Source organism: Manacus candei, unplaced genomic scaffold (assembly GCF_025592945.1).
Source record: "Manacus candei isolate 608988 ecotype Guabito, Panama unplaced genomic scaffold, ASM2559294v1 h1tg000018l, whole genome shotgun sequence".
Taxonomy (NCBI): Eukaryota; Metazoa; Chordata; class Aves; order Passeriformes; family Pipridae; genus Manacus; species Manacus candei.
Window position 1 is genome coordinate 8,588,281 of NW_026138066.1, and position 72,089 is coordinate 8,660,369.

At 42.2% G+C, this 72,089-nt stretch overlaps 1 protein-coding gene and 1 long non-coding RNA gene across 2 annotated transcripts; one reads left to right on the forward strand and one right to left on the reverse strand.

The window, feature by feature from the left end:
* Nucleotides 1-23,050: 23,050 nt before the first annotated feature.
* ISX (intestine specific homeobox) lies at nt 23,051-50,269 on the reverse strand. Its single transcript, XM_051784635.1, has 5 exons — nt 49,374-50,269; nt 41,581-41,823; nt 29,787-29,938; nt 25,519-25,635; nt 23,051-24,830 (listed from the first exon to the last, which is right to left on the reverse strand). Exons 1-5 carry the CDS (start codon nt 49,651-49,653, stop codon nt 24,594-24,596), a joined length of 1,029 nt encoding a protein of 342 aa, XP_051640595.1. The 5' UTR covers nt 49,654-50,269; the 3' UTR covers nt 23,051-24,593.
* LOC127469828 (uncharacterized) lies at nt 25,536-39,800 on the forward strand. Its single transcript, XR_007904092.1, has 3 exons — nt 25,536-25,645; nt 27,821-27,914; nt 32,174-39,800. It is a non-coding gene; the product is annotated as an uncharacterized LOC127469828 (long non-coding RNA).
* Nucleotides 50,270-72,089: the final 21,820 nt, after the last annotated feature.

Consider the following 72,089-nt stretch of genomic DNA (forward strand, 5'->3'; position numbering starts at 1 on the left):
GACAAACATTTCTTTGTGGCCTGAAGCTGGAGGAGACCATCTGCAGCTTCGCTGCCAGCTCAATGTAGAATGACAGCCAGCTTCAAAGAAAAGGGAGGCACAAATAACCCTCTTAGGTGGTGGTGGTACACCTAAGGCTGAGGATGCACAGTCTGTTCACAGGAACAGGAGCTACTGCACAGCTCAGCACCAAGCTGGAAAGGACATGGCTGCCTGAACAGAGTATGCTGCTCTGGAGCCCACTGCTCACAGGCCCTAAAACTCAAAGAGGATCCTCAAGCTGTTCCATCAAAAGAATTGTACTGCAGAGCTCAGCACCAGTTTGTCCCTTTCCCAGGTTACATGTGGTAGCAGTGGGAAAGGGTCTCCCACCTCCATGCAGGACATCATATTGGACATAAGGAAGGGACCAGGCTTGCCCTGGGTATTGACTCTGGCTAGCCCCATCAGGGGACAAATCTCAGAAATGCTCCTCAGAGCACATGTGGCTGCTTGGGTCTGTCCAGGAAAAAATGAGAGACATAAATCTGGTTTAACACTAGCTACTTTAGGTAAATACTTCTAGAAGTGATGTTTTGAAAGGAGGAAAACAGAGTAATGAAAGAGAAGCAGCACATTGGGGGAATGTGGGTTCATTAGAGAAGTTTTTGGAAATGCAAGATTTCTCAGATCCGGTACTTAAATTATTGACAAAAGATTAAAATAATGTTGGGAAATTCTTCTTTCATGGTTTTCTCTCTCAAAAATAGATGGGCATTTTTTAAAAAGTTGTTTCGGAAACCCTGCTCCCCATTTCTGGTTTTATAGCTAAAGACTAGCTTTATAGTCTAGAAAACTGTGTCCGGGTCTGGGATCAAGAGTTCTAGTCTTTTCTTGTCACTGGCATGCTTCATGGTATTAGATAAATCACTTAACCTTTCTGTGACATACTTCCCTGTCTGTAAAATGAGGTTGATAATCATATTTGCTTACTTAACAAAAGTGTTAGAAGAATGAATTATCACTGTTTTTATAACCATTTATATCTCGCTCTGGGGCAAAGACTGCTTTTTTTTTCCCCCGTGCTCATGCAGCAGCACAGGAGTCATGCTCTGTAATGGGTCTTCATAAGTTCTATTATGATATAGAAAGATAAAAATTAAATATAGCTTTTGACAGTGCAGCAAACAGGGTTTGCAAGTATGAAAAATATAATGAGTTATGTTAAAAGAGCAAGGGCTCCTTTTTTGGTGCTGAAGGAATGATCAATTAAGTGTAATGATAGCATCCTGAAATATAACCCTACCTCAAAGTGGGCAGTGTAACCCTCCTCTGGCAGCCACTCTTCTGTAAAGGACAGAGAAAAATGATTAATGTTTATACAGATCCATGAATAGATTATTATTATTTAGAGTACTTGAAGAATTTGGACAAGATCAAGTTGCAATAGGAGCTTTACAAGGCCAAAGCTGGACACAGTCCTCACCCTAAAGAGCTTGAGAATAAAAGAGACATAGCATGAACTTGAGACAAACCATGTCAAGAAAAGTAGAGATATGTATGTTCAAGGACACATAACAACCACCAGAGATGGGGATTCCCAGGCTGACATTATTTTAAGTCGTTTATGTCACTGCTTCCATGTGACTATGGTTCATGTGCTGTTCCTGTGCTGCAGGTCAGCTTTATTCATACAGGCTTGGTATTCTTACTAGGAACAGGCAAAAAAAAGCAGACTGGCCAATCTGGAGAATTAGCAACCATGCAGACAACTGAGGAAGGAGGGAGTTTGAACTGGCTTTTGGAGTGGGGACCGTCACCAGCAACAGTCAGTGCAGCCTTGGCTAGTGCCTGATGCTGTTGCTATGGAAGAGACTTTCATACATCAATCAGGACTGAGTCAGTCATAAGTAAGGAGCTCAGCACTTACTGACATATTACATTTAGAAGGACTAATTACTCCCTGGTGCTGTCTACAAGGAAAGACTTAAGCTGCAAGTAACAACACAGTTTCATGGAATGGCAATGAAGCAGCTTGGATTAAACCCTGCTGTGAATCATTACTGCCACAGCTTTAGCATCAGACTGATCACAAATACTCTGTGTGAAGTCTGGGGCTGACGTCATCAGGCATCTTCCTCAGACATCCCCCTTATGGAACTGGCTCAGTACTTTCTACTCATGCATGACTTCTTGGACCGGCACAGAGGGAGTAAGCAAGGTTCCTAGTTTATGGGCAGAGAACTACAGCAGAGGTAGATTGAGGCTATGTCTGTGCTTTGGGACACAAAAGTGATTCCTAGCTCCTGGCTGTGCCAAGAGCAGAACTCACAGAGAATTGCTGCTCTCGTGCCTAGGCCACTTTGCCACCCTCCCTTGCCTTTGAGGAGGATAGTTTCTGTCATTTTCCTGATTGAGCGGGGTCATAATTTCCATGAGTTGTAGGGACCCTTCTCAGTTTGCCTTTCCAGAGGGTTTAAGGAAGGTTCACCACATTGGAGGATGGGCCCTCTGCCTTCCCTGCCAAAGTCACCAGGGATGAGATGAACAGTTGGGTCTGTGAGAGAAACACTAACCAGAGAGGACCTCATGGAGTACTGGTTAAGCCTCGTGCGGTCTGAATGTGATCACCCCTGGACTGTGAGCCATCGTGAGACTTGTAGGACAATCCTTGGCATTTTTCTGATAGACAGCCTTGTGGTAATAGGCTATGTACCATCAGCATTTCTTGGCTGGAGAAAAGAAAACAAAGAGCAAGCTGGCAGAGGTAACCAGTACATTAGGGCAGACTGTTGTGGGATGCACAGATCGTGAAGGAGGGTTGGGAAGTCCTCAACATCACAATCACTGTCAGCATCACAACTGCATCCCAAGGCACAATGCTGGGTCAGCCCACAGGATCTTCTCGTTGCCAGGGTCACTGTGGACAGCCTGGTGACTGCAGGAGAACATGGCCTCCATGAGAGCATGATGAACCCTATCCATGTCTTTCACTGTCAGCAGGAGAGTGTGGGGGTGGAAGTGAAGTGTGAGGCTGTGTAGGGAAGAAGGGGAGATGGTGAGCAGTGATTGCTCAGGTTTTCTGCAGTGCTGCCTGATCCTGAGGCAGGCTCCAGCTGCCAGATGAGGAGGACCAGGTGCTACAAGACTGCATGGGTTCTCCAGTCATGCCATCCATGTACAAAGTATGCCTGTCTGCAGAAAATTTGGAGGGAAACAGTTTTGTTTGCATGCTTGAAAAAAAATCCCCAAACCCAAAGCCAGTGAAAGTGCACTGTATTTTTGTCCCCAGTATTCCTTACCCAGCCTGGGTACACCTCTGCTTGGCATGGTAGGGATGCCCCTGGGACAGTGCTTGCATCAGTATTGGAGACCCCTCCCACGTGTGCTCCCTGTGCTGTCCTTTTCTGTGGGGGAAGAAACAAAGAAATCTCTTTATACACCAAAGAAATCTGACAGTAATTGGAAAAGAGCTCAAAAAGTTGAAACCTACCATCAATGTAGGAAAGGATGAAAGAGAGAAATTGTGGCACTCAGTCCCAACACCACTATTTCTTGGCAGTAGATGAGTGCCTGTACATCTCAGATAACTTCCCAGAGAAGGTAAGTGCAACCAGAGCTCAGGGGAGAGGAGCAAGGAGCTTGGAGGCAAAGGCCCCATCCTTCTGCTGACCCCTGAGGGAAAACTGATGTCCTTGCCACCCAAACTGGCACATCTGACCAGCTTGTCTCTCCATGCTTTCCAAATGGCCTTGGCAGTGGATGGAGACCTCTGTCTCTCCATCCTGCTATCTCAGATGAAATCCTTGTCTGCAGGAGGCAATACCTCCAGTAGCAGGGCTGAATCTGACCACAATGCCACTGCTTTGTTCCCTGTGCTGCGATGTGATGGTGAGAAATCATGTGTGGGTTCCATCAATCCCAACTGGACAAGCAGCCCAACAGTCATCTTTTCCCAATTTCTAAGTACTTAGTCACATTATCTGAGCATACCTAGTAGCCACCTAATATGTGTGTTCAGGCTTTTTCATGCTTGGAAAAGGAAATATTTGACATACTGCTTTGACTGTAACTGTTAAAAGGAGTCTGCCTTTGGATTGAAGCAAAACCCTAAGAAATCCTTAGAAAATCTCCCAGCAGTGTCAGAAAAGTGACAAGAGACTGAAGCAAGGGCTTAATAATGGAGTGACTCTTCCAATCAATTGGTGTGAGTTAATTAATTAATTGCTGCAGTTGCAATGACATTCCCTCTGGCTGAGTAATCGGGGAAATCAGCCACCTGAGGCTCTTAGGGAGTTAATTGCCTTAAACTTTGTTAAAGCAGAATGATAATACCATTTAAAAAATGCTATCAATGCACATTTCTTGTCTTTTGGGACCTTGCAAACCAATTCTTCATTTTGCAGAGCCAAACCTTTAGAGTTTTACTTGGAACAACTGAGTAATGGAGACAGATGAGGTGGAGAAACACAGAGCACAACTGTGAAATACAAGTTCTCTATCATCTGAAACAGGAGCCATGCTGATGAATTTGAAATACCCTGAATCACTCTCCAAACTTTCAGTGTCCATCCAGACTCCTGTCCTTTCTTAAGTGTTTTGTCCAGCAGGGAGTGGAGCTTTCCTACTCTCTTGGAGTCATGCTTCTCTTTTAAGCCTTGTATGAAAACCCTTTTCTTTTGTTCAACCTGATTTTATCTTAAAGAAGTGTTGGCAGAAATAAGAGAACTATTCTGGGAAGAGCAGAAACCCTCCTCCCTCCCCTTTCGCAGTTACCTATTTCTCAGGTTGAAGCTGAGCTTCTCTGTGCTTTAGACCTCCCTTCCAAGTGAGCCCTTTGAGACCTTTGGAGGACAGTTGGTCTTCAGTCAGTGGAAGTGGATATTTTTGGCTGAAGCCCCTGCAGACATCTTTTTAAGGAGGCAAAGTGGAGGCCTTTGAAAGATGTCAAGCTGTCCTGATACAAAACTAGCCCTGTCCCAGCAGTGGCAAAATCACTGTCAGATGAGCGAAGTCTCAGCCTGTCGTGTGTCTGGGTGTCTGCCTCTTAGACTGGCTGTCACTTCTGCTCTCCCTGCAAACCCTGCTTGTTTGTCTGTGGCTCCAACATGCAGTGTGCTCCAGGCAGCCACCTTTGCTTCTCCTGCCTGGGGCTCCCATCTGTACCCTGCAAGGTTTTGACTTTCTGCTGAGTGATGGAGCAGGAGAAAGAAAATTCCTGCTTGGACTTCAGCACTCTGAGAACTCCCTAGCCAGGGCCTGCTAGAAAACTCCACCTTTTGTTGATATTTCTGATTGGAAACAACCCACAAAAAGTGAGCTGGAATAAAGAAAGCAAAGGAAGGAAACAGATTTGTCCGTCCAGTGTTCATCATATGAGAGACAGTGAGTGCATGTAGAAGATATGGGCATTGAGAACTTGATATCAGTTCCCATAATTTTTATCACAGTGGTTTATAGTGGTTATTTCTTTCTTTTCCTCATAAAACTCTTTGAGTCCTGCTGCTGCAGCATAATCTTAGGGTTTGTTAAAAATGAAGAAAGAGCCTAGCACTTCAGATGACAGAGGAAAGCTAAAAATTGTTAGCCCTACAGCCTCAGAAAAGGGAAAAAAACCTAGAGACTCATGTTATAAATGATACTTTTAAACATTCCAGAGATTTTATAGGGCCATAATAATAATTTTCTTACTGCTTGAGATTAGCAAAACTAGTATTTCCTTCCTTTACCAGGATTAAGGATTCCAGGTCTCGGCGGTCCTTTTGAGGAGATGACTAGGGGATGGGTGTCTCACATCTCCCCGCTGCAGCCCTTTCACAGGCTCCCAGTGAGGAATGCTACAGTTCTTAGATGCAAACCGCCGTTTTCTGCCTTCTATCTTATCTATCAGTCACTTCGTGTGTGAGCTCATACACATATTATTAAATATAAATACAAACCCCAGGCACACATTTTTATCCTTAAGTAATAAAACCTAATGGAAGAATTTACAGTCATGGGTTATAAAGCAATAATAGTTGTAAAATCATTTAACAGGGTTCAAATACAGGTGAAAGGAGAAGTTCAGAAGTTCAGCGTCTAAATACGTATCCTAGCAGTTTCCTATGACAAACAGCAAATCCCCTATTGACATGCTACCAGTAACAAAAGCCCAGAATTACTCTCAGCCCTCCACTTGTATTTTTGAGTAGATGGCTTGTTCAGCTTTATTACTTTTTGAGCATACTTTCTGCAGGTCAAGTTATTCAGTGGGTAGAAGTGAGGACAGGCTGAAAAGGTCACTGCATAGTCAACAAGAATCCAATTTCTGTACAGTGCCACTCCAACCCCATGAAGAGGGAATAAACTTTGTACTTTAAACATAATACACATGATAAATCACAGGTGGAAACCATTGGAATTACCTGGAGAAAATTCCTGGTACAAGCAGGCCTGGGCACTATTTTTATTGGCCCCTCCAAGAAGACTTAGATGCTATTGTCATTAAAATGTTTACATGTGCTTATATTGCAGTTTCTGCCATTTCTAGCAAGGCAGCACTTTCTAGTGACTACTGCTTACTACATGTAGCTATTGCAGGCTGAGCAACAACTTTGCTAAATGTCTTCACCATGCCAAAGCATAAAACACGTGCTCTGTCCTGAAGAGATCGAGTGTGTTTTATTGGTGCAAGAATGAAAGCAACTAAAATCTACACCCCAGGAATCACATGAAGCATGTCAGGTGGCTGACTCTAAACTTCAGGTCCCTCTCGCTGTGTTGTGCCAGCCCAAAGCACCGAGACAGGAATGAGGTAAGAACCCCATAGCTGTTGTTAGCTCTGCTTCTGCTGCTGCAATACTTAACATCCCACCTGAACTTTGCCCTAATGATGGAGGCAGATAATAAGCTATAAGGTTGCTCCCTGGATAAGAAGATAACTTTGCCCTATGCTTCATTTCGTAATTATTTTTTCGAAAACAAATTATTAGAAGGTGTGAGATGTACTAAACAGATTGTACCTTCTCTCAATAAAAAAGGACTCAATTTCTTCAGCAAGCTAGTGGAAAGAAGATAGCTTTGATACATGCAACACAAGAACTTTAGCATTTCATGGTCTTTGGCACTTTTTAACTTCATTAACCTTGGCAATCTAAACTACTTCCAGAGAATCAAGGCCACACTCCCAAACAAGCCCCTATTACTGGCATATGTGAAGAAATATTGTCACTTCCTTCAGACCAATCAAACACTCATGTTTATCCTGAGAATTTAAGAGGTTCTCTATCATAATAGTGTGCATAAAACATGTCTAAACACCCCGTGCTCTTATTGAAACAGGCTGCCATTTTGTTGTTGTGATATTTCCACACCCTGGGATGCCTGGGGTGCTGAAGCAGGCAGCCAAACAGCCTGGCCAAAATGAGGATGGTATCTGTGTTTTTCTTGCTTTTCCATGTGGCCAGGCTGTTCTTTTAGGGGTTTGTTTGAAAAAAACATCAGAGAAAGCTTTAGTTCTTGTGGCAGTAAACACATTAGCAGTTTTACTTTCTTTTGCCTGTTTCACTCCCTCTGTCTTTTATCTGTCTTTCTTATGCTCTCTGCTGTTTCTTTCTTCCTTTAGTCCTAACTCCTGGTGTGATTTACTTTTTCTCTGCCCAGCTATTTCCTCAAGGACAGGTTACAGAAAGTAAGCACGAGGTCACTGGCTGGAAAAAAAGGGCATCTCTGTGGATTGCCCCTGTACTGCACCCAACAGAGACCTCTTCTGAGAGTTTATGCAGTCTTGTCTGCAAAGAAATGGTACTAGACACAGAGCAAGCTTGAAAGGCCAGTTCTTTGGAAGGCAGGGAAAGTCAGCATTTTGTCTGTCTGAAAGGCCTTGATCCCTCCCTCCATCTGTTGTCCTCCATTACATGCCAGTGCACCTGGCTGCAACACCTTTGAACATTGTTTGAAGAGGATCACCAGCTGAGAGACTCATAGATCAAGAATCACTGCCTGTCTGGGATGTGAGACTGATGGGTTGGGCTTTTGGTGCAGCAGGGTAAATCTAGACAGTTTACTGGGAAAAGTTCCCAAGCCCATTTTTCAGGGTTCAAGTGGACTGAACCATGCTGGTACTGACAGAACTGCGTCCTTGCGAAGCAACAGAGTACCTGGCCCTGCATTTGTCAGGGATGTGGTTAACCCCAAAGCTACTTGCTTCTTAATTATCCACCTGTGGTTTTCCCCTCTTCTTCTCATATATGCCTTTACCCTCCTTCAGTAAAGTTTTGCAGCTGACTACAAGATTTGTCAGTGTAGTCAGATGCCCTGAGACTGGACCCCGGGAGAAGAAGACAAGCAAAACCAACCAAAATTTTCATCCCCCTGGGATTTTCAGGTAGCCTTATTTCCCCAGGTGAAGAGTTCCACTTTATAACATCACTTCATGAGACAACTCAGACAAAACAGTTCCTCCAGCTTCATATACAGCCAAGAAGAAGCACCGCATGCACAATGGCTCATGCAGTCAGGGCACATGTTTACAGAACAAATTTAGCATCGACTGAAGCAGATTAACAATTGGTTGCAGAATTTTATACATCCTCATTGTCCCCTAGGACATCATGAGTCAGTGAGCAAGCTGTTGAAGCACAAGAGATCAGACCTTACCAGCCCAGCAGTAGCTCTCATCACTGTGGGCGTCAGAACCTGCAGGTGGAGATCAGTGATGCACACTGGGGCTACTGACGTTGGTGTTAGGACTTGATGGGGCTTTAGTTCCTAGCCTGACAGATGTCAAAGAAGGGGGACAACAGACTGGCAAGGAGAAAACAAGAAAGCCTTATGGGTGGGAGAGCAGATATCTAATCCCCTCATCTCCAACGCTCTTTGTGGCAGATTCCCAAGGAAGCAATTTGCAATGGGTCAGTTTAACCTACAAAAATTAGTAATCAGGAAAGACTCTGCATGGGGTGGTTTAGAACAACTAAAATATGGAGCCCATGTTTTTACCTGACCTGCTGAAAGAGCCTGAAGTTGTATCTAATAATTGAAATTAAGTGCCAGCCACAGCACCTTCAGGGGTCCTGGTATACTGATGAGTTAAAAATACCAGGTAGATGAATGCAAATAACATCACATTTATAGCAAATGCTAAGAATATAGTGCTGTTTCTAAGGTAATTGAAAAAATCACCTCTTTCTTTATTAAGGAAGGCAACATTTTCTTATTGTGTAGACACAGAAGTTGGAAAAGTTGGTTAGTTGTTCATGCTAAGTTGAACTAACCATGCTGTTACTTTGTCTAAAAAGAGTGGTAATGTTTCACACTTGTACCTGAAATGGCATAGCAGTAGATTCCATTGTGGCACTTGAGGGTTAAACCTTTTTATGGGTCACCTTATTTTCCCTTATTTAGCTCCATGCTCCATTTCAGCCCCACCGACACCCAGACCAGGTTATGACCTCCCTCAAATAATGTCTTGGAACTTGGCAGCTCTTAGGAACTGTAGTTGGTAATTGTGAATGAGATAAGCTGGTTGGGAGGCTAATTGCTGCTAAATGACTTGATTGTCTCATGCAGACAGCAGGAAGGTCTCTCTGCTCCCATCCCACGTGTACAGTGCAGAACTGGGGTCATGTAGAGGTGGCTGATTAAAAAAAGTAAATGCAAAGGCTGCTGGCCTGCCTAGACAATCAGATACCTGTTTCCAGTATATGTGGCTAACTGGCCTTCTTCAACTATTTAATAGGCTGGTGCTTCTCAGAGGGTTTGGGAAGTGCTTTCCCTCAGGAAAAGGGAAATGGACATGGACACCAGGCACTGCCTCCAGCTCAGCCATGATCCCCAGCCTCTATGGAAATCTACATTGTTTATATTTTGCAACCTTTATTTCCCAATACCCTGGCACCGCTGAGGAGCTTTAAGTGCAGCTTTGTGTAGAGTGTGTGGTATGTGCAGGTCACTGCTAAATTGCACTTTCTCCTTAGCACCTGCTCTGCCAGCTGGGCTGATGGAGAAGCTGGGATTCTCCTGAGCTGGTCCCAGGTAGTAAAGCCTGTGCCATGAGAAATTGATGAAATGAGCTTCCTGTTCCCCATTTGCTCACCTGATGGGCAGAGCAGGGTCGTGCTGTCAGCTACAGGAGCAGACATCTCCTGAGGAAGCAGAGAGGCAACTAGCTGTCCAGTTCCACGCACTGGCTTGTGTGTGACCTCTTTCACTATAGGGAAGTGGCAAGAAGTGGCAGGACCAGAGCAAGGCTCTAAGGAAAGGTCACATCTTGTAAGTGGTGCTGCTCAGGGAATGTAAAAGCAAGGACTGGTGGGATGTGTGTCACACATAATGCTATTCTTGGTAGTGCTCAGAGTGTGCGACCTTGCGCCAGACTTCTCTGATGACTGTCAGTCCCCTCCAAGCATTTTGCCTCACCATATGAGGTATTTTGGAACACCATATGTCAAGAGCTAGGAGGACTCTGTGTTTGGCATGTGTTTCTTGGTGTGTGATGAGACACAGATGTGTTGCATGAAATTTCTGCTTACACTGAGGGGCAAATACCAGACTGAACAGCCCTTCACATGGCAGGAAGCTCAAGATGTGGGGCAACACATGGTAAAATATTTCTTTTGCAAAGGAAAATTCCATCACTCATGAGACTGTGGTTTTGTTTTATTTCTCTGTGGCATTTTTGACTGACATGTGAGCATTGCCACTGCAGTGGGCAATGCAACCATTGCTTAGAGCAAGTGTTAAAGTTATTACGTTTTTTAGTTCAATTTTGCCACAAAGGAAAAAAAAGTGATGTAATAAGTAAGATAAATCTTTAGTCTATATTAGGATAAATGGGACAATGCTTAGATTAAACTCTGTTACTGAAGCAGCATTGATTCCAGGTGGAAGTTGCAGAGCTCAGCAATAGGAAGGCAGCCGTGATGCCTTCGGTTAATGAACACATTCCTGCTGTCATCAGCCCAGGCGCTGCCTTTACACTGCCCAACTAATAAGAGAGAACAATGTTGCTTTGAGTTTTTAATATAGTCTCCACCTAATGTGTTGCTTCCATCTGAGTTTGGCTTTGAGCATCAGGTATTTTTTCAGCCTCAGAAGAGAACTCTGGGACTTTGAAGCCATTCCTCCTTGGGAAAAAGAAGCCATTAGCAGAGATTTGTGTGGGAGTTTGCATGCACACAGGGTGGTGGCATTCTGCTCATTGTGATGCTGTGAGATGTGGCAAGATAAATCATTTTAATCACAGAGCCAGTGGAGAACGTTTCTTTTCCCCCTTAGATTTCTAGATGACCCAGGTGTAACAGTGAAAAAAATAATCCCTTGAAAGGACATGTAGCTGTTTCAGTGGCAAGATTTAATATACCATAGGGTGGAAATATATGGGAAGCATCCGTCAATGTGTCAGCATTTTAAAATGAGGAGAGGGAAAAATAAAGAAAACAGCCAACAAAGAAACCCCCAAGTGGGCAAAATGGAGTTTGTTTAAGAAAGACTATCCAGAAAGGACATTGCTTTGCTTTTACTTGTATTTCTCAAGCCATAAACTTGCTTTAATGTCCCCTTGTTCTATGCTAACTTCTCAGTGCTCCCAGGAGACTTGGCCTGAAATGCTAATTTGCAGCTGGGAAATTCTGTAACCTTTGTAGGAGACCCTGAAAGCACCTCAACCTGTTTCAGATACTTTGACTACTACCCAGTGAAAGAGCGGATGCCCCATCTCTGGAAGTGTTCAAGGGTAGGCTGGATGGGGCTCTGAGCAACTTGGTCTAGTGGGAGGTGTCCCTGCCCATGGCAGAGGGTTTTGGACTAGATGATCTTTAAAGACTCTTCCAACCCAAGCCATTCCATGATTCTTTGATTATTTTCTTAGGTGTGGCAGCTCTCTGTGGAGAAAAGCTGAGCTGAAGCAGTGCTGTGTAAGAAGGCAGAGAGCAGTGGGTGATGGTCCATGTCCTTACCTCCCGTGCCTCTGTGGGGAGCCCAAGCACTTGACAAATGCTGTCCTCCATTTTCAGGGATTCTTGCCTACATAGTGGTACCAGAGTGAGATCACTGTGAAAGTAACTCAATCCAAATTGTGTAAAATGCTTCCAAGTTTGTGTAGCCAGCTGACTTCCTTGGTGGATGCACACTGCCTTTCTGTAGCAAAGAGCTGGTGAGGAGAAACTCCTTCTAACATGCCCGCCACTCCCTCTCCCAATTTGGAGCTTGATTCTCTGGTGAAAGGATTCCTTGAACAGGGTGATGATGTCCGATTAAAGTGAATACAAACCTGTTAAGAAGAAGTAAGATCCCTTGGGGATCAGCCAAGGAAAAGGACTTGGTTTCCATTCAGAAGTTACCGTGATCTAGACACCACCAGAAAGTTTTTGTCTTGTCTTCTATTTAAGTAGAAAAACTCATCATTGTCAATAGAGAAACTCTGAGGCCTGCCTAACCTTCCCAGAGTTTTTTCGAATCGAACTTTATTGGCACATGTGTCTCAAAATTGATGGCACATAAAGGGAGAGATTTTATTTAGTCCAAGAACAGGTGGGAGGGGAGTAAGAAAGGATGCATGTGTGACACAGGCATGCACAGATAGTGTCCAGGCAGCCCTCTGTGGGTTATCTGGGAATTCTCCCCCCCCTCCTCCCCACCAAGGGTAGGGTGCTTTTGGTGAGGTGCAGCTCCTGGGCTAGTGTGCCCAAGTAGCTTGCAGGCTGAAACTGGTGGAGTCTCACCAGGTTATTGCTCTACATTGGCCCAAACTAAGCATACCTTGACTATCATGCCAGCTTGCTGTGAGGTGACGTTTAGCATGACTAGTGACAGTGCTTCGTGCTGCATAAAAATGTTGGCATGCCATTTGGCTATTTTGGAGCTGGAAGAACAGGTTCTGTCCCTGGGAGATGTAAATCTGTTTGATTTATTTAGCTTTTAATTTTTTTTTTACACTGGGATCTTGTAATGAGTTTAGTGAGTTAAAATCAGATTATCAAGGGTGGCTCTTCACTGCCAGCAAAACAGAAAAAAAAATTAATCAAGAGTTTCTTGTCACCTGCTAGAAAATACTTTCCATCACCCCTAGGGAACTGTGCCTACTGGAGACTGTGAGTGATTCTGGAAGCAGCAGGCAGGGAAATCACTTATTTTATTAGCTATATTTTGCAGCCCAGTATGTTTGTACAGTAAATAATATTTTGCATAAAGTCACTGGCTGATGCTGTGCTTTTTATCATGGACTGCTATTTTTTACAGCTGCTCTTTTAAGTGTCAGCACTGAGCATTTTTTTGTGTCATCATCTGTGCTTACACTGCTATGTGTGGCAATATAACTGTTCCAAAGCTTTGTACTGTGACAGGGGTGTCACAGTTATTTGGGAGAGATGGAACCACACTTTGAACATTTTTCACCTTTTTGCAAGGCCACATTTATGGTGTTTGTAAAATTCTGTGCAATTTTATGGCGTTTCTAAAATAACGTCATTTTATGGCAGTTGGGAAGTGCTGTGATTTCAATGAAAAGTGGACTACACTGGTTTCAATGAGAGAATTTTCCAATGCCACTGAGGGATAAAAAAACACCCCCAAACTTTCTGAGCATAACAGAAAACGTTTTGAGGACAGCAGCAATTAAAGTGTTTTCTGCCTTTAGCATTTAAGTGATTATTCTTCTTGTGGTAAATAGTATTTGCTACTTTGTATGACATGTATGAGAAAAGAGTACAGAAAGAAAAGAATTTTAATAAAGGAGAACCTCAAGGAAATTACACATTTATAGTCACACCCATATGTAAAGGAGTAATCATGTTCAAAGGCTGCCAAGTCCCTAATGCTGATAATGGTAAAATTTAGTTCTGTGCAAAGGGCCAGAGAAGGAGCTGTGGGGCTTGTCTCTGCTCAGTATCCTCCATGTTAATTTGTCCCTATTTGCAGGATGTTAATGTTCCTGTTTGTCAGAATTAAACAGGAATGTCATTAAATACTGCAGTCATTTTTATTCTTTGCAGCTGTGTAACCTTCAATAACTATGGACAACTCCCCCCACCTCACCTCCCCTTCTTGCAGGCTTCACTCTTAGCCATAATTGGAGAAAAATCCAGAGAGGGGCTGGAGGTGAGGTTTGTTAGAGCTGCTAATTAGCTGATGCCGTCACATCAGAAATACAATCCAATTCCTTGGAGGACTCCAGGGCCTCTTCTCTCCAGCTTGGAGACAGATGCCAAATTTACCCTCAGAAAATAGGGGCAGATGATTAGTGCTGACACTCTCCAGTTCTGTCACTGAACTGTGGCACAGGGTGGTTGGTTTAAGGATCTTGGCTGGAATTAAAATTTTCTGTCAAGGTTGCTTTTCTTTTATTCTTATTTTATTTTATTAAAAAGATTCCCAGACTAATTCAACTGAATGGGAAATTTGATGAGGGAAATTTCCTTTCCAGGGTTTCTCATTCTGGGAGGAAGGGAAAAACAACAGCAGCTTTGCTGACAATAAAATTCAATTAGAGTTGAACTAACATTGATTGTTGTGATTTCATTTGAGTTTATCTTTTAATTAAGCTATCCTCATCTGATTTTTAATCTTTTTAAAAATATTTCCCCCCCCTTTTTTTACATGTGATTCAGGACCAGGTGTTCTGTGACTCTGAATGAAAATGCATAGTGCTATATCCCTTATTTACCATGCTGGATGGTGAAGACAGCCTTCTAAGGTGAATACTGTTAGGATATGTATACTGAGGACAGTATCCAGACCATGCCTGATATAGGTAGGCATTGTGAAGCCATAGTTTTGTGGTCACATTTTGGCTGCCTGAATTAGTCAATCTCCCTATAGACTCTCTGGAGAGATTTACAGAATCACAGAACATGATGAGCTGGAAGGCACCCACAAAGATCATTGTATCCAATCCATAGTCCTGCATAGGACTATCCCCAAGAATTACACCATGTGCCTGAGAGCATTGTCCAAATGCTTCTTGAACTCTGTCATGTTTGGTGCTGTGACCAGTTCCCTGGGGAGCCTGTTCCAGTGCCCAACCACCCTCTGGGTGAAGAACCTTTTTCTAATATCCAACCTAAACCTCCCCTGACACAACTTCAGGCCATTCCCTTGAGTCTTACCACAAAGAGATCAGTTCCTGCCCCTCCTCTTTCCCTCATGAGGAAGTTGTAGCCTGTGCTGAGGTCTCCCCTCAGTGTCCTCCAGGCTGAAGAGACCAAATGCCCTCAGCCACTCCTCATACGGCTTCACCTCAAGGCCCTTCACCATCTTTGTTGCCCTCCTTTGGACATTCTCTAAGAGCTTAATATCTTTCCTGAATTGTGGTGCCCAAAGTTGCCGCAATATTCAAGGTGAGGTTGCCCCAGTGCAGAGTAGAGTAGGACAATCCCCTCCCTCGACCGGCTGGTGATGCTGTGCCTGATGCCCCCCAGGACACAGCTGGCCCTTCTGGCTGCCAGGGCACACTGCTGAGGTATACTTGAAGTCCAAAAGCCCTGCTACTTAAACATAATCCTTCTCAGAGATGCAAGCAGTCAGCAGTGATGAGAGTATTTGACACCACCAGCTCTGAGGGTGTGATCTTTGCCACTGCTGCAATTCCCAGGTGAAAAGACACAGCTGGACCTGACATCTGTTGATCACAGCTTCTGTTCACCAGGATGTGCACCATGAGTTTTCTCTGCCTTGAGGAAGATGGAATGCACAGCTCTGGTATGGGGTAAGAGGTAATCCCTTTTCAGACTGGGTCATGGTGTGGGCAGGAATGCATAGGCTGTGGAGATGGAAGGAGAGCAAAAATCAAAGAGCCCAAGCAGGATCTAGTGGTCTCCTGGGAGAAGCAGAACTGGGTTTATCCTCCCTGATCACATCCTCTCCATGGAAAATGAAGACACAAGATGAATTTTGGTTCTAGTAAATACTTATACTGAGTAAGAAGCAGTTACTGTGTCACAGTGCAATAAGACGTTTCCTGGGCTAGTGCTGTGTGCTGCAACAGATCCTACAAGAGCTGAGAAGATTTGGCTTCCCAGAAGAGGAGGTATGAATTTTCGTAGCTCCTTCAGCACTATTGTTCATTGTATCGAGTACAAATTTAACTTTATTAAAGCAGCTTTTCTAAGGTAGCTCAGCTAGACACAGAAAATATGAGACTCTACCACATGCTGTTGTTTTCGTAAGGACAGCAGCTTTAATAATGGAAAGCAATAAATTGCCCAAAATGATAATAAGTCCTGGAATGCTGTGCTAATGCTGGTCTGCACTTGAGCAACTCCCTGTGCAACATCAACAGGCCTCTGGCTGCAGTTTTCTTCAGTGAGTAGGTGCATTAGAGGTGTTTTTTTCCAGCATACATCGATCTCTGGTTCTGCCAAAGATGATTGATATTTTCCTGTTGCTAACAACAGGGACTGAACCAGACTCCCACAGCCAGACTCACCATCCTTCCTGGAGCCATTCCTAGTCCCCAGTAACAGAGAGCTGAGCAGTGGATTTCTTCAAGATATAGATCAGAAGGCAGTGTTCACCACATAGCGCTCCACATATTTAATGACTGTTCATAGGAAATTGCTTATTTCATGTGTAGTTTGTGGGTTTCAAGAATCAGCAAAGACTTGTGATGCCTGGGGACCGTTTTGGATATTTGGGGGTTGAAGGTGGATCTGCTTTTTGCATAAGACACCTTGTATCCACCTCAGTCAGTCAGTTCTCACAGAGTCAGGGAGAAATTAAGTAGACTTGTGAGTACTCAGGAAGGTGGGTGCTTTGTACAGGATGAGGTAATATTATGATTTTTTTGTTCTGAACTAGGCACAGCAAGGAGATTTGGACTAAATATTTTACACAGAGGAGGAAAAGGAAAATCTTGATCCTGAAGGGTTTCTGGTGGCTGGGGAGGCACCACAACTCTCACTTGGTACAGCTCTCACAACTTCACATCACAAGATGATGCCAAGGACTGCTATTGAGAAATGGCAGGATGTTGGGTTATTTCCTTGAACTGGATGAATGCACAGGAATAACCTGATAAACACAACACAACATCAATGTGGAATAGCATATGCTCAGAACATCCAGTGCTGATCATCTGAGTACTCACTGATACTGAGCTGGGTGTTCATTTGGAGTTTGATCCAGTGTGGCTGTTTTTGTGTTCATTTGCTCCTCCTTTCTATGAAATAAGCAGTTTTATCAGTGGAATTTATCTTTTGGTCCAGTAGACTCTAAACAGTTTAATTCAAGAAATTCACACACACACGTATACACCCACACTTACAAACACACATACACTCATTAGGTATGGCTATCTACATATTATTCTATTGCTGCTTCTTAGTAACATATGATTAGGTAATAAAATGCCTCCTAGTCTGGTTAGTTTTTTTCCATCAGTTAATGTAAGTTTATAGCTTTCTGTTCTGCATGGCACAAAGGATTCTTGCTCTCCTCACCACACACCCCTCTCCAGTGATGCTCCCCACAATACCACAGGCAAAAGCTGAGTAAATAAAAAGCCATTAGGGTAGCTAAATTGGGCACTGAAAAGGGTAAGAAACCTCAAAAGGGTGGAGTGAAATCTAGCTCTGCCCCCTTTCATGCTTGCATTGTGTCAGTGTCCTTAATTTAATGATTGCATCATGCTTTTTAACCTGCAGGATCAGATTTCATTGGATACACAGGATGGCAGGACTCACTGAAAAACAACCTTTGGTAGAACTTGTTTATTCTCTTTTTTGTTAATTGTGTGCTTTAAGGCCCCCTTAGCTGCTGCCTGTTCTGGTGGTAAAATTATTCCCAGCCTACCGGGCTCTCTATGGGGATGTCTGAGCCCCATAGACTCACATCCTGCAAGGTAAGCATTCCTTATTTTGCAGACAAGAACTGAGGCACGGGCTGGCAAGAGCTGGGAGCGCTCCTGAACTTGGCACATCACCGTCAGATTTTGGGGATCTTATTTTTGCAGGCGGGCACTGCCAACTAGTGCTATAGTGTGATCCAGCCAAGCCAGACATGTGGAAAAGGCACCTTGCATAAGTGAAATCTGTAGTTTAAGCCACTAGCTGAGCATCCCATAGGAACAAGTAGAGCCAAATCTGCCCCTCACCTTGCCTCAGATCAGCTCTTTGTTCCTGTGCAATTCACTGCTATCCACCCATCCCAGCTCCATGAACCCACCGGCATCTACTCCAATCACACCTCCCTGGCTCCCCAGCTGAGTCTCATCACCCAGCCAACCTCTTTGGCCTGTGCCAGTCTTTGTCCTATTTCCCGCTCCAGCCATCCCACCTTCCCTATGGAATGTTCCTCCAGTACTAGGCTTGCTCCACTGACCTGATCCTGTGATTGAGGTGGTGGGGCACTCAAAAATCAGGGAAAAAGGGCCTTAGTGGCTTTCATGAGAGTATGGGCCACATGTTGTTCACAGCAAGACAAGAACTGAACTTGTGGGAGGAATTCATGCTGAACCATCAGAATAAGCACCCCTAGGGAGCATCGACTCCACAAGAAATGTAATTGCTATAATCTGAAGGACACAGAATAAACCTGTGCAAACCAATACTTTTCAAAGACTTATACTTTGGCCAGATGACAGTAGTTGGTGACAATTATGGAAAAGAGCAACATTAACAGAAAAGGCCACCTCTATGCTAGATTTCAAGCTCCTGCTCCAAGTGCTGTTCTCAAAAGGGTACCGAAATTTTGTCACTGTGAATAAAAAGTTCCATTTTGCCAGCCTCAGGGACTGAATTGCTTAGATTTAAGGCATTGGCCTAAGGCAGACAGATAACACAGAGAGATGTCAAATTTTGAAAGTTAAAATTTTTTAAAATTCAAAATGTCTGAGAGCAGGGGGATTGCACTGTGGAGTGCTGTAAAATGCCATCAATAAAAGATTTTTCAAACACTGGCAATGCAGGCTCAAATTTAAGACCCCTTGGTGGGGACCTGCTTTTCCTTAACTATAAGAAAGATAATCTTGAGATTCATATGATAGACTCTGAACATCAAACACTTATCTGCTCCTGCTGCAGGCAAATGAAGGAGAAAGCCCCTCCTGGGTAGGTCTCTACATCAGCAAGCATTTTATGGCAGTGAGGAGGTGTTTTGCTCTGCCAGGTGCCCCTAGAAAGAGGGTGCACCTATTCCTGCTTGGGAAATCCTGACAGCATTGTATGGGACAGCCCTAAGTTCAGAGTAGTAAAAAGAGATTAGGTGAGGGAATAAAGCAAAAGTAGCAGTGGCATTAGTCCTGTTAATGCATGGGGGAGACAAAAGAAAAGAGGTAGGGAATAGCAAGGCTTCAGAGAGTGGAAAATTAGTGACAGACAAGGTTGATATTGCTGAGAGTCCTAAAAGCTTTCCTAGCTTCAGTAGTCACAAACAAAGTAAAGGCTACCATCCTAGAGTCAGGACTGTGCTTCCTGCAGAGAAGCAGAAGAAGTGTTAAATTGGCTTTTCCTATTGTTGAGAACAGACAAAATGGTTCTTTTCTGCTACGGAAGCATTCAAAACCATTAAAAACTGACAAGACCTGGGGTCTGTAAGGCTGTAAATAGCAGCATCTATATTTAATCAAAGATGATGAAGGCTTCAGTGAATTTCTGTCCTGTAAGCTCAGCATCAGCTGTGTGACAAAGACAAAGAATGCAATGGCAAAGAACATGACTACGAGAGTTTCAAAATGCAGAAAAAAGGGGTAACTACTACAAATTCTTGGCACGTGGTTGCTGGCTGGTACTTTTTAATTCTTAAACAAGCTGCAGATTGTTCAGGTGGCTGACATGTACTGCTTGATATGCTGGTTCCAGAAAGGATTGCAGTGCTAATGCAAGCTACCCCATGAGGGGACATTCTCTCCTTGAAATGCCCATGACATTATTATATATATATATATATATATAATGGCTGTTGGAGTAGTGAATTATCTACTGCTTTGAGACAGACTTTTTTTCTGCAGCTGATTAAAAAGAAAATCTGTTTGAGTTTCCTTTTGAAGCATTTAATCTAAACCCACCTTGTGACTATGACACCAAGTTCATTTTTGATCAAACTGAAGTCCTTTCAGAATCTCCAGTTCTGAAGAGCTGAAATTAAAGGCATTTTTCCTTCCCACCCTCTCCATTCTGCTGAGCTTCAGGAGATCAAGGGGTGAGTTTTTATTGTTAGCCACTTGAAAACAAAACTGTTATATGCACGTATCTTTGGATAGACACTGTAAATGATGGATTTCAGCAAAAGCAAGAACATGTCCTGGAAGAGGGGTAAAGCTGTCCCAGGAACAGAACAGGTTTGCATGAGGGCACAAGAAGGGAGGAAGTGCCACAAGAGCCCTTCTTGGGAGAGCCAAACTATCCTGGTTGGATAAAAGCCCACCTGAATTAATTCATAGACAATTATATTTTGAATTAAACTCTTATTTACACCCAGTGTTTTGCTTTGATCTCCCTGAGATGCACAGACATGGGCTCATTTGGTCCCTGAGCTAGAACTGATAGCGTTTTCTCATAACAAAAATAAACCAAACTACCCAGGGGAAAAAAGGAGCAGAGCAAGAAAATAGAAGTAGGCCCTTAGGTGAGACCTATAATCCAGGCCAAGGGGCCATGTGAGGTAACAGAGGAAGGACATTTTGCCGTCACCTAGTAGAGTCAGGTCAGGGCACAGAGTGGGAAGAGCACTGAGAGCTTGGTCGAAAAGCATGAAGAACCAGATGTTTGGCTGCTTTAAATCAGAGCTTTTTTTGACCCGAGGTCTAGTGTATACCTGTTTGGAATTGCAGAGCAGGCAGCACCCTCTCTGCATGCTCTCTTTCTGACTGTGATCAGAACACGTGGCAATCACAGGGGTAAAAAAAAAAAAAAAAAAAGAAAAAAAAAGAAACCTCTAAAAGTAAACAACCCCCTCCAAACTCCAGCTCTTTTTTCTAGCCATCCCCAACAGAACAACAGCAGCAACCATAACAGAAAAGCTTTCTAGATGCCCCTGGGCTCTCTAACTGTCTTTTAGTGAAAAGTCAGTGTGAAAATGGAAATCAGGGCTGTAAGCCAGGGGGAGAAATTGTTCAGGTCACAAGGGGTTTTAGGGAAGATTAAAGGTTGAAACTGTCGTATGGAAAATGTAAGTGGAATGTCATGGGAAGTTGTGAGACTGTAGAGGGGTCTCCCCCAAGGGGGCTGTAAATCCTGTCATTTGAAATCAGGTGAGGAAAAACCTCTGAGCATCTACTACAGATAATGGCCTCTCATTTTTGTCAGGTACTGGGACAAGACGGGGCTCTCCTGTCACTCTTTTCCAAGAAGCTCTTAAGCTAATATGACCTGGTCCAGCAGATTGTGGTAACAGCCTTCCAGGATGTCCACTGACGGGGACCACGTAGCTCCACGCTGTCACCTCTCATTGCTACTTCTTTTCAGAAGTGATTCAGATCTGCCAAGGGAACAAAGTGTTAGCATGACTGGATTTGAGCCTGAACTGAATTCTCTGCCAAGCCCTTTGTATAGAGACGATAACCTCACATTTTTGTTTCAGATGTGGGATGACTCTGCTAAGAGGTGGTCAGGGTGTTTCTGGCTGGGACAAGTGTAGCACATGGTGGGAGGTCACATAGGCCAGTTCACTCCAAGGCAGTACAACTGGAGTCATATGCCAGCAGTGAGAAATCTGATATCTTTTTTTTCCAGCCAGTTGCTCAGGGAAAGCACAGACTATTACTCTGAAGTTAGGATGAAACTATGACTACGTTTCTATACTCAGGTCTTGCTAGTGTGTAGTCAGCTTCCTTAGATGACCTGTCCCTCAAGCAACCCTTTGTCAGGTTTAAGATACATTTTCCCAAAATAATCCTATATATCTGAAGGGCTGTGGAATTTAGGATGTCCCAAAGACTCGTGTGCCCAACCTGACATTTTCTGGAAGCATCAGAGGATAAAACAATGTGAAAGTAACATCCTAACGACCAACACAGCCATGAAAGAAGTGGAACTTCCTTACTTCTTTCTTGGAAAATAAGTAGGGGATGCAGAGGAAGGGAAAGATGACACTATTAGAATGAGATATGATGAAAATCTAAAGACTAGGAGATGTTGGGGTATAAAAGGGTGCCAATGCCAGAAACTGCCTCACTTCATGTTAATTTGTTCTGGCTGCACCTCAGAATAAAAGCATGAAATTGGTGAAAAACATGGCAATAGTACTAAGTTTCTCTAGGATTTGACCAGCTGCATGTGGAAGAAAGTGCTACACACATCATGAAACCTAGATTTGCTTTCCAATGGGAAATTTTGAAATTTCATAAACAAACAAGAAAACCCAAGCAAAATTGTTCTGCATCAAAACAAACCTTCCAAATATTGAATCTGCTAGCAAAAAAGGAATTTCAAGACTTTGATTTTTCAATATGAAGTTACTTAAGCTCTGCTTTTCACATCTCTCATCCAAAACAGGGCTTCTAGAGGACTTTGGAAGCATGAAGCATCATATTCTGGGCAGGTGTCATGATGTGTAGGAACCCTGACTGTGACATTGTCAGACAGACATGGGAGTGGGCAGAAAGTAGGCAGTAACTCTGGAAAGCCGCTTGGTTTCTATTAAAAGTCTGATGGAATTAAAATGCTTCATATCCTGACCAAGGAAAATGTTCAGGTGATGATCTCAGAATCCTCCTCCAGGCTACACAAATATTCCCACAGGATAAGCTGTAGCAATGCAGGTGCTGGCTTGCATCCCTGGTCTGTTGTGCAAAGGGTCATACCCCTTAGCTTTAGATGATTACGATGCCCGTGTCTGTTTCCAGATAATCACTGCATAGGGCCTTTTCACATCCCAGAAACTGCACTAATGTGTGAACTGCACCTAACTTAGAAACCTTAATATGATCATTTTTTCTTCTTAAAAGCGAACCCAAAGTCCTTGACTTGGGTGTGAGTAGCTACAATGCAGTCATCTAAAGTTGCATGAGGTGAACACTACAACTGATTTGTGTTGATTTTAATCAGTTAGATGCATAAACTCTTCGTTGGAGCTGAAGTTTAGCCCTGTATCTGACTTGACTGTCCTTCAGATGACAGATAAAATGACAGGGATGAAGATGATGCATAGTTCAGATCTAAGCAGGTATGGGAAAAAGGTCTTACATAAGACTTATAAAAGGAAGGACACAATACATCTAAGTTCTGCTGAGCAGTTGTGGCCTGAAGAAGTGAAACTCATACAGGATAGGAGTTATCTTTCCCCCTGCAATGATCAGCTACTTCCTAGCTTACAGGTCTTCCAAACCTAAAGTGCTTGGAAGGCTGGTACCATCCAGACGAGAAGAAAGCTGTGACCCACTATGTAACTAACAATTAGTGGCTATAGGAAGGCACAAGACCTGACCGCTGCAGTCTGGCTGGAGGTATTTCTAAAGTAAGCAATCTATTCAGAGGCATTAACCCACCTGCACTCCCATGTGCACAGGACAGCCTGCCCAGCAGACCACTGGGTCACAATTTGCTTTTCTCTTGGACCTGTCATGAATGGCCACCCTTACAAGTGATATTTCTGGGAAGAAGACCACATTTTAATGGCTTTGTTTAGTAGCTTCCACTCTGTCAGTGTGCAGTTTGTGCTGTGGACACAAGACAGAAGGTGGTGCAACCAGTACTTTCCAGCAGTGAAAGTCAGTGGAGGTATTAGCGGAAGCAGGATTGGACCCTGAATAAGCAGGGGAGAAAAAAGCACCATATGCTGGAAGGAGATGAGTATTATGTAAATAATAAGGCACAGAGACATTTTGTAAGTGGGCAGGCCGATCTCATTATTTATCTACAATTAAACTAAACTGTGGGGTCATATCATCCTATTACAGCTAGTAGATTAAACTCAGGCTGTCTCTTTTTGTTATTGTTTCTGATGGGGTTTTGGAGCTTTCTTAATTCAGGTCAAAAAATGAGAAGCTTCTTCATAAGCATTTTAATTAACCAGCTGAAGAATTCTCTTGCCCCCAGAGACTCACAGTACCAAATCCAGAGCTCAGACTGTCATATTTCAGCTCAAATTGTGCTTGTGCCCTCTTATTCAAGTCAAAAACACAGGTAGCAAATCAAACCCACCCTCCTCCCTCATTGACTACTTGGGAAAAAAAAAAGTATCTTGAAAGTTTGATTTTTGACCTAAACATGTTCTTTGCAATCTCCAGTCCATGAGGACCAGAATGTATGAGGAAAGCGACCCAAATCTGCAGAGAAAAGCCCTTTTGGCTGGACCTTGGGGCTGTGCACACTTTATCACAGGCATCTTTCCTTCCCCAAGCCATCATCAGTGCGATAGGGTCATCCAGCATTGTCTCATGGCTGAGTAAAACCCCAGTCCTTTTGCAGGGCTGCTTGGTGCACTGTCCACCCGGGGAGAGGTGCTCAGTTGAATGGTTGGGTTTCTAGGGAGTGTGCTGCTCCTCAGGCAGATGAGGAGCTCCTTCCTGGTCTTTGGTGGCTCTTGCCCACATTCTCTAGGTTGCAGCAACTTTTAGTAGCAGTCCTGCAGCATGCTGACCTTGCACCACAGCCACCCATCATCCCAGCAGGTTTGTTCGGGGAGAGGAGTCGCACACCTCCAAAATGGGCGTGGGGGAGGAAGGCAGGCCCCCAAAGTCCCCCACTCCCTCGCATCCTCCTCTATGTGGAGCTGGCGCAGATCCTGCTCCTTTCCAACTTGTGGGGTAGTGACGAGCCGTAAGGGGGGAGGACATTGAAGACCAAGTACGGTTTTGGGAAGGACAGCAGCTCCATGTGGTGGGGAGAGAAGGAGAACGCGCTGGGCAGCCAGGCAGTTGTCAGCTGTCCTTGCAGCGGTGAGTAGTATCCCATAGCAGGAAAGGAAGCAGAGAGCTTTCTTGGCATCAAGCTTGGAGCCTTTCAGGAATAAAAACGTAGTTTCAGGTGAATCAATATGGACTTTTATTTAGATACAATTTACAGTCAACCTTATTTGTTTCCCTGGTGCTCAGTAATTAAGAAGAAAAGTTTAGAAGTTCCTAAAGTTCCTAAAAGTTTAGACTTCCTAAAATCTGGTTGTGTGCTGTCACCCAGGGAGTAAGGCAAAATACCCTTTTTTCTAGCCATGAAAAAGCTTCTGTCAGGAAAAGAGCCTGTGTGCCAACCACATAATATTAATAGTCCTGGACATGGCAAGGGTCAAGGGCAAAAAGTGGTGGTCAGCCTTACAAGACTGGATGTTTTAAAGAGATACTGTCTGTTAAGAAACATGGCTTTGTGGCTGCAAATGTCTTATTTTCTTCTCTTCAAAAATTTTCTGATGATAAAGACAGTTGAATTAAAGTATGATTTATGGAGAAGTGATTTACAAGCAAAATGGGGAAAGACTACCCTGCAAGACACCTCATAGCATATTTACAAAATGGGTTTAATATTATGAAGAAATGTGTTATTTGACCAGATTTGCTGGGATTTCTTGTCATCATATTGCCATTTTTGTTTTTTCTAGTTCTCCTTCTCTGGGATAGTCCCATGTGAAGTGATTACCTGATGAAGGATAGCTGTCTCTCCCTCGGTGGCTTTATACATAGTGTTCAATACTTACTGTGAAATCTGACTTAGGAGCAGGAATGAAATCAACTTCTGTAAGATGCTGAAGGCCACCAAAGTTGCCAAATTTTTCATGTTTCCTCCACTTCGCTCGCTGATTCTGGAACCAGATCTGGATAGAGGTAAGAAAGAAAAGGCACAGAAATTAACAGAATATGAAGGAGAAACTGCTCACAGCCAACTACTTTCCCTACTCTCTAAATGATCGTCATAAAACATTGACATCCAGCTCAGCAGAACCAGGGGTTGAATCTAATGGAATATAGTGGGTTTGATGCAGCACCTTTCACACTCTGCATAGCATGTGGGATCTCTGGACTATCATGACAGACTCTTTTCTACCACAGCTCACAGAAGATCTAGAATCACCCTAATCAAGGAAAGACACTGTTGCAGCTCTTACAAGCCTCTCCTGGGAAAGCAGATCCTTCTGTGGTCAAAGCTGTGCAGCAGTCAAGGCCCATGACATTCTGTTTTCCCTGTTTTCCCCAGGAGGTGTGATGTGTTGCATGACAGGGCTATTTTTCGCTGTTTCCACATGAATAGACTGAGAAAAGATCTACCTAGATGCTTTGCTGGGCTGCAATAAAAATGTGCCACCAGTGGAGATGCAGTAACAGGGTTCTTCCTATATCTAACTGGTAGCATTTTGAAATTCACATAAGGGAACTAAGCAAAAGACCCAAGGGGATCACTCAGCAATCTATGTTGTCTGCCATCTCTTTTGCCTGAAAAACAGACAAATAATTTTCTCAGGGGAGTTTCTTTCATCTATTAGCTGATTTGACCAGTCTGACTTCTGGAAGAGACACGCATGTATTTATTTTGAAGCAGCAGTAATGCACCTTGCTGCATTGTTGTGAAAAGTTGAATTCCACTTCCACTGCAGTTTCTATCTGGCTGAGGGACTGGCTGTTTGAATGTAAGCAATAGGGTCACATGAACACAAAGTGTTAGTGATCAAAATCAGATGCAACTGGATATAAATATGTATGTATTTTAAACCAAATAATGAGCAGCTCAGTTATTTCTGCATCTCTTGCCCAGGAAGTAATGGGAATGTCAGGAGCCCTCTGCTGTATTACTGATAGTTAGGAATACCTGAGGTCATTGAAATGACAGTTTTATTTATCTGAGTTTGCATGTGTTTGAGAACTGCTTAGTCTGCATGAACTGCTCCATTTCCTTTCTACCATGCAGGAGTTATGTGGTGGAATAGCACCACTTAACACTGGCAAAGTGATTGAGAGAAATAGGGGGCTGAAGACAACATTCAGCCTCTGAAGTGCTCCTTAAAGTCTGCACACGAGATAAAATTCTCACTTACATTTTTTTACTAAAATCAAAACTTTCAGTCGTTCTCAGACCAAATTGGTCTTTTCTGCCCAACCGGCTCTGCAACACACTTACCTGTAACATGGTTTCTCAATGCCCACTTTTCCAGTGTTCCTGAGCTATGGCACTGAGACAGAGCACAATACTCCCATGTGTGTTCACAAAAGTCACACCAGGGGCAAATGCCTCCTTAACCCTGACAGAGATTTCACAAGACTCATTTACAAGGACTAAAATAGAATGCAGAGGGAGGGTGGTATGCCCCATATTGTAGGAATGGCCTCCATTTGTTTTACTAATTATGTAGTTCAAATTCATCTTTTTGTCAGTAAATGGTTCCTATGACATATCACCTTTGAAATGTTGCCGTGGGACACCTGTTGCAGACCTAGTTTTTTGTCTACTAGCACATGCCATTTGATCTGCTCTGTTTTCTTAATCCAAGCAGGTTGTGGGACCAAGGTAAGATCTTCACAGTGCCATGTCATCAATGATATCAATTACCTTAATAAACCAAATACACAGAATCATTGAACAGTAGACTGATTTGAATTGGAAGGGACCTTCAAAAGATGATCTAGTTCCAACCCCTCTGCTGTGGGCAGGGACATCTTTCACTAGACGAGGTTGCTCAAAGCCCCATCCAACCTGACTTTGAACACTTCCAGTGATGGGACACCCACAACTTCTCTGGGCAACCTATTCCAGTGTCTTGCCAATCTCACCATAAAGAATGTATTTCTTCTCTTCCTAAATCAATCTTCTTTCAGTTTAAAATTGTCACTGATAATCTCATCATAAAAAGATGACTTTGGCAGCATCTTTTTTTCCATAAGCCAGTGTACTCTTCATTAACAGAGACTCATATCATCTTTTTCACAGTTTTGCAAAAAATCAGTGTTTGGCTGACAGGTTTTCCTGTTTACCCTTTAAGTACTGACACAACATTACATTTCTTCAAGGCCCTTGGAACATCCCTTGTGCTCCAGGACTGATTTAATGTTAACATTGATGATCCAAAGTGCTTCTCAAGCAGCTTCTTAAGAACTACTGGAGGTAAGTCACTTAGATGTCTATATTTACAACTGTAGCAGCTGCTGTTCAACATTGTCCTTACAGAAAGTGTTACCACCTTACCTGACATATGTCCAAAGATAGAGCAGAAATTATGACTGAACATCTTTCCTATTTATGCCGTATCCTTGACAGTCCTACTGTTTCAGTAAAATAACAGATCAAAATAATTGATTACTTTTGGGTTTGTTTTTTTGTTCTTAATCGACTTTTATTGAGTTTTTGATCTAGAGTTTTTTTGACCAAAACTCTGGCCTGTAACTTCCTGCTCTGCTTATTCATTTTTTTAAATTTCTTGTTTCTAATGTTTACTCATCCAGCATTCTTCATTTTCTCTTGTATGTAGGCATGCACACATGCAGTGATGCAATTTCATCTATTCACTTAAGCTGTTTCACAGCAGTCATATCTTTTTTATTGGTTGGAGGACACAAGCTTTTTCACAGTTATAAAATGTTTTATTTGGTTATCTGATTGTTGTTAGCATTTTTTCCCCAGTTAAATTACCTTTCTGAGGTGATTTGACTTATATTGCTTTAGCTTTCTGAAAACTATTATTTCAAAGTACCAAGAGCACATGTGAATTCTCAGCATGCTATTTGGTTTATATGTGATAAATGCAATCAATCAAAATTATAACAGCTTGTAACTCGCACCTAAGTTACTACTAATTTTTGCTTCTGTGGCTGATTTCCCTTTAGCAGCTAAGATGAAGTCAAACACAGAATTTCCTGTGTCGTGTGTAACCCTATCTGAACTGGTTATTTGTCATCTGCAATTCATACGTCGGGGACTTTTTACTTCCTTCGTTTACATTTCAGGTTGATGTTTCCCATAATAACTCATTTTTGTTTTTCCCCATACAGATTATAAATAATTTTTTAAAACAGAAAAGTGCCCTTTTCTTTCCTGTGATTCATTGTTCTGTTGGGAACACTGGCTGGTAGCCCGGCTCGTGCCTTATGCCATTGGAAATGCATTGTTGGTGCATTGATATCACTAGTAGGCATATTGTGGCTATGCAGTTCCAATTCTCCCTGTCACCTAACTATGAAGCAATATCATCATGGTTAGTCAACAGCCTCAGGCATGTCATAGTCAATAAACTGCTTCCTGTTGAACTTTGATTGTTAGAGTGGGATATGTGCATAGAAGTGCATCAATGATTCTACAATTATGGCAAGAAACTACCTTGTGCAAAAATCATCTCAACAGTGCCTGATAAACAACACCAAATGTCAATACACAGTACATTTTAATGTAGCAGATCTCATATGCAGTAAACATCTGGGGTCAATTTTTAGCTCAGTCAGCAAGACTATATTACAACTGAGGGAAACTGGATTACTTTCTGTGCACTGAAATTACAACCGGGACATTTACAGCCTGTGATACCAAAATACAGAACACTAAAGAAAGCATTTTCATTTGGGCAGCTATTTCCACATTTTTTGAGACCCTGTGGAAGATGGATGTGGATGACAGTTTGTACTGGATGAATATTAGCCCGTAAACGGTTGATAAATGACTAATAAATATTTTCATAAATGGCCGCTCTGTCGCTACAGAGTCCGACAGGTTGCTCATAACCATCTGTAACTCCTATTTGCTATGCATTTAGTACACTTAGAGCTCCTGCTAACCCTTTGATTAATCCCATTTGGTTAGTCACAGTTGGGTGACAAATACTTCTTCCCTATTTGTAAAAGGAGAACAGTGATACTGGCCTTGTCTGTAAGGTAAGAGAGAGGTCACGTAATTCATTAGCATTGTCACCCAGGCATAAGCTATTAAGAATGTACTCTGAATAATGAATTGCTGCAGTGAACATAGCCTTTAGGAGAAACAATATACCTGAACTCTGGCTTCTGGGAGGTTTATCTTTGCTGCCAGTTGATTGCGAATATGGACATCTGGGTAGTGAGTCACTTGGAAAATCCTCTCCAGTTCCTGGAGCTGCTCAGCTGTGAACGTTGTCCGGATTCTCCGTTTCCCTTTCCTCTCAACTGTGAAAACAAAGAAAGGTCTATTGCTTTTTACAGGAACAACCTGCAGGACTACAAGAAGATTCAAAGAGCACATTGCACAGGATTACATTGATGGTTCTTGAATATCTCCTGTGAGGGAGATTCCACAGCCTCTCTGGGCAACTGATTGCAGTGCTCAATTACCCATCCCTATCTTTTCCTGTCATACTGATCTTACCAAGCTTTCCTCCAGCTCTGATGTATTATTTTATTGCATTGTCACTCTACAAATTTGGATGAATTTTCTCCTCCCAACAAGATCAAAGAGTTTCCAAAATGTGTGAATGTTGTGGAGGGAAGTTGACCATTACAGACTGACTCACCACTGTTCTCTTCCCATACCATTCCTTCAGCAGTAGGGATAGCCAGCAGTTTGACTTTGCAGTTATAAAGAAAAGGTATTTTTCTGACTATACCATTGTGGTGTGTGGACTTTCTAAACAAGCTTAGCCTTCATAACTTAACCTTAAAACACGGCCTTAAAACCCATGGGGAAGTTTCGGTGTTGTGAATTCCTCAGGGGACTCATAGACTGCTCCATTCCTTCACCTGCTGTGGTGTGACCACGCTAAAGACGTCCCTCAGCACTTCTATACTGTTTTGAAAATGCCCTCCTACACCAGGTATTTTATTTAGACCATGAACTTTGTGTGACACTTGGTGTAAGTTAAAATAAGGTCTAGGTTGCTCTGAAATGATGCTGAAGGGCTGATGTCTTCCAAGGAGGGGAAAAGAGCAGCAGAAGTGAGCTCTGAGGCAGCTGATCTGCGGAATGTGGAGTGCAGTCTTGCCCCAAGGCTGGAATCCTCTCTGATGCACAAGTGGAATATCTTCCAACTGACACTGAATGACCAGCACAAAAAGCCATGCTCCAAGTGCAGTGAGTCACAGGGTTTCTTCTACTGAGCTTGGAAAACTGCAGCCTGATAGGAGCATAAAAATTTCGATATCATTAGTGGCTATGATGAGTTTGCTATTCAGTGACCTGAAGCAATTGTCAATGAAACCTTGTTGCTCAAAAAAACGACTGCTTTGAATAACTGCTTTTGGTCTTCCATGGTCTGATGACAACTACCAATTCATACTATGTAAGTAGATGCATACCCTTCCTAATGGGAACAGTTAAACAGCAGTCTCTCAAAGCAACTTTGTGCTTTCTTTTTGCCCCTTTTTGTTCATCTATTAGCATATGCTTTTCCTTTTGAAGGCTAAAACTGTGAAAAGGTAACTAAATGCCTTGGCCAATATAAACTGGGCTCTGTGCCAACCAGAAAATGGCATTTTTCATCTCTAATCAAAACCTCATCGTGACGCTGTTAACATAGAAAATAAGGAATAAAAATTCTGTCCATTGGCTTGGTGGGAAAGAGTCTGGGACACGATACCACTGCGAATATTTCATAATTTCTAAACCTTTTGGGTACTTTGAAAGGAAACCAGTCATACAAGAATAACTGAGGAGTGTCATTTATCATAAACACTGTCAATACTACCTTGTCTCAGAAACAGCCTAATAAAGCTGATGTCCAACACAGTTAAATCCATGTCATTAGGCTTTCCACCAGACTATCAAAGTACTACTCATTAAACTGCAGCACTTGCTTCAGCCCCCAGAGAAAAATGTTATTTACATTGAATCTTCCTGGCACTATTGGAGCAGAGATTTGAGATGAGAAATATTTTTGTGTGTTCATACTGAAGGTATGAATGGGCACTGTCTCCTAAGAAGCCCTGATTACATCTACTTCAACCTTTCCAAAAGATGTCTGTAAGGGGGTTTATTGCTGCATCCAATAAAGGGAGATATCAGTGCTGAGAGTATGAATCTCAGGACACTACATCCCCTGTAGATATGATAGGGTTCATGGCTCATCATGGTGTTTCTTGTCTGGAAGATTTTCACCTCACACATCTATGTGGGGACTGCCCTCCATATCCTCCAGGGATATACTCCAGAGAGGTAAGATTGAGTACCAAGATGGTATTTTGTCAAGCATATTGTGTTCTATCATACAGTAGTGAATCTCTCTGTCGTATTTGTATCAATACGATTTATGGTATCTACACTGCTCTACTACAGGGCAATTCATGTAGTAGATCCCCACAACAAGTGAAGTTTACCCTAACCTTGTCACAGCCTCAGAAATTTGATGCCTCCCTGAGATGTCCTGTATGTCTCTCTGAACACTGAGCTGAGTTCCTGCCTCTATCCAGGGTAGAAGACTGGCTCTACAAACCTGGGAGAAGCTGCAGTCTATCTTCAGCATTTCCAGAATGAAGCAAGAAATCCTGCCTACATCCTGGAAGTTTCTGAATTAGAAAAAAATTACCCCCCCCACTAGATGAACTGGATTATAATTTCATGACTCTGCAAAGCAAGAAAGAAACTGTCTACATTTTAAACCATAAGATGTCACATCAAATAATAATAAAAAGGTGTATTTTAGTATTCTATCAGAATACAAAATATAATGATTTAGTCCCTTCTGTCTCATACCTTAACCAGACTTGGTTAAAAGAATTGGGGTGACTGAACTGAACCATGATGAGATTGAAGCAAATGCCAAAGACTAGCTGGATCAGACCTCATTGTGACAGGCACCATGCAAACAGCAACCATTAGTTCTTGTCTTAGGCAGGACACTTGGTACAGAGTTTATTGGATTAATTGACCTAGACAAATTCAAGAAATCAGTTGTCACAAACAATGCTATACCACGTCTGCAGGGCTCAGATGTGGAATAAACTCAGTAGTGAAGATCACGAGTGTAGAAGGAGCTGCAAAATCTTTGCTGCAAAGAGTACATGAGAATGAGAAGGTAAAGGCTGTGCACAGCTGGTGTAAATTTGGGAAGCAACTTTTAGCTGAGCTGGGACACCTTATGGTACTTGAGAGACAGATCCATTGCCTTGAACCAGACAGTATTTTAAGCTGCTGGAAGTGGGATGGGCAAGGCGTCTGTCTGTCAGATAATGGCTTACTATATTCTGTGCCATTACCACCTAAGAAGCATCCAGGACTAGAGAGCATGGCTTGAGAGAGAACTGGTTCAAGAGTTTCTTGTGTCTCAGATCAGTTTCTTTGGTGTGAAAATGACCCGGATAACTTGGTGATGGGCAAAAGAAACTCCCTATCAGTTCTCTCTGATATCCTTCACGTTTTTCCTTCTTGAAAGATGAACTGTTTTACAAACAAAACTCTTACATAAGGGAAGGGTCTACACAGCGCTCAGAAGTGTCAATCCTACTGAAATCATACTTTTCAAAGCCAAAATTCATCAAATTGAACAAAATACAGTAACATGAGGTCAGTTATGGGCCAGTAGAGACTGAAGGACAAGCTTTGATTTCAACTAGAAATAGTATTAAATTGATAACAAAATAGAACCCTGTGAATTAATCAAAGCTTTTGCCAGTAGGAAATCCAGAAAAGTGCATTTTTCTACAGGTAATCAGTCATTCTATTTTTATTTTTTTTAAACTATTAAGAAATAAAAAAAAATTTTGGACTCTGTGTTAACATCTGCTCTTGCAAGATGAAACTTTCTCTGACTGTAGCTGTGATACTTCCCTTTGCCTTGGGACCTTAGCTTAGAGATCCCATAGCAAACAACAGCATTCAGAATTACAGTCTAATAAAGAATGTGGGTGGAAGATATAAGACTAGAAAGTGTTGGAAGTGTAACATTGGCTTTTCAAATGTGGCTATAGAGTCTCTGGGGAAATAAGACTCTGTCTGAGTTTCCTGAGCTATTTTTTTATGTAAAAGCTGGGGATATTCAAGTGCGGTTTTATGCTCTGTGAAAGTCATTTGCAGGTTAGCTGACTGCTGAAACCAAGCCTGAAAATACCAGGCAGCTAAATATGTCAGCCTTCTCAGATGCTTAGAGATACAGCTGTCTATACATTGCCTTGCTGTTGACATTGGAAGGGCCAGATTCTCCAAGCTGATAAAGCAGTATAGCTTCTTTAAATTCAGTAGCAGGCTCATTTGTCCTCTGCAGATCTGCTTTCTTACTAGGTCAGACTTGGAGCAAGTTGGGACATTTGAACTTTGTAGAAACAGAGATTCGTCTTGAAGGTGCAGAGTGGAAGGATGAGGTCAATGGCTACAAGTTGCAGCAAAGAAAATTCTGATTACAGACTAGGAAAAAAATATTTTCCTCATGAAGATAGTCTGACATGGGCCTGGAGAAGTTGTGATGTCTCAGTGCTTGGAGACATTCTGAACTTGAGTGGACAAAGGCCTAAGCAACCTGATTTAAGTTGGCTCTGCATAGATTTGGGGTTGGACAAGGTGGCCTCCAGGGGTCTCACCAAACTTACTTTTTTATGTGATCTCTGACCTACCAATACCCACATAGGGTAAAATCACCCCGTCATTTCTTCCCTAAAAAAGTAAGGGAGTTTAAGTCTTTAATGCTATGCACAGCTCAAAGAGTCTGATTTGCAATTGCTTATATACACAGTTTTAGCTTAACATATAATGGTTTATTTTCACTGTCCTGTATAACACAGTTTCAAGATATTAGAAGTAGGAGCAAATCAATACTGAATACTGAATACTGAATGCTTGTACATGTCTGCTAACATTCACAGTTTGCTAAGTAGAAGTTGTGCAGCTGCAACAATGCCATACTTGGGGCAAATTTCTTCTGGGCTATAATCTGTAGTAGGCAGATAGCCTATGGTACACCTTGCACTGCTGTTTCTCAGCTGCCCTGCGTATCTGAACCAGCTAGAAAAATGCTATCTCAGGGAGATCTCTGCAATTGCATTCCCCATTTGCACTTACCCCTTTAGCAGGCTAAGACTGTTTCAAGCCTTCTTGGTCTCATTACATGGGTGCATACACTGGAGGGATAAGGAATTAAAAACCCAGGAGAAAGGCTGGAAGTCAGTGCTGGCACATATTTGCTTTGTAGGAGGTAAACCGGATAGGTGAAAACTGGTGCAATCCTATTTGTCATTTCTGGACAGGCACTCTCTCATGGTATGGGATAGCCAGATCCAAAGATTTTGTTTCTTCTTTGACAAGGAGAAAGCAGTTACATAAGCAAGCAAGTGGCTTTAGCTACGCATCCTCAGAAATGCATTTTTGTCTGTGCAACAAAGTTGACGGTATCACTTGTTTCTCAGAAGCAAATTCAGGTGTGTTGAAAAAGAGCCTCATTATATCTGGTTAAGTTTTGTTTTCTCCTTCTTGCCTTTGAAAAAGATGTTCCTCTCTCTTCTCTTCAATTAGATATATGGGTCTCCAAGCTAGTTCCTTCCTGTGGCTTTTCTGTGGTTATCTTGTGGTGACATTCTGCCCATGACAGACAGTCCCATAGAAAAAAACACAGTTGCAACTCTATCAAAGGGTTATTACACAGTGCTGATGGTATCAGGACAAAATGTTGTGTACAGAGATGTGCCCATGGCATTCCCTCTCCTAGTTAAAGAGGTGGCTTATGGCTTTCAAAAGAGCTTGTGCTGCAATATTTAGCTGGGACTATTGCAGTGTGGCTAATCTTTATTAAAGTGGTTTTTCAGCCTTTGTTGAGAAGCACTAGCATAGCCAGCGAGACTGATCCTAATTGGATAGGTACAATGTGCTCCAGATAAAGCCTCCTGCTAGTGAAATGCAGCATTTAGCACCCAGCTGCTGACTGTTCAGGCATTGCCAAAGTTAAGAGAGAGAAGCACAACTTGAACTTTTAAAGTCTTGACTTCCTCCCTTCAGTCCACAACTCCTTGACAGAAAGTTGCTTCCGCCTTGGTGTTGAGGGCAGTGCCTTAATCACTTGACAGCAAGACTGAAATGCAGAGAGGTACGGACTTCAGGTAGTGTGAGCAGCAATGCTAAAAATATCAGGCCAGAAACCTGTTTAGGCAAGCTGAACAGTGGTGGCCAAGGGAGTTTCTTAGTCTACTTGTCAAAGGAGTTGGCAAGGAGTAGACAGTATGTATGAAACCATTCATGCGAACAGTTTGTTGTGGAGGATTGTGCTCACCATCAGCCTGAGCCCCTGGTGAATTTAACCTTTCTCGTCTGCCAGCAAAGTGATGACAGTGTTTACAAGTGCTGCTGCCTGAAATGGTGTTGTGCATAACTCTGGCACAGCCAGTGGTCAGCAGAACATCTGAAGGATGAAGCACGCAGGCCGTGGCTCGAGGGGCCTCAGCTGACAGGGGTGTGTGGCAGTTTCCACCATCTGAATATCAGAGAATCATAGAATCGTTAAGGTTGGAAAAGACCTCTAAGATCATGGAGTCCAACCATCAAGTCTGTACCTAGGCTGAAGAGCCTGCACCTTCTTGAACTCCTTCAGGCCAAAGTAGATTTGGGGTACATGTGCACGTTCCCCATTCTGCTAAATCTCAAACTTGAAATGTACTTTCAGTGAATGTTTAGCCATAGTCAAACTTCATCTTGAAAGAAGTGGCCAGCCTAAACTAATAATGGTTCTCAACAAGGAAAAGAGGTTCCCCACCACTCTTTCCACACTGTCTGGTCCAACATCTTTGTGAAAAACCAGCCATTTGACCAGGGAGGAAGCTGAGCTTATTGCAGGTTTCACAGAGAGCCTGTTTTCTACTTTATTCCTGCTCTTTGGGGTTCTTTGTACCTGCAAACATCTAGACATCAATCAGGCATGCTTATTTACATCCCTGCCTCAGAGTCTGTCCTCCAAGAAAGCGTAACTCCATCATTATTTTGGTATGTAGTTTCTGCTGTTTCCCCTTTAAGCATAAAGGCCTTGCTAATAGAGTAAGTAAAACACCTGCCCTCACTTTCAAAGAACAATAATTAAAAGTACCATATCCCGGGGGACGTAATGAAAAGTTCTAGGACAATTTAAGTGAAGCCAAGTATTCATTAAGACCTTTGAAATAAACTTATCAAGATGTGCCATCAGCTTTACAAGTGGTCACGTTACACAGATTTGACCAGCAGGAACAAATTAACCTCTGAGTCCTGTATAAGGTACCCTTTGGATTCAAAATTCCCAGAAAAGAAGGGACTGCTTGAGGAAAGCATTGAATGCTAATATTTGCTTTAACTAAATAAAAGTCCAACCCCCAAACCCATGAAGAAACAACACAAATGAAATTTATGATAGTCCCCCAGCTGCTGACAGCTTTGCTTTATTCAGTGCTTACTTGTATCAGTGAGACTTTTATTTTTGAAGGGCAGGAGTAAAGGATTAAGGTTTTGTGCCTTTCATTTAATATCCAGGGTGTCCTTATAAACAGCCAGTCTTCAAAGAGGGAGAAAAAAAAGGACCAGCCTTTAACAATACCTCAGGTAAACTCACCAAAACAAGGTCAATGGTCTGGGGCATTTCTAAATGTATATAGAAGAACACTGCACTTCAGAGACACAGGGCTGCAGGGACTATTCACACAGATAAACAAAAGACTGGTAAGACAGCTAATGGCAGCCAAACTATATATATAGGCATTCATTTTTTTCCCCTCTTGCTTTTCCTTTTTGTTTAGAATCCTTCTTTTTGTTCTGCAGGACAGTGGGATGCTTGTGCCCTTTCTCGCAGTCCCATTGGCATATTCTGGGCAGCTGATATTTATCTGGGACTGTGATTATACAGTGCTTCATTATCTCTTTGGTGTTTCAAAAATGCATTAAGATAAGTCAGCATATTGGGGAAAAGACTGTTTTGTGAGAGATAAACCATGCTGTTTCACAGGGGTACATGGATTTGACCATATTGTTTGCAAATGAACAGTACAAGTGAATTTATGACTTCAGAGAAAACATGAACACTAAGCTAAAGATGTCTGCAACTGGCATCAGTACAGAGGGAACATGATTTACACTGGAATTTCTCCAGAACTGAGATTATCTCTATACTTTCCATTGTCTTTATCGTAATTGCCATCAGAATTTGTCAATATGCTTTGGGATCACAGATGCTACCATAATAATAAAACAATTAGATTAATAAAAAGATCCCTGAGCTCCCAGTCAGCATTGTGCAGAGGATTTTCACTATGGAAATATTTAGGTGATGTTGACTCACTGTGGCAGCTTCCTTTACAGCGAATAATGAAGACATGAGCTGCAGTAAATAACACGAGTCCCTGAACCACCTAGGCTTCACAGCCAGAACCTCTCAGTTTCTGGTGGAATTAGGAGCTAGTTCTGTTTATTGAAGCGTGATCTATCCTGTCCTTGAATTATTGCTCAGAGAAGGTATCCCACAAGACCAGATAACCACCAGTGTCTTAAAGTGATGCTGCTGTCTGGCTTCTCCAAGGCACTGATTGTTCCCTTGCTTGAGCAGAAGACTGGAATCATTACCCATGTGCAATGCTGGGCACATTGACCCACTGCCTTTGGATGTAAATATTTACAGTGCACACACACACACACAAATGTGTACAGTCGGACCCAGTATGTGTAAAAGACATTGCAAAATAATTGTCCATAAGGATTTGAACTAGGCTGGGGTCTTGTACATGGCATTCTCCATCAGGAGCTGCCACAGGTCAGGTAGGCATGGGGATACATTGTTGTCTCAGGCTCCAGTGCTTGTTTGTTGTGAACTGGTCAAGTCCCAAGGACATCAGAGTGAGAAAAGAGAACTAATTAAAAGGAAAGTGGGCGCTCAGGATTTGGGTGTTTACGTATTGTTGAGATGCCGAGCGACCACCACAAGAGTTTGCCCTTGCTTTAGCAGCAATGGTGGTTGCAAATACCAAAGTGGCTGCAATTACTCATCCCACAGAGAGCTGGCCCAAGTAGAGTCTGTACTGGCAGCTCAAAGGCCTCCTTTAGAATGATCTCCTTCTAAAACAGGTTTTATCCATGCTGTTTCCCAAGAATCCAGGTTTTTTGAAAAAGTTCTGCTGAGCTTTCATGAAGAAAACCACACAGGTGAAAACACTCCACATTGAGGACGAAGGCTCCTAAATTCAAATGAGGGCTTAGCAAAACCAAATGCCACTGTCAGCATGTCTCTAATATATGAGAGCTCTTCTCTTTTTTTTGCTTACAATGCAGTCTCTAAGTTCAAAGTACAAGAGGCATTGCTCCCTGCAAATGGTTTGTGATAAGGGCATAAATCTATTTAGCTTAAATGACACTGCATTTCTAAACCGCTTAGTGGCAGAAGCCATTTTTGTGGGAAAAACAAATTTTTAGGGACACTTCATTGTTACAGGGCTTCCTGGAAATATGCTCCAAATTCATGCTGTGGGTCACAGTCAGGGTGCTCTTGTTATCTCAGACCACCTGCCCATGAGGGGGGCTACTGTCATAGCCTCCTCCTCACTTTTCTCACTCTATCAAAAAAATCACCAAAGTCCAGCCCTCCTTCCTCCAAGGTGATTGTATAGTGTTCCTGATTTCTTCTGTTCCCTGACAATTAAACAGATGTGTATGCCTAGACAGAGCCCAGTGCCTTTCCTCATAAATGATGTAGGTGTTTTATATAGATAGAGGTAGGCTGAGAGAGGGAGGTGAGGGAGCACCCTGCCAAGGGCTTCTGATGTCTTTCACATCAGGAAGGTTTCCTGCTGCTGAGGTTGGTGCCGTTCCCCTGGGTGGTTGTGGGCATCCTCGGTGTGGTTGTGAGGGAGATCCTAGGGACACTTCCATGGCATATGCTATGGGCATTTGGCACTGCACAGATGTCTTGTCAGAGGAGCTGTAACCAATCTCTAGCTTCCATGCCAAAAGTGCATCTGAAGCACCCCAGAGTCAATAGACATGTAAAGAGAAGTTAATTTGCTATCAGCTTGAGCTGTGAGGATTATAGACTGCTTACAGGGATGATGCAGTCTGCTCGTCCTGCAGGTACTGCTGCTGATTTCATCAAGGAAGGGTGACACCAGGCACAGCCAGGGGCAAGAGAAAAAGATCGACCAGCATTTTCCCCTAATGTTAAGTGGAAGAAGAAGGTTGAAGCTTAAGATGCTGTAAAGACCAGCATTAAAACTGGGCCTCCAGCTCTCTGCTAAGAATGACAAAGTGCATGAACAGGATCCGAAACATCATCGCTTGTGCACTGTGGGGAAAATGCCAATCCAGTTCTTTAGGATCATCCCTCCTTCATCAGCCAGTTTCTATCAAAGGCTCAATAACTGCGAGAACCAGTAGCCTAGAAAATGGCAGATCATTAAACCTCTGCTTGGTTTCAAAACCCCACCACCTCCAGGGAACAGATGGATTTTGTTTAAAATACCTTTGAAATATAAGTTGTCATTGAAAGGGTCTGCTCATCTTGGCTCAGTTTTGTGCAGATAATTACATGCTTCCTCCCCTGCTTTACTGATGAGGCTGATACAGACCATGGTGCTGGTCAATGAGGCTAAGTGCCAAGTTGGGGCAGCCACCTCCCACCTCTGGTGTGATACTTGTAGCTGGGGACTCCCTCACACATGAAATATGGTATTTTTATACTCAGAGGCAACTCTGACTGTCAGATACATACAGCCCTGGCTTTTCTGTGAGGAGGCAACAGGATTTTACCCTGCTACCATCGGCTGTGTGCAGCTTACAGGGCAGAGGGAGGCTAAAATACCCAGTTATCTTACAAGGCTTCTCTCTGCATCAAGATTGATGTCTGCCTTGTGCAGGAGGAGGAGATGACAGCAGCTTGTCACAAGACTGATGTATACCTTAGCACCAGCAGCAGAAACAAAGCTTTTATTTTAAATGTATTTCACAGAAAGAGTTGTTTCCACTGCCAGCTTGCAGAGTATGGAGCAGGGATGATGTGTGGATCTCCGGGAAGCCAGATGAGTAACCCCGCGTCTGTGGTAACATGAGCCCATTAGTAGTTTTCAACTGACTTAAATGAAACTCCTTTTTTTTTTCTGGAGTAAATAATAACAAATTGTACAGGAAACACCTTTCTGCTGCTACTGAAAACCTGTTTTCTGGAGTGTAGTATAAACATCTGTGTTTACCTTTCCTCAAATTCAAAGAACTTAAAGCAATTTTTGTCACATGTTACTAATAAATTGCTGCCTGAATGTTAGGAACTTGTCTTGTTCAGGTACCATATATCCTGCTTAGCCTAAAGTCTCTGTGCAACATATTGGAAAAGGCTATTTGTACTACCTAGTGCTTTGGCTGAAAGATAGACTGCTGTTTGTTGACACATCCTGCCAGATCTATGCACATGAACAGTTTGCCTGTGTGCATGCTGATGACCTCTCCATCACCCGTACAGTGGGTCCAAGGTGTACAGAACACATTGAGCTGATTAGGCACATTCAGCAGCCAGTCTCCCTATGTTGTGCAATGCACATTTACCAGCAAACGGGCGTTGCACAACCCTGGGAGTAAGGCTGCCCAACATGGTAACTCAGTAGATTGTCACCCCAAGCAGGAAGGCAATAAACACCCAAAGCAGTCCCTATCACTAACATTGGTAGGGCTGGCAGGCCTGAGGTAGACCTTTAGCTCAAAAGGTGGCTCTCCAAGTTTTTGATGGCTGAAGAGTTACCATCCCTGTGACTCATCCAGGAGCTATAACCATCTACTGTGACTCAGCCAGTGGAAACATGCTGTGACGTCTGTTGCCAGGTATTGCCATGTACATAATTGTAAAATAACAAGCGTGGTTTTTGGGTACTCTAAGAGAAAGTTTGGATATAGAGGCACTCACCATGAAGTGGATGGTCCACTGGGAAATCACACAGCTGATCTTCCTCTTCTTCATGTTTTCTCTTGCCTTCCAGGTGTTCACGTCCTATGTCCTCACCCAGGAGGGACACTGGGCTGTCTCTAGGTCTTCTGCAGTGAGTTGCCTGCACTCTCTTTGCTCTGGCAATGGGTGTAGCACATGTGGTGGAGAGAAGCATTTTGGCTGAAGGTAAGTCACATTCTAACTGACTCCTGCTGCTGGAATCTGTGAAGGACACAGCACAAGACAGCTTTGAGTAAAGCAACCACCGTTCAGCGCAGCTTCTAGTTTGTGTGAAGAAAGTGGCCTAGATACTGTACCATTCTAACCAGATCATATTTAAAATGGCCTTAATCCTTCTGTGCATCAATGCCAAGATTCCCCCATGTTGCAGGGACAGGATCCTGGTGAATTTGACCACTAAATCTAGCCTGTTCTCTGCTTCCTTCCACCTTGAAACTTTCAATGGTCCTCATGGGAGATTTTTAAAAAAAGGACTGTAGAAATAAGGAGACGTGACCAAAGGATCAAGAAACTTCAGCTTCTCTGTCAGTATCCAAATTAGTGGTTGCCTGTTCTGAAGAACTCAGAAATACAGTAGGTATGGAGTTGCTCTGAAAATCTGATGGCAAGATTGCTGTGGAATTTGCTGGATGCCAAATACTTTTAAAAATATGGTCCTTCCTTAAATCTCCCTGTAAGTGCATCTACCCTATAGGAAAATGGGCCAATTAATAGGATAAAGGTTAGTGTCTTCCCCAAATAAGGTCCATCTGTCCTTTCTTCTCCATCCTTTTTTCTTCATCCAGCTGCCTGCTGCTCTGATTTAGGCACTGGACAATTCTAAAGGCAGCCTTTGCCCAGGCTCTCAACATTTCCCATCTGCCTTTGTGACAGGTGACACTGGTGATACTTGGAAGGTACTGACAGCCAACTCATCTTCATGAAAGCACCTGCACACTCTTGTTGACAGGACAAACAAGAGAAGTACATATTGGCCCATTTTCATGAAGTGCAGCTGTAATGTTAACTTAGATTTGAGCATGGATGTTATAAACAATCTCTAAGGTAACCTCAGCAGTAACCAATGATGACGTGCTAGGACACCTGACCCTGAGTGGTTAGGAAATTGGTCACAGAAGCCACAATCTTTCTTCAGCTACAGCATTGCCTTACTACTAACAGCATTATCTCAGTGTGTAGCAGGGCCACCTCAAAGATCTTCCAGATTAGTTTTCTGCCCTCATGAATATGGTATGAGTTCTTACTCTTCCTTGTAAATGGACCTTGCAAAGCCATGCACTGAAATATAACATACTGGGAGGCTTTGTGGTTCAAGGTAGTGGTTGTCTGTGGCTGTTGGCATCCCAAGAGAGGTATATCAAATACTCCCACTCTCCACCCTCCTTCTTTTCTATATTAAAGCCTTGCCACAAACCCCAATGCTGAATGCTTTATATGCTGTCTTTGGTAGTTGCAATCAAAGCTTAGGCTTGACTCTTCAGAGACAAGACAATTGTGTCTATGCTGCTTTAATGGCAAATCTAGAATTTGCTCTAGTTTTCCTCCATGCCTGGATTTCTTTGCTTGGAAAGGCAGACTAAGAGGCAACACATAAACATAACATACCCATTGGGGAATTTTAGTTCCATGGTTTGCGAGACCCTGAAGCAATTGTGACAGTACAGGTTTGTCTGCTATTACTGCCAAAGAACATTAAAATCTTGATGCTATAAAGGACTGCACTCCTGAGCAGTCACACACACCTACATTCTGGGGTTTGTGGCACTTGTGGCTGGTCCCCTCTCCCCTCTCATATCTAAATGGCAGCAGATGTGAACCATTACAGGTAGTACTGGAAGAAACTTCACTTTTTAATATACATTTTACAGATATATTTTACATATTTAAGTTGTCATATCTGGCGCTGGCAAAGCATCTAACTTTTTAGACTTGTTGGAAGTTAATTTTCTGAGCAAATAACAAGTTCTCTTTGTAACCAGCTTAGGAGCAATAATAAATATAACATCTGGAAACAAAGCACCCAATTCCAATTCTGCTCTCAGTAAAAGCCCACACAATAGGAATTTTATAGAGGATTGACACTGACATGAAGTTATAAGAGCTCTGAAAATTAGCCAAAGCCTCATGTAAATACAGGATGGTTGTTCAAATGTTATCTATACAAACCATCACCAATCTTCTAAACACAATTACATATGTCCAGCCATGCAGACTTTAAAAACCTGGTATGAGGTTCACCTCTGTGTTTGAGGCATATTGTGCAAAATGGGATTAATTTAATTCCTTTAGTATCAACTAACTTTGAGTTTTCTGGTGAGAAAACAAGTGAGGTTTTGACCAATATTTCTGGGATAAAGAAGAAGAATAGACCTGGGACTGGTCACAAGCATGGGGCTTCAGTTAAATGATTTGCTCAAGAACTCAGAGGATATCAGTGTTGGCCTAGGTTCTTAGCGCCCAGGATTTCTATCTCGGTACCCCATCCCTAAATTAAGGACTACTTGCATTCCTTTGCTAAATGTGATGCTGTGAAAATTAATATGTTACAGAATTGATGATGCTTATATCCTACAGTAATGCAAAATGTAAGGGTACGCAAGCAAGGTGCTCTTATGGGGAGTTATTAAAGATTTCTAAGAGTGACATTATCATTTTCTTAATTATAGAAGACTTTTAACGTGTCTTCGTCCTTCATATACAACTTGCCTCCCCAAAATTTTTCTCTGAGATGTTCACATACCCCAGTGAGAGGGGTAAGAGCATAACTTATGTATGAGCACGGATAGAGTAATTACAGACCGAAGTAGGGAGAAGAGGGAGAGAAGGGAAAACAGTTATAGATAGATGGGAAGATGCCAATGTTTTTGTGAGTTGGTGAAAAGGAGGTGGAAAATCTGTTGTTTGAGACTGAAGAAGCAAATTAGAAGGGCATGAACCTTAAGGAGAGGCTGAATAAATCAAGGAAGTTTTCTGGAGGATAAGACTGAAGGTAGATATTACCAAGTTTAAAGCACATAGCTCAGAGTTAGGATCTCTAAGGTCTAGTCAAGTTTTCATTGCAACCTTCTCTCGTGCTTGTTGTCCTGACCAACTAAGGAGATTGTTGGAAGTCGTGACTCTTTAGGCAGGGAGCTCTGAAAAATACCCATGAACTGACATGGGGTAAAACTTCCCTCAGGGAATGCAGTTTTGTTTTGTTTTGTTTTGTTTTGTTTTTTTCAGGGATGGCAATAACATTTCAGCCTAGCACAACGTGAGATATCTGTTGCTGTCACACATAGAAATGACTTTGACTTGTGGCTCAAAATGGTCTCTTTCAGTTGTATAGAAAAGAATGGAAAATTTCAGGGAAGATAGTAGGGTTTCACTTTGGAAGCAATAGGTTATTTCAGATGACGTAAGTTCCATTTAAGCCTCACTTTTTTTTTTTACCCAGGTGTATCTGATGTATTGTTTTTCCTTAGAATAGGTGGAGTGATTTAGTGGTATTGGCCGGGTGGTATCTGTTCAGTTAGATTCCTTCAGCTTGTTTCCTCTTTTGTGATAAAGCTGGGTGGAGTACTGCTAAAAGTGAACAATCACAATATTGACATTTGTATGTGAAGCAATGGTCGTATTCCTATTAATTTGCATATCTTTAACATAATGGAGCATAACACAGGCAGAATGACAAAATTACTGTATCTGTTACTGCTTTTACTGTTAATTCCTCATCCCAAGCTCTCCCTGACTTGATAAAGGACCTCCTGCAGGCAAAATCTCACTGGTAGAAACATCATTTCAGATGTACTTTTAAGTACATTGAAATCATGTTCCTAGGAATTTCAGAAGAATGATTTTTTTCTGAAATAAACCTGATATTCTTCTCTGTTTTAGATGAAAGAGTTAGCACTAGGGAGGAGATCAGCCCTTGCTAGGTGTTTATTTGGGTCCCTTGCAAAGGCCATGGTTACCCCTTCTAGCTATTCTGACAAAAGTATGAGAGGAAAAGCATAGACTGCATACTAAAATGTCTCCTTGTTCATTATTTGTTTTTTTAACTTGGTAAGAGTCTTTCAAAGATTTCAGTGGGCTTCAACAACTGAAGCTCCAGATTGTCCAATAGTTGTGCTTATACAGTGAACTCCCTAATGTCTAATACTGCAACTGGGAAGCCAAATGCTTCAGAGAAGACTGCACACTCCTTACTCCAAGTCCCACTGGAATTACACTCACAAAAAATGTGAACTTAGAAGTCAGGCCCAGAGATCTCCTCATATATGATCAAGTCCTGCCCCAGCTTCCTATGAGAGGCTGGCACTGTACATCACAACATCCTTTTTGTCAGAGACTCATAGAATAATTTAAGTTAGATGCAACTTCTAGAAATCATCTGGTCCAGTATTCATGAGTTTCCTTGGGAAGCTTTGTCTATGCCCCTCATTTAGAATCATGAGTTGGAAAAGGCCTCTAAGATCATTGAGTCTGAACATTAGACCACTGAGTCCAATAATTTCTGACGTTCTGCATCTTCTGTTTCTCTGGTCCTACCCATCTCCTTGGCTCATAATGGTTAGATTTAGACTTCAGGTGTGATCTTGGTACGTAGTCTGTCTACATCAGATGATGATTCTTCGGCCTCAGTATTTAACTTACAGTAGCCACGAGTTTGTATGTAGTGCCATACAGTTCTCATATGCCATATGGATCTTCCTTCCTCTCATATAGATCATGGCTTTGGACAGATACATACCACAGGGGATGTGGGAAATGTTCTTAAAATCCATAGTAAGATATAACTCAGACCTGACCTTTAGTACTTCCTTCTTTGCTGCAACCGAGCTCTTATGAGAAAGCAGCTGAACTTGTGTCCCATCTGGAATTTCCAACAAATTCCCTAGCTCATTTCAGTTCCCCGACCTTGGCCAGCACCGAGCCATACTAGATATGGCTGACTATTTACACAAGTTGTTTAATGCCATTGTTATATGGCATGAAGTTAAACAACTTTGATGAAATACGGCAATTATCCCTAGATGTACAGCACAGGGTATTGCACTTCTGAAATAAATAAAACTTACCTGAATAAATCACATTTCTGTTCAGAAAGCAAAGGGTAATAAGCTTAGGTATCTCTTTGATGTTAGTAAGAAACAAACAGTGAAAAAGTTTCTTATTCGTTCTCTTTTTTAAACATCCTCGATCAATTGCAAAAGCAAAGTACAACATTTTTGAAGATTTCTACATCTTTCCTGTTTTCTCACCTCCAGTAACAGTCAAGTGAATCTTCAAGTGTGTATACTGTTCTCATTAGGTAACATTTAACATTGTCTTAAGTATTTTAATCCAACCTTGCTTTCTAGCAGGGGTGAGAAGAGTCATTATATTCCCTTGGTACAGCTAAGTCTCTCTCTGTCTAGGTGACAAAGCAAAGTTAAAGGCAAGGCCTGGTGGTTCTGCTTACATTGCTTTCAAGGTGAAAAACTGACTGTATGCTCAGGTGGAGCAATTTGGGTTGAGGCTGCACTGGAAGGCAGTAATACAATCCTAGGAACCTACCGTGTCCTGCATACAGATTTGTCAGACCTCGTGCTTGGAGCAGCGCGCTTAGCCAAGACACGGAGTGAAACTGGGCTTCAACATATTGATCCTGAAACGGACTTCATATAAAAAAGTCCTGTCTCTGTCGTGCTTCTCTGTTCCCAGAGAAGAGTCTCATGTACTTAAAATGCAATTCTATGGTCTGTGTTATGAACAAGCACTGACTGAGTTTTCAGTGATGTTATCTGTCTCACTTTGGATCCAGTGGCACAAAGTGACTGCTGTGGGCCCTCAAGAAAGGACTTTCAGCTCACAAAAACTCGCTCCTACAGCTCACACCAGCATTTCTCCCCCTTCACAATGTGGCACCTGTGTTCCTTTGGCACACAAGCCCCACTGCATTTGCACCAGCATCAGCTTGTCCTTGTCCACCCCTACAAACTACCAAGCTTTTGCTTGTATCAGGACCAGTTGTCCAGTTCCAGTCTGTAAAGGCAGCTTTAGGAAACCTCTGAGCACTCTAGTTCTCCAACAGTACCAGTGGTGAAACAGCCAAGCAACACTTGCCCTGGCCTTCAGCAATCTTGTCTATCTTTGAAACAGCCCTCTCTTTGGGAAGGAGGCAGTATCTCAGATGACCTTGAGAGGTTCCATCCAACCTCAATTACCCTATGGTTCTGTGAAAAATCAGCAGCACGCTATCCCTTTTCCCCATACATAGGTTTCCATGGAAAGCTGCAGCTACTGGCAAAAAGGCAGCAGTCAGATACTGAGCCCCAATGCCTGGGGCTTCCCCAGCTGTGAGATGTGTGGTGAACTGACTGTCCCATGGTCAAGAGACAAGTCTGTACAGAGTAAGTGAAGTTATCCCGTGTCAGAGATAAACAAAAAATCTCGTGCAAAGCATAGCAGTGTCAGGGAGCTCTAGTCCAGCCGGTGACTAATGTTACACTAATGAGTACTTTCCTTCCCCACTTAGGTCTTGTTTGCTTTCCAGTCCAGGTCAGTATCCAGTTTAGACATAAAAGGAGATGAAACTATGTGAATAGACAATGGTTAATTGGACTGCCAGGTTTTTGGAAAAAGACTCTCTTCCTTACTAATGGGTGGTTCATTCAGTGTCCTGGGAAATGGGGTGCTGAGCCATGAAATGGGGTGCTGAGCCCATATTACAGAAAATAAAGTGTAGCATTTAGCTTTGTTGAAAGCAGTTGAGTGAGAGGTGAGTGAAAATTTTCTGTCAAAATTACAGGTCATTTTTCATTTGAGTGGATGCATTTGTATACATAAAACATATCCTTTTCATGGAAGATGTAGATTAAAAAAGAAGAAGATATATTAAATCCAGAAAATGTTGGGCATTGGTCTTTGTTTAAGGAAAAAAAAGAGACTATCCCTCTTGTTGACTGCTTCAGTGGGGGTAAATGTTCACTCAAGGCCAAACTCAGCTAAACTGAGAAAACTGAAGTCAAAAAGGCTACTGCAGTTGCTGATTTGCTCAGATTAAAGTCATGAAAGTTTTCTACTAGCTGCTTTTATTAGTTCATGAAAGAACCTAGTGTCCATGATGATAAGCAGAAATGATTAAACATATATACTTTCTCTTTTCTTATTTCAGCAACTGAGTTCTAAAACTGCTTAGCTACCATCACCCTTACAGACCATTTCTCCTGCTTGGGATGAGTGGTCAGATTTATCAGAAAAGGGTGCTGGTATGAGATTTGGCTGTAATTCCAGAAAACAGTCAACTCTTGATATAAGTGAAACTCCAAAAATTCCATTAAGTTTTAGCAGTTTTAGGCTAGTTTCCTGAATTTGAATAGCTGTCCTCACTTATGACAGGCATTTATTTGTCTATCTTTTTTTAATAAAATGAGTACTGTTTTTTAAAGGGAAAGACACGAGGCTGTTGTATTTGTTTACAACAGACACTTCTCACTGTTATTGAAGACAGCTACCTGCAATAGGTGTTCAGGTTGCATATTCACCTCTCCAATGACAGTGGGGCTTTACAATGCACAAAACCACAGAGCCCAGTCTACTGTGAGGTTGAAAGCAAATTATTTTTTAAAGATTATATCTGTATATGTAATGAATGATTTGTACCTGATTAAGGAAATACCAGATTCCTACAAAAGCTAAGGAATAAAAATTCTACATAATCAAACACGACAGCTCTAGAGGTTAGTAAGAAAGGAGAATTTTCATTAAGTGTTATAACTGGTACTTACCAACAGCCAGTGGTGACCCTGCTTTTACGGATGGAGATCTCTCAATGTAGTTCCTTCTCTTCCTGGTTTCACTGCTTAGGACAGTGCTGGCAGAAGGTTTCTTTAAGATTTCCTCAATGGAAAAGGACAGGCTGGGCTTCCCCTGTCCAGCACACCCCCGGGGGTCCATCGTATTCCTGCCAAAGTGGCTGTGGGGCAGAGAGTCCTCTCCTGCTCTCCTGGCTCTTGGAGCACCCTGAGGAACATGCAGCTGGGATGGTGCGTGTCTCTCCCCACCCATGCCCGGGTGACCTGCTGGAGCACTGGGAGGAGAGACGAAGGCAACCCACAAGTAAGCACACACACCTGCTCCCCTCTGCTAATCAGGCCGGAACCAAGACCTGCACTCCTGTGTCTGGGGAAGACAGCATTAGGAGTGGGGGTTAAAAGCCTTACCAACCCCACCCACGGCCAAGCATTTCCCCTGCCACTCAGATTTAGAGCTCTGAACAATCACATGGCCATTTTAGGAGGAGGTGTGCTCCTTGCAGACCCAGGTGAAAAATGCCCCGGGAAGGGTTGCTTCTTGCTGGTAAATCCTGTCAGTGGGGCAGTTATCTTCCTTTTACGCTTTAAGGCTGAAACCTGCAAAAAAGCCCACTGGATTTGTACCATGATAAAGTTAAGAAATAATTGGCATGACAAATATTTATCCCTTGTGTCACTTACTAGCAAGAGAGACAACCTGTAAACTTCTCTTGCATACAACTAGGTGTCACATATGAAAATCTCCCTCACAGCAATTGCCAGGTTATTCTTCAGCCATCCCTCCCAACCATCAGCTTTGGTTCAGATTCTCTTTTCTTCTACTTTGGAAACCCTTTGAACTTTCCAAGCAGGTGCTTTTCAACGTCATCCAATCTTATCAGTCAGAAAGAAAAAAAAGAGATGGCCCTTGCAACATACGTAGGAATCAGAATTAGGGCCCTCTACCTCCCACCTATGCAGATAAAACATTATTTCATTTCTATCCTGAGCTATGAGGCAAGCCATCTTGATAATCATCCCACCAGTTGCTTATGCCTCCCAATTAGGCATCCACTGCAGGGGGAGAAGATTTCCTGGTTAATGCTGGTGAATACCAGTGATTCCTCTCCTGAGCCACTTCTATCTTCTCGTTAATTTTTATTTTGAGAAGAATGTGTGGTTAGATACATTCCTGTTCTTTCCCACTCCCTCCCCCCAGTGGCTTTTTTGCCTTCTTTGGGGGTTGCCCCTCACCTTTTAAATTACTAAAGTTGCCTATCTCTCTCCTGTTGGTTCTCCTCTGCACCTTCCTTATCGGGCTCTTATAATTGTATTGGCAGGCCCTGCCTTATTTGTCCAGTGAACTGACAATTCTTGAGCTGATATCCCATCATATGACCTTTTCATGGAGTGGAAACCAAAATTACTGTGTAACCAGGGGGCAATAAACCACACCTGATAAGATGAAAGGCTTTCGGCTTTTTCCAGATTCTAGATACTGGAAAAACAGTGGGGGTAGTGGGGAAAAGAACAATAGAAGAGGTTAAAAATGGTGCAGTCAGTCGTGATGAAGAATATTTAATTATCTGATTTTATTAATCAAGCTTCTCCCCAGGCAACAGGGTAGAAAAGCAAGCATCTTTCAGAATGGTGACATTCATGGGGTAGAGTGGGAAGTGTTTTTCTTGGTTCCTTTTGCATCCCTCTGCCGTTTTTATAAAGGAGGATCTTGTGCCTTCATGGTTGTGTGATGAGGTGGCAGCTGTTTGTGTGGGTGCAAAAGGTCTTGTGGCCCTCTCCATTAAGCAGGGAACACCTTCTTGTTTCAACCAATGCCTCTTTGGCCAAGCTTTGTCCTCTCCAACTTTGCTGCTGGTGTCTGTAATCCTGGCTGGGCACACGAAAAAGGATGTCTTCCCCTTCTTTGCTTAGGCAGAATGAGAGAGTGGGTAACTTATGGGATGAGAATTAGGTAAGTGTGCTATCTGTATACAGAGGGAAGGGAAAGACAGGTGCTCTGAATCTGCACCCTGGATTAAAACTGCCTATTGAATAATAGGTTTCCCCTTTTTTCCTTGTGATTCCTGATTCAAAGCCCATTAAAAAGCACCGGGAGAAACCTGGTGTATTCTTTTGCAAATGCCTTACTTTCCCTACCGTGTTTGCCTGAGGCACTAAAAAGGGAGCCACTCTTCTTGGTTTTACTGGCCTCCTACAGAGCAAGGGCTTCAAATCTTACTCACTTCTCAGATGTCTTGAGAGTCCTTGACCCAGCCTTCAGTGTACTAATTTAGTATACATGACAATGCCTGAACTTCCTGATGTTTACTGTGCTACCTATTACCTGGAAGTTTCAGGCACAGGAAAACTAGCTCTAGGGACCCCTGTTTCTTAAGTCTCCGTGCTGTCAGCTTTTCCAAAGGTGCAAGAGTGAAACTCGTGGATTTGTCTGCTTCAGTTGTTAAATGAAGCAAGGCCACATTTTCCTTTGCAGTGGAAAGCTTTGGCTTTGGTTTGTTATTAAAACTTATGTGTTCAAGGGGCTAATTTCCTCCTGCAGGGGGAGGAGGATTTGACAGGAAAGTCTGATAGGTCCCAATACTCCTAATGAGACGACTCATATCTTTGGGTAAATTAGCTGGGTAAATTAGCAAAGAGAGTCCCAGGGCAAAAAATACACCTCCTATCTCTTGTCCTTGCCCCAGCTCCACTTTTGCTGCATTAAACAGACACTGTTTTCAAAGGAAGAAACTTAGCCTTCTGACAGAAATACATGTCCTTTCTTGTTGAAAAATTTCTGAAGTAAAGAGAGTTGAGACAGACAGACCCCAAGTTTTCATCTCAGTGATTAAATGATCACACTGGCAACACATAGCCAGCATATCCCCATGTTCAGAGTGTGTGTGCTGCCTGTCTCCACTGCCACCAACTTGCTCTGGGCAGGCACCTGCTGAGACAATCCTGTAGTCCCATGTCACAAAATCAAATTGTGCATGTTTGTATAACTATTCTGTCTCAGTCTGCAACTTTAAACCTCCCTGCTGCTCACAGCGACAAATTGATTTTCTCTGCATGTTTAAATTAGATGCTCACATGCAAATTTACAACTTGAAAGCATCTTTGTGAAGGCTTTATTTTTGTTCTGTCTCTTTATATTGTTCTTTTTTATTAAAACTGAAGGCAATGCCAACTGAGAAATATATTTTTCTTCTTCTACATGGGAAAACAAAACAAGCACTAAAGTAGGAAACAGGATAAACTCTTGAAAGGGGATTTGAAAGCAGCAGTGTAAGGTTGCAGAAATCCCATGTTTTGTGTACAGAAGTTTCTCCAGAAAAAAATGTAGTTTTGATGTCAAAATGTTTAAGTAGTACCAAAAGACTTGAACGTTTTAGTATTTTTAATACAAAACTAGAAAACCAGTGATAAATACTATTTCATTAACTAAAAAAAAAAATAAACACTGTCTTTAGAATGACTGCTAGTTTGGAATTTCTTTGCTTTGTATTATGTTAAAATAAAGATGAGTGGCAAAAAATAGACGCTTGAAATGCAAATGAACGTTTTGCAAATTAAAATAGTTCACCTGACCCCCTTTTTCAAATGATTGAGTTGCTGAAATGTAGCAAACTATTTATGTTCAAAACAAGAAATTATTTACTTTTAAATTACCAGAAAATGAAGAAGTTATTTTTCTGCCAAGTTCTAATATGATGACTTTTGCATGGTAGTTTGGGGATGTTTTTATATTTCTGCTTGACCTGGAAATGCAGATGACTCTCATTTGTTACAATTATTTGCTACCCGTCTAATTTAGTCTATAAATTCCATGAGGCAGGAAACATATCTTCCTCTGGGATTGCTGAGCTCTGAATGCAACTCTGTACAGCAGAAGGGAGCTGTCTAGAACAAAATCATGCCGTGTTGATTGTCTCAGCTCATCCTCTCTTTGCCAAGCAGACCTAGAGGTCCACAAAACCTCTGAGATTTTTAAAATATCGAGTACTTTCAGAAAGTGAAAAACCCTGGATGTATAGACTTGAAATCAACTCGATATCAATACTTTGGAGTTTTTTGTCCAATAGCACCTATCTCAAATTAGAAGAACTGTGTTTACGCTGTCAGTCATGGAGCAGGACTGTTCCTGCCCCACTGGTCTCTTTCACCGGATAAAGACAATAACAGGATGATATTCCACCTGGTGCCTCTGAAACATCTCCTTTAATCTCCCATTCTCAAATGTGACTCAGAGTCAGAGCTGTCCAGTGTTTATGCACAGCATGGATGCTGCAGCTCACACCACCTCATCTCCGAGGGCTTGTGCTCAGTCAGCTGTTCAGAGCAAGTCAATGAGCTCGGGCAGTCAGAGACACTGGCAGCTGCCTGTGACGGTGCAGCTGCAAATTGCCCACAGCACCCCTGGATCCTCATGTCCCTGTAGGTTGTCTTCCATCCTTTATGCCTTACTGGACTCCAACAATCTCCCCAGTGACATCTGAACTGCTCTGGTTGTCTCGAAGTTCAACAGCTGGGAGTGATCTAGCATAAAGCCCATGCAGCCTGCTCCTGGAGTCCTTTTCACCTCAGATTTATTAGCCCTGTTGTCTCTGCAGATTTCTCAACAAGCTCATAAATTAGAAATATTAATAAAAGGGATACTTTAGGTTTGAACTGATAACATTTATTATGATTTTTTTATGGCACAGTTATTATCAATTGACATTTAAAATGGCATCATAATCCATCAAAGTGAAATGGACTCAGAAAAATATTTCTCCCAAGCCAAAAATAATAGCAACAGCAGGATTGCAGGAGAGGAAGGACACAAACAGTTTGAGCCCAGGTCATTGATTTCATACTTTGGAGGAGTTTTTTAGCAACTTCATCCTCTGTTTAATCCATTCTTACATTTTGCAATGCTTCTTCTCCCCTGCTGGGCCCCTCATGCCCTTTGTATAAGTTTTTCTATAAAAAATCTTTAGTTAATCCATGATGGGGAGCATTTTGCTTGGAACAGAGCAGGAGCTGTTATATGTGGGAAGGGCTGGAGACATCAAAGGTTGTCCTTTTCATAACAATTCAGACCTCTCTGAGCAGCAATTACCATGGAGAATTGTCCAGCATGGCTATAAACTAGCTTTATTCTCATACTGTTTGGCTGATAGAAAGTTAAAAATAAAGAAGGATGTGCTTAATGAGGTCCATACTTGAAAACATGGGGAGAACAACAATTCTTCCCCCACCTACTGAAGAAGGCTACAGAGTCCTTATGTACCAAAATAAACCAAATTCTCCAGTAAAGAAAGGGGGGGGGGGAAATCCCCAGGAATCAATAACAGAGTAAAACAGAAAGTCCATGACCTGTAGCTCATTATTTCAAATTGGTTGTTGTTTGGTAGTGAATAAATGTCCATAGTGATGCATGAAAATGAACTTCCCATGACCTAGAATGGTTCATCATCACCCAGATGTGGAGAAGGCACTGAATCCTCCTTGGAATCACTAGGGCTATGCTGAACTGCTGCTGTTTTGTAGTGGCACCTGCTATTAAAGAATTAGGTCTTCACTGCATATTCCATTATGGAGTTGCCCAGCAGAAGATAATCTTTGAAACAGTGCCATGGCAAGCTGTCTCATTTCCCAGTGAGGAAGAGACTGGCTCTTCCAAACGGGCAATGCAAGCTATCCTCAGGTAAATGCCGGAGAGAAAAGTTCCTAGCATCCCTCGGGATACACTTCTCTCGCTATATTTAAATTAATCTAAATTCAAGAAGTTTAGATTAATTATCTAAAAGTTAGATGAATGGAGTACAGTACACACATCCCCCCCTCCCAAACTGACTATGCAATGCAGAGATTGAGAGTGTGAGACTGACTTTTTTTTTTTTTTTTTGTCCTCTTTTTTTAACCACATGTGCACTGGACTGCTTTTTTCCTTGTGTTTATGTGAAGAAAAGGCACAGATGGACCAAGTGAGCATAGCACTCAAGCAGAAGTCAATGAGGTTTAGCTGACCATCAGTGAGTTGGCTGTATGGAAAACTCTCCTGTTATACTAATGGTGTGGAGCTATCAGTTGTTGTCTCATTCCTGAGAAGACTGAATTCTCAGTATTGCCTGGGTACAGTTTCATGGGAAGTAGCCTTCTCATGCTGGACAGATTTTGAGATTTCAAGAGATGCTCCCACACCAAATCAGAACAAAAAGTCAAGCTCTCAAGGACTCAAAAAAGAAATTTGGGGTTTTTTTAGTACATTAGTCTCAGTTCAATAAGAACATTCCATTTTGATCATAATAAAATGTTTTGTCTTGCTGTTGAATTTTCAAATTATTTTTCCACCATAATTAATTTATTTTTAAATAAAGTAGTAATCTCAGACAAGAAAAATTATCTTTTATAGACCATTGGAACAACATGTTTCAAGAGTATGAAGAAATTTTTTAATTGTTTTTTTAAATAGCAGCAAATCCAAACAACACCAGGGTGCTGATGTAGTGCTCTGTGTGTGCAGAGCAAATGAACCTTTGCCACTGACCCAGTTTCCTGGTTTCATAGATGAAACTGGAAAATCAGCTGTTTGCAAAACAAAAAACCATTTAGGAAAAGTTGTATGATGTATGTTTGTCCTAAGCCTTCTGTCTGTCCTGATTGACAGGAGGCATAGTTATATTGTCAAACTCACTTTATCCAAAGCCTTTTCCTTTATTCATGTAGCTACTTTTCTCAAATTCACCAGTCTGTGAGGTATCCTGGAAAGCAGTTACTACATAGATAATTTATGTGGGAATAAAGAAACTATACTGCATGTGCAAGAGGGTTTTTAGCTGTCTGGGATGGTCATGGTGTGTACAAGTTTGCCTTTCTCTAAAATTGCTTTGATTTCCACAAGGAAAAAGCACTACTGTGTTATAAAGTTCCCAACTGGCTCTGACATCTGCACAGATTTTAACCAGGCAACACCTTCCACATGACAGGCTTAGCAAACAGCATTGTGAAACAGTGCTTTAGTTGCCACTAATTAATTCAATGTTCAGGCTGACAGAGCCAGCATTAGAGGATCACTGCTTGAACCATTTCTGCCTCTCAAAGCCAAGCAGAAGAGGGCAGCATGTCCTGTGGGATAGCACTCCGGGGCTGCGGCAGCCCTGGTGGGGAAGCGGGAATTGTCTTACATCCTCCTCTTTAAGTCGAATCGTCGCCATGATAAAAAGATGTCACAGAATAAAAAGTGGTATTCTTATTCACCTGATTTGCATGTAAAGATTCTCCTTCAGTTACTTGACACAGTAAAGCCAAGAACAAACTTGATTTTTCCCATAGATGGGTTTCTGCAGCCTTGCAGAGTGGGAAAGAATTACAGAAACAGTCGGATAGAATAGAATAGAATAGAATAGAATAGAATAGAATAGAATAGAATAGAATAGAATAGAATAGAATAGAATATTTTTATTAGGAGGGACCTACAATGAACATCTAGTCCAAATGTCTGACCAACTCAGGGCTGAGCAAGTTAAAGCATGTTATTAAGGGCATTGTCCAAGTGCCTCTTAAACACTGCAGCATTGACCACTTCTCTAGGAAGCCTGTCCCAGTCTTTAGCCACCCTCTTGGTGAATAAATGCTTTCTAATGTCCAGTCAAACCTCTCCTGGCTCAGCTTTGAATTATTCCCACGCTCTCTAGTACTGGACACCAGGGAGAAGAGATTAGCACCTTTCTCTCCAATACCCCTCCTCAGGAAACTGTAGAGAACTTACAGTATCTATAAGGTAAGCCAGTAAATTAAAATCAGTTAAGGACTGGTCACTAAAGCTTATTTTTTAGGTGACTTATTCTAGAAAGCACAAGAGAAGCTGAGACTTTTCCTGTGTTCTTTAAACTTCAGTCTTCCCAGCACCCAGACATGCAGTTTTAAAGAAATTAATAATGGGGAAAGTTACAATCATGTCCTCAGAGCCATACAAAGGGAGTCCCCAGAGGAGAATAAACTCTTGTTGACAGAGAAGTGAAAGCAGTAGATAAAAAAAGTCTCGGTAGCAGGAGGAGATTCTGGGCAGGAGCAAGAAACATCAGCAGAGTAGACTTGAGATAATATCCTTGTAACCTGTCCTGTTGGCACATCATCTTCGTCACTGCTAAAATTCAGGTCAAACTCCGTGAAGAGAGAGTAAAAGAAATTGCATTGTAGCAATTCATTAGTTCTGCTTACAAAACCTGGGGAAAATGTCACTTCCAAATTTAGACAATACATCAAAATTTCACCCTCTGCCAGGGACAGTCGTGACAAGCTGTCCAGATGGCAGAATGGCAAAGCAAGCAAACAGTCTGCTGAGACCCTGGAAAATCTTGAGAGAGCACAAGATATCCATGTACAGACTAGAGAAGGAAAAATATCGCCTACAGGCAGACAAAGGAGACGTTCATCCACTTACTGAGGAGGTACAAGACCCTCCTACCTGGCAGAGCTCTTGTATCTCCCAGGCTCCTTCCCTCCACTTTGGTAACATTGCAACTTTCCCTGTCCTGTCCCTGGGGATCCTGAGAAAATGATGAAGTCCACAATATTCCTAGGCTTTCAGCATTTTGTTTTGTTTAATGGGCTCCAGTGGGAACTCCTATTAATCCACTCTAGAGAGAAGAGCTTTTTGGTTTTGTTGCTGCTGTTGTTGTTTGCCCCCTTTTGCCTGAGGCAAGTAATGAATTATGTGCCTGATTTTTTCCTCGCTCCTGGACTTCTCTGTGATGTCCCATGGGGACCCATTAAGAGCTTCCTTGCTGCAACCCTCTAGAGAAAGACCAAGTGCTGAACTGGGAGAGGCAGGGGTAGAAAGAGGCTCTTGTGACTCAGGGGATGACAGGATCTTTGGAAGGCAGCAGCCAGTCACCATTAGGGTTTGGAAAGGGGCAGGACATCTCCAAAGCTACATAGGCACATGGGGTTCTGCTGGGGAATTGAGTTGCATACCAGAATAAATTGTCCTATTACAGGGCAAAAGCATGATTTGGGGGTTTTTTCTTCTGAAGCTGCTCTTTGAGTCATGGTATTTCCATTCACGTAGTGGCACAAGAACTCAGACTTCAGGGAAATGAACACTTCTGACCTGCAACTGACTGCAGATCCTTCTGTGATGTAACCCATGAACTACATAAACTTGAGCCAAAATTTAGCTCCAGCTGCTAAAGCTGCCTATGCCTTTGGGGCAGAAAAGCCCTGGTTTGGTTCCTCTGAGTGACATCTAACATAGCCACTTTAACACGTTTCAAATAAATTTCCCGCAAGAAGCCATCTCCTGTTTTTATAACCACAGACATTTTAAATACATTTCTGTATTTTCTGATGTGCCACTGACACAGGCTATGAAAATTGTTTAGGCTATATATAGTTGGGCTTTTTTATTTTCTCCCTTGCAGTTTGTCATAGGAAAGCAAGATTTCTGCAGTGATGTGCCCACCTGGTATCTTTTCAAGTGCACTGTCTGATTTTTTTCCATAAAATTACATACCAGAAAGTCCATCTAAAGAACCTTAGTAGCTGAGGCTGCAGAGTCAAGGACTGGAAAGCTAAGGCAATGCCAGACTTGAGATTTCTTCTGCTCATACATTAAGAGGCAGATGCAGTAGGACATACTAAAAGCTTCTTTCTCACAGGCAGGACCTGAAAAGTGACTCATTTGCATGAACTCCTTCAGCTGTGGCCTCCCACTCCCTTCCCTGTGCTCATTTTGGCCCACTGCCTGTATCCTCTGCAAGTCCCAGTAGGTACTAAAACCATAGTGGCTATGACACAGACCATGGCACTCTGATACAGATGGAGAAAGAGAAGGAGGAGGCAGCAGATGAGGACTGTCTAGTTCAGACAACTTCTGAGGGGTAAGAAAGGGCATTTTTTTCAGGCCAGAAAGGAGGAGACAAGAGCCCTCAGGCAGATGACCCCTCCCTGTGGTTTACTCCTGGCTCATTAAACCTCCGTTGGTGATGAGCTGTCAGTCACAGGTGAGGCACTGAAAAGGGCTACAAAAGTAATGTTATTTTCTGATCCAGTAAATAATTCCACAGTCTACTCTGAGGAGAAAATGAAAATTTGCCCCAACCACACATCAACATAGTGCAGAGCAGTTGAGCTGTGTATGACCAAAACAAGGCACTGAGGAATCCCCTGCGCAGCCAAAGAGGAATCTGGCCATGGATTTGTGAGGGTTGTTAGGGGCAGCTGGTGAAGGGTCTGTCTCTCTCCCCCCACCTCTGTCTACACTAGTGATAATGTAACAGGACAGTTAGTTTCCTTTCTGACTGAATACTGAAGCTTATTTGCAGTATATTTGCCAAAAATAAAACCAACTATCTGAAAAATTCCATTTAGTTGTCTTATTATAGGAGTAAGTTTTGAAAAATGAAAATATTTTCAGATTGTCAGTGCTCTTTTTATGGAATCCATGAAAGCTGAATTTTTAAAAATGAAAAATCTTTTCTGTCTTCTTTATTTATTTAGGAAAAAAAAAAAGTCCCTGTAATTTCCTTTTAGCTTTAGGTACAGCCCTTCCCTCTGCTGGACGCTGACAGCAGATTCAAGCAGATGTTGCTCTATCCGTGACATGCAGGTTTTCATTTCCAGCTTTCCTTCATGGCCAGGAGGGCTAAAGGCATTTCTTAATAAGGAAAGCACAAATGTTGTTGACATCAAAGCAGAGCTGGAGCCCCGGGCACATGCCTGTGCATTAATCTGTCCTGAGCATCATGTAGATTTGTTCCTCTGGATCTGCAAAGGCAGGTACAGCCTTGTGCTTTATCCACGGGAACTTTCTTGCAGACTACATACTAATTGCCATCCCTGTACTGGTGACATGTCTAGGTGAATAAGCAAGACAGTCACTGCCAGATTTGGCAGGATTTTTTTGGTAAATACCTTCTAGATTTTGTTTACATGGTAGTACACTAATAGTAGAGGTGAAAATGAGATTAATAATAAAATGATAAAATAAAAATCACTTTTTATTTTAAAGAGTAAGTTTCTATTACTCTTTTGATAAACTATTGAGAAAATGGAGTGCGAACTCACATTATTTTTACATCTCCACATCTGCCACATTTAAATCAGTGCTCAGTTATCAATACGTGTCAGGTTACTTGACTAACAATAGTGACATGGGAAATACATCTAGACCCCACTTCATACTCTGGCATTGGTTATTTAGAAATCGTACTAAATAAAACCAAACTCTAGTGCCAAATAATTTGAATGCGGCATTCAAGCATCCTCCTGCTTATACCTGAAGATATATGGTTTCACTTAAAACAATAAAAAAATTTATGAGCCCAACTTGACTCCCATAAAAGTCAAATAAAATGTTTCTTTGGCTGAAATGGTGGTTGGAACAAGCTTGCGGCATGTCTGTATTTTTTGTTAATACAAAAGTGTTAGAACTACCAAATGTATCTAAAATATTAATTTTCTGAGACTGTATTTTGAATTCAAAAGTTCTGAAGATGCACATATTGGACTTGGGGCTTAAGAATATAATAGAAATATCACATTCCAATAAAAATCCACCTCAGGCATAACAAACTAAATGTCTAAATATTCAGTTTGCTCCACCTTAATACATCACAGCTACACAGCAGTAATAAAATTGCACACACACACATAAACACAGAGTCATATATAGCCAAGGACTTTTTTTCTCTTGATAATGCAAGGTAGTAGTGGCACAGATGGCATAACACAATTCACAGAAAGGATTAACACAGCTGGCACTGAATACATTTGAACCAGTGTGAAGGAGGATGCAGCAGAAAAAAGGATGCAGTGAGGGACTATGTCTGCAAACATGTTCCTGACAACATCCAACAGCAACTATGTTCCACTTGGGATGCTGCAGCACCGTGTTGGTGTCCTCTTTGGATGTGAAAATAGCATACTGGTCATGTGGAGCATCCACAGGTTATTCTGTGCAGTTAATATCCAGCCTAGATAATGGACATACAGAGCATCAAGAAGAGCTGCACCATAATCTTTTTTATCACCTGCTTCACCTTCAAAAAGGGTAATCTCTGCCTTCCACAAAAATCTTTTGACTAAGAGCGTTTCACCATTTGTAACTGAGCTAATAAAATTCAGAATACTTCAATTCAAAGAGAGTATAAATATCCTTAGTGTGTGGACCCTGCCAGACTCCACTTTTAAAATAAATATTAATCCAAGTTGCATATTTCTTCTATTTGCAACTGCAGCAGGGAGAAAGATGAGAAAACAACATCTTAAATCTCATGTACAAGCTGGTTGCTTAACCTGGTTCATGCCTGCCCAATTTGCAGTTGCTTTTTAGTGCTAATGGTCAGCTTCTCCTTTCACTATTGTTTCCACAGTGAATTGTTGATAAATCTTCCTGGTGACATTTTAGAAGACCAAATACACAGAGAGTGGTTTAAAGACACAAAGAGATACAGTTTGCATAAGCTTGTGTCTGTGAGGAAGCTGTGGAAAGTGCAGCTTGAGAGTGTTTTAATTTGCTTCCTGAGAGAGAAAGAGAATGATATCAAGGGTTGTTTTTTTGTGTGGTTTTTTTTTTGTTGTTGTTTGTTTTGTTTTGTTTTGTTTTGTTTTGGTTTGGTTTTTTTTTTTTATATATAGCAAGCCAGGCTGGATGGGGAATTGAGGAACTTGGTCTAGGTGAAGGTGTCCGTGCCCATGGCAGGTGGGTTGGAACTAGATGATCTTTAAGGTTCCATCCAACCCAAACCATTCTATAATTCTATGATATGCTTAGCCACACTCTTCATGACAAAAAACAACTAACAAATGATCTATGTAATTTTATAATCCATGTAGTCAAATTTCCTACCTGGGGTGCTGGCTGAGTATCCTCTGACCACAGCTCAAGTACTGGACTTCAAGTGCCCTAGAGACCTTTGCATGTGGAGGAAATAAGGTTAATGCCCTTCCTGCACGCCTTGTATAGACTTAGTTCACGGCTGAGAAAAGCACTAGGTGTTGGATCACAGTAATACAGTGCAGTGGCTGCATTTGGAGGAGCACAGACAAAAGGAGTAAAGCCATCTACAAATTGTGCTATGTACCTGATTCATGTGTTAGTTGGCCTGGATTATCAACCTGATAAGGTTTTTGCTTTTTGGCTTACAATTGCAACTGTTACAAAGTGTTCTGACAAAGGCTGATTTAATGCGTCTTTTGGCACCTGAAGTTTCACCCAGGCCAAATAGGACACATGCTGGGTCAGAGGAAAAGGGAATGGCTCTGTGTCTTCACAGACCCTCTTGCACATCATGGCTGCATTCAGCCTTCCAGTGGGTCCTTTCCTTGCAGTCCAAGCATATGTCTTTTGAACCAGTAGTCTGCAGTCATGAGTAAAGGCTGGAAGCTGTAAGCTTGGAAACATGCTCCGATCTGATGGAAATTTTTACTATTGTTGATGCCAGTCATATTATTCACTGACTTTGCATCCTGCGCTTGTTTAATTCTCCAAAATGTAGCTTTCAGCTGAACTTCTCAAGGCACTAGACAGAGTTTGCAGCTCACCTCTCTTTAACACCAAAGAACTTCCTTGTGCTGGGTACTGTAAAAGTATAGAAGAAGGAAACACTTGTCTGGGTAAGATGAGAAATATCCAATTAATGCAGTGATCTTAAAAAAAAAAGTTACAAAAATCTTTTATGTCTTCGTGCTGGTCTTGGCAGAACTGGGCTGTATTGAGATGAGCTAAACTGTGGTTGTACTTTAAGCAGTTGTATCTGAACTTTCTTTTAGGTGCATCAGGGCATGTTAGCACTGTGAAGTTCAGAGATGTACAGGTTGGTTTCAAACATGCTGCCTCCTTCACGTAGAGTTGTGCTGAGCTTTGCTGTACTATGATGTTGCTTCTAAGTCCTGTGTAACTTATCTCAACACAGACTCCCAAACAGGCTACTTAATCTTGTTCTCTCTTGTGAGCCTGAGGAAGTAGGGTTTTTTTTACAGCACTGGCTTTTGCATCAACACACAGTGCTGCCACAGGTGAGGGAGATAAACCCCCCCTTTCTCAGTGCCCTCTTTCTGAGCAAGTGAAGAATTGTCTAGAAAGCTACTTCTTTCTCAGCTTTTCTGAGTCTGTACTCTACACCACACATGGCTGGTCTGCCAGCAGTTAGCAGCATGCTAACAAAAACACTGAGATCTGAGTTATGGTAGGTTCCCAGCTGAAATGCTCTACCCTGGCAGGGTCCTGGGCTCCCCGTCCTCTCGCTATACATCTTCAGGTTCTTCAGTTAATTTTTCTTCTTTCACCTCCCTTCAGAGGACATGTGAACAAAAGAGTAAACAGGAATTTTCGTTGTTTCTTCCCCCCCCGTAAAATCATTCATCTCCCCCTGTTGCTGGGACATACATACATTCTAGAGGGCTGTGACAGTGCCATGGCTTGGGAAGGTCTATGTCAGCGAGTGCAGCAGGGTACGATTGATGGAGTGAGCAGGGATTTGGGACCGTGCAGGGCGGCCGCCGGCAGAGGGAGCCGGGCGCACGGCCGGCCCGGAGCCTCCCGATGGGCACCGGGAGCTCGGCGGGCGCCAAGGGCTGAACTCCCGGCGGGGCGAGACGAGCTGCTCCTGCGGACCCAGCGCAGGAAGCAAACTAAAACTATTCGTCTCGCCTCCCCCCTCTGGCCTGGGTTTGGGAAGGGGAGTTTTAGTAGAAAGAAGTTACGGGTGGGCATAAGTCTCCACGAGGATCAGGGGAAAGTCACACAGCCTAAGTACCCCTGAGATACCGGGCAGTTTGGAGACTGTTGATCTGGGGATCTTAGAAGGTAGGGGCAGTTTCACAGAAGAGGATGGTTGTTGGTGTGGTCCCACAGGCACAGCATGCCTCTAAATACTCTCCTTGGAAAAGAGGTTGATAGTGAATTGGCACATCCAGCTGCTGACATCACATTATTTACGATAGTCACAGCTAAAACTGTTTGTGAAGGCTTGAAGAAGGAGCTCAAGAAACTGAGTGATTGGGTAATAAAACGGCAGATGAAATTCAGTGTCAATAAATGCAAAGTAATACACATGGAGGAAAACAACCTTAACTATACATTCACAGTGATGGACTCTAAATGAGCTATTACCACTCAGAAAACAGATTTGGGAATCATTACACATAATTCCTCAAAAACTATCAGCTCAAAGCTAGCAGTGGTCAAAAAGACAAATGGAATATTAGAAATTATTAGGAAAGAAATAGATAACATAATGAAAACATACTTTTTGTTACCATGCAAATCAATGCTGTGCTCACATCTTATATACTATCTGCAATTCTGGCATAATAAAAAAAGTAAGAGATAGGTGTGGAAAATATAGACCTAGAAACTTCACGAAGAAAATTACAAGGTCCAGTGGAGGGAGGGAACAATTTATTAGACAGGTGGTTTAAAAGAAGCACCATAAGTTTTCAAGAGACAACACTACTGCGGAAGTCATTGTCACAGGAAATTTTGAAAGTCCACATGAAATTAAATTAAAACAAAAGTTGTTGGCATTAGGTCAAAAAAGGTTGTATTTTTCAAGTGATGCAGACATAACTACAAGCTCAGGTAATAACATACTTTCTAGCTGCTGGAAAGGCATGGGGATAATCACTCTATCCCAGCCTTGCTTCTGCTTGTTTTGTTTTTTTTTTATCTGTTGGGTTGCACAGACCTTTGCTTTTAACCATCAAGGCCATACTTATATCATTGTCCTGAAGATAGAGAAATATTTTGGTCCTAAGGAAAATCAATGACAGAATTCATTGATTTCAAGAACAGGAAAATCACTTCTGCCTTTAGCTGGGTCATGTCTCACTGTGCGAGGTGTTGCACTGATTGAAGCAAGACTGAAGCAAGACTGCTGGCACAGCATGAGCAGTTTATAACAGGTATCTTTGAGCTACCCAGAAAGCAGCAGTGACTGCGAGTGGGATTCACTTCAACTGACTTTAGCCGATGTTGCAAAGCAGGTGCTTGTTCTTTAGGCAAGTGAGGTACTTCTTCTTGTCACAGTGTGTCCACAGTACCAGTTTTGACAGAGGAAACAAAGACAAACACATATCATGTTCCCAGAAAAAAAACCGACTGAAACATCAGGAGCATAAGTTCATCTTGCCTGGTCTTCAGCATCTGAAATAGGAAATTAAGATGGTGTTTGGACACCTTGAGGTAAAGACATCAGGGGAGAACTAAATTTCCCTGAGGAAAATAAATGTGATACTGTTTGCCTTTGTAATGTAACATGCTTTTCAGGTGTCTCAGTGATAGAATGAGTTAGCAAAACCCAGAAACAGTATTTGCATTAGAAGCATGAGTATTTCTATTTGTTGCTTGATTATTAAATAGGGATCCCACTTTAGGTCATTAGTGAACTGCTACAGAGCTGTAACTGCTTTGCCTAGCCAAAGTTTTATCCCTTTCTTTTGGAGAAAGACCTTCTGCCAGTGAGGAAGCATCACTTCTCGGGACTGGGTCCTGCCTACTGGAGTAAGCATGTCTTAGATTAATAGCAGGCAAAACCAGAGCAGAATATTGCAGAAGGCAATACAGAAGAAAGAATCCTTTAAGCTGTATGTTTTAGAAAGGCAGGAAGGAGGGGACTAGGCTTTGTGTAATCTTTTCCAGGAATATAGATTATCTCTTCCTTTTCTTTCATTTTAAATTTACTTATGTAGTTGCTGATCTCCAGTTCTTCCCCTTGCACTGAATTTTTTTCTGTTTTCAAGAGAAAAGGTTAATGAATCAGAGACTTTACAGTAATGAAAACCTAATATGTTTGTTCCAGAAATACTTTAAAAATGGAAGACACCATTTCAAAATCCTGAAGATTTCGTGGTTTAGGAACATCCCTCTAATTCTCTCCAGATCTCAAGCCTTATGTACCTTATTTTTAAAACGGTCAATCACTGAAATTTTTCCATAGAGAAGAAATATGTTATATACACATATGTATGTGTTTATAAGCAGAGAGAAAAAATAAAGAGATAATCATCTTTTCAGAAGCGGGTACATAGGATCTGGCAGTCAGCTAGTTTCTTTGGTATGTACAATTAACTCATATTAATTATCATGCACTGAAGTGGTGCTTAGCAGCTGCCACTAAAATTGAAGGTCCCTTGTGCTGTATCTGCAAAAACTGAGGAAGAATCCTAGCCTTGAAGTCATCAGTGCTTAACTAGATGAGAAAAACCATGGCAAGAAAGAGGAGATGTCTCCTCTGTTTAATTTCACTTAAATAGCCTCACAGTTTCTAAAGGAACATTTTACCCAAAGCAGTGCTTGGTCAGAGATACCTGATCAAGCTAGTGTCTCAAAATGTTCCAGGGCAGTACTGTGTAGAGACCCTAGAACAAGCCCCAGATCCAAAAAAAACCTCACAGATGTGGTGCTGGGCTCTACCAGAGTACCTCCTCTGACCCAGATTGGTGTGGGAGAGCTGCCAGGCTGGTGTGGCTTTCATCTCCATAGCAAGTCTGTGGAGCACTGGGAGAAGAGCCATCACTCATCTTGCCTTCAGTCACAAAGACAACTAAAGTGGTATGGCTGAGGGCATACAGAGGGGCAGCACTAGAATAAATTACAGACCTGCCTAAATCTTCTGAATGAAGAGCTCCCAGTCCAGCAAACCTTATTCACGAGTGTGGTCACATCTGATTTCATCTATTTACTGTGAATGGTGCACTGTCTCGGGGAAGGAAGCATGTGTTTCTGCAGTGTATGTTGATTTTGGCAACACCTACTGTTTCAGTACAGTTTCTGGGTACTACCTTTTAAGTTTTTAAAAAAAGAAAAAGGGTTGCCATTAGCGCTCAGTGTTATTTCAATATGATGGTAAAGCGTGCATTAAAAATGCATAGGTAGGTTAGATACTTAATATTCAGCTGGTGTTCTGGCACACTCTGAGGGCATGAACTGTAGCCAAGAACATATGGATTATTAAAACTGTTTCCTGTGCTAAATCTCAGCATCAGCCTGTCCATAAGTAATGAGGAGAAGGATGATGTAAAATAATGGTATTGTTAACATACTGTCACCTCTCCCTCCCCCACATTTTTAAAAGAAATATATTGAAAAAAAATTCATAATGCACATGGCCATCTTTCTCATGTCTTTCTTTCTTCCTCATCCTGATGGAATCAGTGCTCTATATTACTTCTTAGATTCAAGAGATTATGGCAATCTTCTCTCTTTTTTCATTAGTTGAGCTGATTCCATGCAAAAGCTGTTTAAGATTCATGAGTGATTTTGCCTCTGCAAAGAATAGGAATGCAGCTGAAGGAGATAAAAAAAAAGGTTTTCAATATTCTAGTCTGACCACGGGATACAGATGAGAAATATGCACACGATTAACTTGAAATAAAATGAAACAATTTCTTCTTTAAGACTGTTCGCACAAACTGAGGTGTTCTTAGCTTACTGCATCCTTTGCATCCTACTTCTTGTGCACAGGCATACTTCTGCTTTACTGGGTCTCTACAGAGCCATAAGCTCCTGACAATTTTCGTAGATCTTCCTCAATCTCGGATCCTTGTGGTCTGTGGTTTCTGTGGCCAGACCCCATTTCTTTAGGCCAAAGTTTCTTAATTTCTCACACCAGAAGACTCGCAGACAGGGCATTGTTTTGAGAAACTGGAGAGAAATGAGTGCCCTCTCTGCCCACAGGTTGCCTACAGATGCCATCATACGTGAGGATGCTCTGTGGTTGCCTGAACAACTTTACCAGACCCTGGCAAATGGTGAATTTGGGTTTAGATAATTCCTGTACTTCACATCTGTAGTTCCCAATTCACACCTCTCAGTGGATGCAGAGATAATTTTAACTGTGTGATTTCAGACTGATTGTCATAGATATTATAGGAAGAAAAGCAGAACCAGTAACAGGATCCCTGCTTCAGCGGGCTTATCATGCTCAGAGGTGCCAGTTACAGCAGTCCAATGCAGCACAGTTCAATGGCTTTGTACCTCCTGATCCTCCAGACATCTAAGGACACTGATGTAAATGGCTTGCATACCCTGGATTTGCTCAGGAGGCAACAACTGCAGGTGCTGTATAATGTCAGATGTTCCACACTGGGATTTGTTTGCTAAAACTGTTTGCAAAACCCATCTCCCTTCCCTTCTGGTTTTCCCATACTGTTTCTGCAAGGTATTTGGAGCAGGATTGTGTCATTGAACATAAGATAGTCTGAAGAATTACCTTCAGGCTTGTGTTTAGGCTCACGTGCTTCATTACTTTCTTGGACTTAGCTTCCTGCAGTCACCAAGTGAACAACCCTAACGTGGAGCCAGTGCCAACTTTGAGTGGCTAAGCAACAGAACTGGCGCTTTGTACCAATGTTCTCTTCTTCATTAAGAGAGATGATTCAAATATCATTATTTCTTGAAAACCATCCAGCCTGTAAAAAGATTCAGACACTGTTGATCAAGTTACCATGGATTTCTTTTGAGACATTCAACCTATTAAGAGAAGGAATGTTTTGTCTGAAATGTTGCACAGAAACCTACCAATAGAAATAATCACTTCCTACCTTTCATCTTTTGTACAAGAGTAGAAGTTTACCATGTTCCTAATTACAGTGAATTAAACAAATTTGTCCTAGAAAATGAAGCCATTCAGAGTGTGAATATTTTCTGGAAAAGGAAGAGCAAAATAGACTTCAAACAGTGAGTCCAGAATAAAAGGTTGTGAAGATGAGCGGACATGAGTCATAAAGGAGGGATACTGCAGGTATCCTTCATACCGCTGCTTAATGCTTTTTCTTCTTGGAAAAAGGAAATTAGTAATGTTGTATACAGACAGCAGAACACCTTCTTCTGAGGACATAATTTATTGGAGTTTCTTAAAGAACCACTTACTATTTCATATAATAGGGACAAAAGCCTTTGAAGCACCCTGGAACGTTCAGGTTCTATTGACCACAAGAAGATAGTTTCTACTTTCTAATCCTTCTCCAGAAAGTTTCCAAGATGAACTCTGCAACATAACTGTAACCATAGAAATAATTTTGTTCACTGCTGGTTCCAAAGCAAAATGAATGAGGGACTGTTCTAAGAAATTATATATAGCTTTTTGTTCACATTTGCAGAAAAGTCTTTTTAGAAATTTTAGTAGTGTGGATTTGAGGTGGATGTTGCTACAATCTAAGAAAGTGGAGAAAGAGGAACAGCCATTCCCTAGCCTGTGGCTAAGAGAATACATGGCATCCAGTACAAGCTGTAAGCAGAGCTATAGCCCCGTCAACTTTTCTCCCTATTAGTCTGTCCCTGATGTAACAGCAAGGAAAAGTTGTGCAAAAATAGTATTTGCTTTCACCTTAAGGTCCGTTGTAAGGGCAGGGGAAATTATAGTCAGCATTTCTATGCATAAAAGTGCTACTTATTACTATAAACTTTTGCACTGTCTTCTTCAGGGTTATGAGGCGTAACTGTGCCCAGTAGCACAATTGCAGAATCTCTCTCTGAAGTTGTCTGAGGTTTCAAATTGTTTCAATCCTTCCTCAGGTTATGAGATAAGATAACACAAATATCACCTCTTTAATTCCTAATCTAGAGAACACTGAAACTGAGAGAAGCCCAGATTTTGCTTGTCTCTCTGAATGCAGCAAGCTCTGGGGCAGAATACTGGCACTTTCTAACAGTCTCTATTACAACTGCATTATTGACTGAGGTGGGATGACTGAAAATGTAAGAATAACTCCTTGGTGGATGCTCTTTCCCCCTCTATGTACCAGGTAAGAATTTGAAAGTTCACTGCCATTCCTTGGGAATCAAACAGCTGCAGAGGACAAGTTGAGGGGAGGTAGAGGTGTCGCATTACTGTGCCTCACAAATGAGACTTTGAGATTCATTATTTAAACTCTTATGTTCCCACAGGGATTCAGGGAGGATTATGACCTGTCCTCGCTGAGAGCAAGGTGACTTTAGTTAATACTTTCTTGATTTGGTTTCTCACTGTCTGCACTTCCTCCCACACCTCAGCTCTCCAGCCTGGTCCACAGATTTGGATGGGGATTCCCATCTTCTCTGCAGTTGAGCTTCACTTGATGAGAAAGTTGCTGGGATGCCTCATGCACCACTGGGCACAGCTTCCCAGGGACGGGGACTAGGAAACTGGGGTGTGTCTTGCCCAGGTGCTACTATTTTGTCATGTCACAATTTTAAGACAGTAGTATTATTAGCAAACACTGCACGACAGCATTTTCAAGCAGCCGGAGTTAGGCAAGGGGCAGAGAGGATAAATTCATCCTGAATAACCTCCCAAATGAGAAGGGCTACAAAGTTTGCTCTTTAGAGCCACTGACCCAAAGAGAACATATGTTGCGGGTCCAAATGCTGCTTCTCCAAACATAGTAGAAGCAGTACTTATGGGACCAGTCAAGGTTTTTGAGTTATGTGTGTCATCCTGGTATTTCTGTCACATATCTGGCTGGGATTTCCTGGTTAGGAACACACCAGACATGGGGAGGTAGACACTCCCTGATTGCATCACAGCTGCTAAAGGCATATCTTGGAAGCAGCAAAATAATGTTTTTCTGGACTGATTATGCTAAGCAATGATACTTGACTAGAAATTTTTGTCTGAATCCCTAAAAAACACCAAATAAACAAGGATTTCAAAGGTTACTTGTACAGCACTCCCAGGCAGAGGAAAGAAGAATGTGCTTCAGGTACTATGAATGGGTGGCAGCCATTCTTGAACACTTCCATTCATTGCAGGTGAGACACCTCAGATCAGTAGGTTCAGCCTATGGGAGTTACCCAGTGTAGATAATCCAACTGGGGTTGTTTTTTCCCATCATGACAAAATGATTTATTAGGCCTGAACTGGTACTTGACTTTTGCTCTGCACCTGAGCTTCTTAGTTCTCTTCATCAGCTCCCAGGTAGCTGCCGGATGACCATTCATCCTTGCCTTGCTGCCCAAAGACTGGTGCCTCAGGGTGCCAATCACTACTGCCACCTCCTATTTAAACCACTTAGATTAATCCAAATGAATTCGCTGGGCACAAACTAACAATGCTGACACAACCTCTGTGTGGGCTGGTTCAAAAGGATGCTTAGAGGTGGGAAGGTGTGGGAAGAAGAGGACAGAGGACACCACAGATGAACAGCTGCAGTGGTAACATGCAGCAACACAAGTGGATCTGAAGGAGCTTGTTTGTCCACAGCCTCTGAAAGCAATTAGACTGGAGCCTTGGGGGGTCTGGCACATCTGAGAATAAATGCTACTTATTTTGTTACCTAAATAGGGATTTGGATATCTGCCTTTATTTCCATATTGTAACATTCATGAACTTCTGTGTGCTGTGTAATCGTTGAAGATCTGGATGCTTTGGTTACTGGTAGCAGCTCCTTCACCAAATGCTGCATCTCACTTGAGAAGACAATAATGATGATTTCTAAGGTGAAGTAGGGGGAAGGGTAGTTCTGCTGTGACTTCCATCAATACAGAGATTCCTTTTCTTCTAAATCATATTGTCTAAACTCAAAATGACACAACATTTTTGAAAAATTCAGCTTTGAAACCAGCTTGCTTTCCTCCCCCACCCCAGTTTCTGCATTATCCTTACTTTCCTAAGGTGCCCTGTGAATGCTGTATTTGAGAATACTCATTTCAGTGCATCCTGGGACTGTGTGAAATGCAGCAGCCTAAGATAGTGGTCCCTAAAATACTTCTACACACAATGAATTGTACTGTGATGAGTT

What these genes read in the sequence shown, in the direction of transcription:
- ISX (XM_051784635.1), bottom strand. Translation starts at nt 49,653, where the DNA reads ATGGGTGGGGAGAGACACGCACCATCCCAGCTGCATGTTCCTCAGGGT. An exon ending in AGTGGACCATCCACTTCATG is followed by an intron (nt 29,939 to 41,580) that starts GTGAGTGCCTCT and finishes TTGTTTTCACAG; the next exon opens with TTGAGAGGAAAGGGAAACGG. An exon ending in TCCCAGAAGCCAGAGTTCAG is followed by an intron (nt 25,636 to 29,786) that starts GTATATTGTTTC and finishes ACCTCTATCCAG; the next exon opens with ATCTGGTTCCAGAATCAGCG.